Source organism: Apteryx mantelli, chromosome 3 (assembly GCF_036417845.1).
Source record: "Apteryx mantelli isolate bAptMan1 chromosome 3, bAptMan1.hap1, whole genome shotgun sequence".
NCBI classification, from domain to species: Eukaryota; Metazoa; Chordata; class Aves; order Apterygiformes; family Apterygidae; genus Apteryx; species Apteryx mantelli.
The window spans coordinates 112872325-112943965 of NC_089980.1; the positions used below are offsets into that span (position 1 = coordinate 112872325).

Here is a 71641-nt window from a genome sequence, read left to right on the forward strand (position 1 = left end):
TCTCACCTTCTCTAAGTACTCATGGAGTGAAAAGCAGCATGTGCTCCCTCCTGTCCCTACCAGGGGACATGCTGGCTGGCGGCCTGAGACCTACAGCGTGACTGGCCTGCTGCCAAACACAGCAGCTACTGTTGAGCACTTACTTTAGCTTTTGCCTCAGTGGAGACAGTGCTTTAAATTTCCTTCCTTAATCAGATCCTGTCCTCAAAGGTCTTGTAGAAAATTCCACTATTCCACTATTCATCATCTCAGCTGATCAGCCCTACTAAGCAATAGAGAGAAATAGGCACTCTTGGTCTGTGATTCATCCCATCCCAAAATAGATGTCTAAATTAGGTCACTTGAATCATGTTTAAAAGTGTCAGTTGGTCTCCACTAACTCTGAGGAGAACCAAGGTGACTATCTCAGATGAAGACATTGATACTGTACAAGTCTAAACTTAGGTGAAATGAATCCTACCATAATTCCTTTGAGATGTGTGTCGCACATGATGTTAAAATTTGGCAACTGGTTTAAAAGCTATTATAGCAGGACAGATGAATAGACAGTGTGATTGCCTAAGCCTTCTTTCCATAGGATCTAAAAAATCAAAAAGTATTGGAGAAGTGTGAGAAAGTAAAAATATATTTGTGGCTATTTCCACAGAGAAAGATGCTAAATTCAATGAATAAATTATTTGTTGTGAATCACTCAATCTGTTTTAGATTCTGTGCCTGTTCATCAGATTTAAATAATTAAGGTCTCACATAATAAATTTCATAAAGCTGCACCCAATATTTCCTGCATAAAATTCACAAATACTCATTAAATTAGAGAAGGCAATGAAAAAGATAGCAAATCTCAAATTAAGGACATCTTTTCTCTTTGAAAAACTAAAATTCAGAAAAATGCATTTATCCCCTTAATAGGTTAAAAAACCTGAGCATCTATACAGCAGCTTTCCCACACTTCAGGCCATTCTCTGCCTCTTTTCTGAGCCCTCTCCACCTGCTCAACACCCTTATATGAGGGCAGGCAGTAGAGCAAGGTACCCCCAGCACTGGTGTCACCACTGGTTAAAATCACCATGTGTTATTTAACTGCGAGCACCAAAAAGTTGACTTATTCTACAGAGATGAACTGCCATTCCCTCTGTTAGTTCACTGACCTTTTTGCCTTTTGCAAGATTTTCCAGGAATTAACATATATTTTTCAAGTCATAAAGAAAGAAAGTGATGAAAGCGAGAGGATGAAATAGGAGTCACATAAGACATATGAGTTTTAAGAAGAGGAGAATATTTAGTTGTTACATGTCAGAAAATGGAAAAAAATGGCCATTAACTTGTAAACGACCTTGAAACTCTCTCCTGCTTGCCCCTTTTTGAGCTCAGCCTGAGTTTCCACATGCCTGCCTCTGCGAGCCTGGAGTTAGCCCCCAAAGACTACTCTGCAGGTGCACAAGCGCACCACAATGCTGCAATGCATTTACTGAATTTGTTTTGCAACACAAAAAATCTGCCTCATTCAACTTCATTATGAAAAGGAGGGCTGAAACATATGGTTATACAATAAATTCTCACCACTTACCTCATGTGTGAAACCCCAGGAGAGCTGGGCTGCGGGCACCTTCCAGCTTCTCCTACACATCAGTTTCACACTCAGCCTGGGTTGCCACATGCCCACTTCTGCAATCGCGGGGACAGCCCAGGAAATCCCCACCACGGGCTATTGCTTGGGGGCAGTGTGCTTGCTGCTCCAACGCTCACCTCCCCCTTGGCAGGCTGTGGTGCCGGGCTTGGTGCTCGCATGGGCACCGTGCGTGCTTGGCGCAAGGGGGAATGAGAATCAGAATGATTTCACTAAGGGTCAGAAGGTTTTGGTGGAGATGGACATCGTTGTCCCCAGGGTAACCGCCTCTGGCAAGCTTGGCCATCTCATGTAACCTCCCCCTCTTGCTAAAGCTTTGCATACAGTTTCAGGAAGCATAAGGTGGTGCAGCCATCAAAAGACGCAATCCTGCGTGTTTCCCCCTGACCTCTGCAGCCCCTGCAGGCAGTTGGCTCCTGCCCCTCAGCGCTGCCTCGCAAGGGCCCATGCGCCTGTGTGGCCACATGCGAAACCAGACCAAGAACCCGAGCCAGATTTTAACTTGCATTTTTGTTCTTGCTGGCTCAGATTTCAGCCAGATCAGTTCCTCTGTCATTTATTGCAGGCTTGTGCAAACACAAGGGAGAGGATGGGAATGAGCAGGTTAGGGAGGAGTGCTACATCTTTTGGCAGTGATTTTGGCTAATGTCAGCATAACAATATAATCTGTAACTTCATCTGACTTCTCACCCTCCCCAAAGCAGCCCCCTTCAGCTTCCTGCTTCATGAAAGTGGAGGGCATTTGACTGCTTCTGTGACTGGGCTGTGCAAGTCATATGGTTTGCAAATAGTCACGGTTGTTTTGCAATCGAATGCAAGCTAAAAATCCTAGGAGAGGAGACTCTGAAAGTATTTATTTTGCAAAAGTCACCAGGTTTGTGAAAAGCTAAATGAAGCCATCAGCCATCACTTGAGATTCCTCCTGGACAATGCCCAGGGCATAGCAGCATCCTTCATGTGGGACTGAAGGGCAGAGCACAAGCCAAAGCAGCTAGCCTTGCAGGCTGACCCTTCCCGATCCAAGCACGAACCTGCAAAACCTTCTCGCGAAGCTGGGGATCTCCCACTTTCCACCCCCCAGCTCTGCAGCAGGAAAGCCTGAGGCGTCAGCCCGCAGGCGGCCAGCACAGCAAGGCCGTGTCTTGCCCATGTCCCCATCCCAACAGTTCCCCAGGTGAGCTGGCAAATTCCCAGGAGACCCCTCTGGTTTGAAACATTGGTCAAAATTGATATGCATCTGTGAAATGTTGTCTTTGACAAATCTGCAATTTCCTGTGAAAGATCAAGCTTTTGGCAAATTCCCCACAACTGTGTCTGCAGTCACCTGCTCTCCCGAGGCCCCGGCCTGGTGGCCAGGATTTCTGTTTATGAAGGGATGAGGAAGGGGGTTCAGCAATGCAGTGATTAGCCCATGGCAGAGGCCCACTCTGCCAAAGGAACATCTTCTAAATCCCAGGGAACAGGCCCGCGGAAATCCAATTTCAGTTGCTGGATCCACTGAGAGTTGCAGAAAGCTGTCATTTTGTTGCAGTTAAAATTGGAGTATTAAGTAAGATAAAGATTTAAGATAGGTTTAAATAGCTAGAAAAATGACAGTGCTCCTTATATTGTGTTAGAAAGAGATGCAATTTAATAAAATGAAGGCCTTCTCCGGAGTCTTCAGAGCTGTTACTTATTACCCTAGTGAGCAAGTGTCAGCTTTCTTGGACTGATAGCACAGGAGAGTTGTGCAATGCCAGACTATCCCCGAGCCACGTGGCTCTCAGTGTTTTATGCTCAGTATAATGTGCAAATATGAAGTTATTGGTTTGCTAGCAAGTTTGCTCATGTGAAACAAGGCCAAGAGAGCATGACTGGACAGAAATTATAGGGACCTTTCACATTATAGAAGTGCACATGGTATGTGACCCTCATCATAGCCTAAGAAGAGGGACGTTCTCCTGTGCATTTTTGCAGAGAACTTAAGATTAACACAAAAGTTGTCCAAGGGTATCCTTCAGCCAATTTAGAATCATATTACAAACAAACTCTGTTTTCAAATTTGAGTGAAATTCACCCTGAACTCGAGAAGAGAGGAGAGGAGAGGACTCTATTACATAGATAACAGTATTTTGAGCTCTTTACTCTTTCAGCCATTATTTTAATTATGTTTCAAATTGATAGTGACTGAGCAACTTGACAACTTCTCATTTCCTTTTCTGTGAAATGATTTAGCAGCTTCAGGCAGTAAGAGACCACGACACATTTTAAAGGCACCTCCGTGCTCGTTGACGTGCGTATGAGCAACCAGCGGAGCTGCTCTGCCGCCAAGGCGGCTCTCGGGCCAGGAGGGCCCTGTGCTGGTGACATCCTGGGAAACTCCCTGGCGCTGCCACACTGTGAACTCCCCAGGATAACTTGAAGGCTGCCTCCTCTGACTTTCTCCCCACAAGCATATAAAGGCACTTTAGAAAGAAAGTCACTGATTTTCCTGTTAGTTTAACTACTGAAACTACCTTTCTCGTGAAACTATTGTGCAAGCTGCACACCCTTTAAGTATTAAACATCTGTTTGCATTTGGATTTTCCACTTGAAGCTTTTAGAAATAATTTACAGTGCACAGGATTAAAATAAACCAACTCATTAGTCAGAATAGAAAACCTCAGTTGTCACAATTATCCATTTCTGTGTTTCACACTGCTACCTACCACTATTGGTAGGAAAGTGGCAAAGTCTGTAGCAAATTTTATCTTTCAATTCAAATAAGGAATTAAAGTCATTTAGGAAGAACAGGAGCCATCTGGAAAATAAGCAGACAGCTTAAAACTAATTAAGGCTAAAGGTAGTCTTCTATTCACATTCCAGAAGGCTGCCCTTTGGACTCCCCTTAAAATAATACATTAACATTAGGATGAAATATCGACAAGCTGTCCCAGTTTTTCACCTGATATTGAATTACAAACTATGGATGCTGAATGAGTGACCTAAGTTATTAGCATAGTGAAGTAACATGACATAGTTCAATCATGAGGGAGCAGCCTGAGTTGCACCTAGATGGAAATAGATGATTTTCCTCCAGAATAAAGTCCATATCCTTCTAGCTGCTTTTATTGATATGTCAGCAGAAAAACAAAATGAACTCAGAAAGGATCTGCTCATTTATTTTCTTAAAGAAGAAGATTTGATCCTTTTAGATTATTCAAAACTGATCATATTAGCTCTCTGACTACCAACTAATTAAAGGTCTGATTTTCATAGTACTGCTGCTGACTTATGCAGTGATGTAGTTTATTGTGATAAACATGCTTTACTGGTTATGTATAACTGTAGTATGGCACACAGATATACAAAGAACAAGAAAGAAGAGAGAAGAAACTCATCACAAATTTTAATTCAGTTTTTAACTTCTAGCAGTCCCAGAGCAAAGCAGAAAGCTGAGATTTTAGGGGGTCACAAGATCAGCTGTTTAGTTCAGATGGAACTAGTCAGGTTGCCAAAAGTAGCAGGGAGCACAATCACTATTTGCTAAAAGACAGCAATGTATTGGATCCCTTTGAGAGTGTTAAGCATTCAGAAGCACAGGTCCAACTGGCGGGTCAGTACGTAAAGCACAGCTTGTTCCAGGAAAGCTCCCATAATCTGGTCAGTGAAAGTACTTTCCTGAGAACATCTAAATACTTCTGTGGATTTTTGTCAATTACAATTACTTTTGATGCTATCCCCCAAAATATTAATGTTCCATTTCAAAGTGTCAGTTTCTACCTGTAGAACTCCTCGTATTTCAAGAGGATGAGGATATTTAAAATAGACTATATCTTTAATGCAGTCAAGAAAACATTTCCCTCTGCACCACGACACTTTCTGTCTCCTGATCCCTCTCTCAGGTTTAGCTCTATTTTTGATTCTGCCACAGAGCTGCTCCACGGGTCTTAGACAAGTCAGTGTGCAAGTGGGACAAGTTACCAATGCAGGAATCTGAGATGCAAAAACTTGCTTCCTTCACTAATACAGGTATATATATATATTTTTAACAGCTAAGCAGCTATTATCCTTATTTTACAGTGGGAAAATGAAGTGATAAGCCTTAGGGAAAGAACATTTCAATGTTAAAATCAAGACGGGAACCAAAAAACTCTGATTATGTTTAGTGTTTTCTGACTGGTGCCGTAAACACAGCTGGCAACACCATTTGTAGGAAAAGGTGTCCAGCAGTTCGCTATAGAAGATCCTAACTTCAACAGCACATTGCTGTGCAAAACATTTATGCAGGTGCAAGTTCTCATCACTGACATCTCTAAGAGTGTCTATCATTAGAAAATGGTGATGAAAATGTTTGTCATTGCTGAGAACAAGACAAGGCATGAAATATGCCATTTTTTGGTGTGGTCACTTTGAGAACAAGACTAGGTGCGAAATATGCCATTTTTCTTATGGTAACAAAACTTCTAAAGTTGCTCCTTTGGGAGGCTCTTCAGCATCTATGAAATTGGTGGGGGAATTTAAAATTTGGAGAGCTGGGGGTTGTGCTATATGAAAAACTCCTCAGATGCCAAACATTTCATAAATCTAGGCTGTAAGTGCTCCGGTGAATTTGCTACTTCAATCTGTGAAGATGGTTTCTGAATTCAGCAGGCTGCAACCCTCCCAGCTCTGCCAGCCGTGCCAGCCATGCAGTGCCTCTGTAGCTGCTGAGGCTTAGCCAGGCTTGGACTACTGAGTAGGATCAAAAGCAAGGATCAGCACGGGGAGCCAGCAGAGAGAGCCTGGCACAGCTAGGAAGCGAGAATGGACCAGCCGAAGGTACATGCTTATCACAAAGAAACGGTGAAAGGCAACTAGCCGTCTGGTTCTGCCTTCAGCATGTCTCAACCTCATCCAGAGCCTGGAATAGAGGCAGGTTTCTCCTACCAGCAAATATCTGTGAAACCCGGCAGTTACACACATATCTTAGTGTCCTTTTGGGAATGACTCCACGGGGAGGACAGCCCATCTTTTAGTCCATGAGTTCAAATGGCAGAGGTCAGTGCTGTGAATCTAAAATGTCTAACCTGCCGACAACTGTGGCAAGATGCATAGGATATACATAGTATGTCTGCATTTTCACCTTCCTTTTTTAAACCTAGGAAGTTATACACACACCCCCACCACAAACATGGGCCTGCATTACATGAAAATTAACATTGCAAAGTCAGTCCCTCTAATGTCATGAAATGCCAAAATTAAGTTGCCCTGGAAGCTTAATGTGGCACCCTGTTGTGATACACCTGTTAATGATACAATTGTATTATGTTCTTTTCTAGAGATCCCTACTTCGTTCGCTACACAGCAGCAGGGATTTCTTAATGAGAATCTCGCCAGGATTTCTATTAGTGCTGTCATTCAGACTGCAGCACCCTGCTCTGTTTACTAAACTCTTTTCCAATATAGCTCTTATTACATTAAAAGTGTAATATTTTATGTCATTATTTTGAAAGTTCAGCTCCCAGTAAGATTCAGGTGCAGTTGTGATTGCTAGCACTCAGTATTTCAAGATAGGAAACTAAAAAAATGAAAAATATGCAACCTGTGAGAAGTTTGTTTTCTTGCAAAGTTTAAGAAAAGTCCTGCCTCTTATAGGTTTTGTGACAGGGACAGGGATAGAGACAAAATCTCTACAGCAACGTCCAGTTGCATTGGCTGGGACACTTCCTTCTCTCCTCTCAAGTTCCTGACCCAACCCTAAAACTCCTGTATTCTGCAGCAAATATTGCAGAGCCCTTGCAGGGCATAGCCTGTTTCAGCCTCCAGCTCAGCACCAGAAAAGGTACATTTTATCCCCTCACTGGGCATAGTTATCCCAATGTCCTCGGGCTGTCGCATTTCTGACTGGCTGACTGACTGACTAGGGTATGTTTGCAGAGCACAGAAAAATACCTAAGGCCATCATTGGGAAATGTGAAGCTGAAAACCCCAAATTCCCTCTGATCTTCCCTAGAATTCACCACCCTATCCAATTCCTACAGGAATGCACACAGGAGAATTCACTCCTCTCTTAAATCCTTAACAGCAGTTTTATTAGCTTGTTACAACTAGAAGGATCCTGAAGGTGGATGGCTTGACCAAAAATCATACAAGAAGGCAGAGTATCCATTACAATGAATGATGACTCCACACATCAGACAACTGATCCAGTTCTGAAATAATATCATACTTTATTATTTTAGATTTAAAAAAAAAGATGACAGTTCAAAACTTATGAGATTAAAACTTCTCTAACTGCAGCCAATGGACATATAGCCTTTGACTTCAATAGAAATAGAAAATGCCGAAGGAAATCTGAAAAACTTTGAACATTGGAGTGATTACTCATTGCTGACAATCCTTAGCTTCCCTTCTTTTCCTCCAATTGAATCATGTTAAATCTTTCATGGGCAGTGCATTTCATTACCATTTATTTATTTGCAGGCTAGCCTCATACTTTCTCCACAGATTTTTGAGAGGAAGATGAAAAGCTAATCTGTTTCCAGAAACCTATGATAGAAAAACAAAAAACACTCAGACAAGCAAACTAACAAAAAATGGAGAAAAAAAGTCTTCCTATGTCTTCTGGAGCAGGCAAGACAGATTGCTGACAACTCCTGGAGAGAGCTGAGAGATGAGATTACAAAATATCCAGCCTTTATTGACCATCTTCCCTCAGAGCAAGCTATTGCTGCTGCTATCATACTGGCTAATCTGTAATATTGTAGTTACAGCTTTATCCATGTATACTCACTCTGTGAAAGACAAATCCATATTGGTAAATAAAACTAATGTGTATGCAGGAGGGTGCTGAAGGTGAGTTGTGTATGACTGGAACTTGGTTGTATGTTATTTAGGGGGTTGTGGCACATTACAACAAAGCTGATTTACCAGCTTGCCGCTACCATAAAGATCTCATTTTCTTTTCCTCCTCTTCCTTTTCCTAGACCCAGTCCCAGCCATACAATCCCATCCCATCCTTTGCATTAGCCCTGTTGCTCTTCAGCACATCTGAGTCAACTCAATAACCCATCAGAAAATGATTCACCTTTTTTCCAGGTTAATTTTGTTTTGATTCCAGTAAACTGAATTGGCTTGGTGTAGGGTCTGAAAAATGCAAGCCACTGCAAGTGAGGGGAGGAGGGCCAAGACAGGAGGAGAGGAGAGAAAAGGGCACAGAGCCTCTTCCTCTATGGGGGAATGAGCTGCTAGGTGATCTCAGGCCCTAACATGTACCTTCAGCCGTGGCAGCCCTGTTGCAGACGTTCTCATTCTTTGTTACTTGCTCTGCAGACTTGTCCTGACAGCCATCTGCAGCCCAGCACTAATCATATAGCCTGGCTCAGCGGATTGAGCAATAACGTGATATATGCGATATAAAGAACTTAGAGAGAAATTCATTTGGAAATCAGATAGTAAATGTATTTAGCAGCCTAAAATGTAGAGTGGTGTCTAGTAGGGTTTTTCCAAAGCATCCAGATATCCCTTGAGAGTTGTACATTTAATTTCAACTGTAGCTCCCTTGTCTTCAAGAATCTGGTCCTCACCTCCACACAACCTCCTCTCTCATTCAGGGTCATGTCTTTCTTTCTACAGCAGTCTGAGAAACAAGCGTGGTGCAAACACCAAAGCCACTGCAGCCCACGGCCCTTGCTACTTCTTCTAACAGTAGCACATAGCAGTGAATGGGAGCAGGAGTGAGACAGCACCCTGCAGAGCAGTTCCTCAAACAATACAATTTCACACAGGGAATAGAGCTATTGCGTTCATACTCCATCCATTCTTTTCAGGACCTGAAGATCTCTCTAAGGAATACAAGCTGCCAAAGAAAAATACAGGTAGGATGTAAAATTTGAATACTTGAACTACTCAGTGGAAGAGAAACACTTCCTTTTTTGATCTAGTTGGTTTACTTGCTCAGAATGGGAATGACATATTGACATTTTAGCTTCATTAGTATTTGCTGACCAAGTTAAGTGCATGTCTTTTCTCTTGAAATGTCTGAAACATGCTTAGGCTTATTAACAAATGTAATCCTCTGTAATAAGCAAGATCTCTCTAGGATTTTGAACAACTATTTTGTGATTTAGTTAAAGCCTTCTCCCTGTTGGGGTGTCACAGAATTATATGGCTCTTGCTTGTGAAAAGCAAAGTTAGAGCAGGCCTGTGGAATAGAAGTCACGGGAAATTTGATGAGTACAAAGGTTTCTAATAGGATAATTCGTATGACCACAAGCTGCAGTATTGTCAACAACTAAAAGGCAAGTTATAAGGTGCCATAATTCCTGTACCAAAGCCCAAGAAGAAATTAACTAGTATTAGACTAAATTATTTGGAGGAGCGAGTCTTTTGGCTGGCTATTACATCTGGTGTTCCTTCTATACCTCTGTTCCTATATGACTAGAATAGCCTACATTGTGTCTCTCTGCAGACGTGACTGCTTCTGCCCCATGTGATCCTTTCAGGCTTTTCTGTCCCTTTGCATTCAGCATGAATTCACACTGTGCACAAAAAACATGAGAAGCATGGTCCTGGCACTGCTCTCGGCACTGGCCTTACAGTCTCTACAGGGAGCGAGAGCGCAGATTGATCCTATGATCCGAATTTTGGAATAAGCCAGTGAATAGCTGCTAATCCCAAGAGCAAAACAGACTGTAATTCTGATGTCAGCACTACTGAGCATGGGAGCACTGGGGGGTTGGCAGGGAGACAGTTTCCTTTTTACACAACTGAGCAAAGTACAATTCTTGTGATAAAACATTACAGTACATTACATGTTATTTGGGGCAAGGGTAAAATTTCCCCTAGTCTTATCGTTGCGTCTGATACAGTCTTTGGCAGAAATGAGGATCTGGACAAAGATTAAAAAAGATACGGATGTGAACAACTGGGTTACCACATAGACATTGTGGTATTACTGGCAGTAATCGCAAGGGTTAGCATTTGAAGCATATAATCACTTACAGGCATTGAAGAGAAACCAGGCAATTATTTTCTATAAACCTTAAATACTAGAACAATGGAGCCTTTAGGGATTTAATAATGCAAAGCACAGTTTGGATTCCAACTCTTACCTCACCTGCTAAGCTTTAACTATTTCTTCATACTTAAAATAAAAAACCTCCATGAATGCCACATGAAAGGCATATATATTACAAAGCCTGAGCTGAACAAGTGAATATAAACAACTGAAAAATAAACATTGCACAAAGTCAATATGCAAGGTTATTAGCACATACACAATTATACAGAAGTGTAGAGCTATTTTGAATTTTATTTGCATGTCTTTATTATTTTATGATCGTAGCTTTAGTACCAGCTGTGGAACGGCCAAGAGAATATGGTTTGTCAGCCCTCCCAAAGGAGTCAATCTGAGAAGGGGCTAGGACACAGCACACACTTCATTTACCTGCTCCTTTGACCTTCTCCACCGGGAGATCAGTAGGTCACCAGCCCTCTCCGAGTGCTGTGTCAAGGGTTTGCTAGGGAATATACTTTGGCCAACTGGTATCTCATTAGTCCTGCCCTTCTCAACAGCCCCTTCAACAGGGTGCTCTCTCCTGTACTTCCCAGTCACCAGAGCTCCCATCTGAAACTCTTTTCCGAGTTACAGTCCAGAATTTCACCAAGGACTCAGTTTCATGAGCGCTTAAAGTTGGGAGAAGGTAGGAATGCCACTGACCAGTTCCCCACTCTGGTTCCCCATGCGGGTGTGCAATGATTGTGCCAGCACAAGCACAGGGGAAGGGCGAGAGCAGGACTACACAGAAAGTCTGCTGAACTGCTGCCTCGTTCACGTCTCCGGGTCTCTACGGAAATAGTCCTCCAGCTGAGGCACGAGCGGCAGAGGAAGCACCATGGCTGTGCCTGCACCGTGGAGCAGGGCAGCTTTGGGCCTCCAAAAGACTTTGATGGAGAGGTGGTCACACCACCACTGCCGGCGTCCGTCGGCAGGTATCAGCACTCTTTCTCACATAGTAATTTAGTGGCAGACTTCATGGGAAACTTCGGCTCTTCCTTTAAGATAAGTATCTCAACCCCTGTTGGTTGGGACCTACAACTAAGGTAAAGCAGTTGTTATTCTTGGTACTTAAATTAAGCACCCTGAATCCCACCCAAAGTATCTTGACATGTCTGCTCCTCAGTTTCTCTACCTGTATTTACCTATCTACCTGAGTTATTTATGATTACTCCCACTTGGCAGTTCCTCAGAGATGCTAACAATAAAATAATAAAAATAATACAATAAAATAATAATAAAATAAATAATAAAAATAATAAAATAATAAAATAATTAAAAGTGTTGTAATCCTAGGTACTAGACCAACTTTTTAAATTGTATCAATTACTCTATTTGGTTAGAGAAATTTCAGAAAAGGTATATTTAGTATTTTCTGTTTTACTTATCTTTGAAATGCAGTCTTGAAACCATTTCTGATTTCTCTGCAGAAGAGAGACTCTGACAGGTATTTGGCTGGTAATTGGAAATACCATGGAGGTATGAATGGTGACAAAAGTTAATTACAATGAATGCATTATAACAAATATTCATTTTTCCTCTCAGTGTTCTTCTCTTCCAAAGTTTCTTTTTAACATTTTGATTTTGCACTGATCTCTGTCTAAAACCTTTAGAAAATCACCAAGTATCCAAATTCATCAAAGAGAAAAGGAGAATGCATTTCCAGTAGTTGACATTTTTCAGATTTTCAGTAGAACTTTGTACTCAATGCAAAGTAGGCTATACACAACATACAATAAGAAGCAGATAAGATGAAAATATTTGGTAATTAAAGATTTTGAGATAAACTTACAGCTGCGAAAGGTGTAACTGATGTCTGCAGACTGTTCAGAGTTTGATTATTAGGGGACTATTTTCTCCACTCCTGCTATTTAAGGTATCCTGGTTTTCAATATATTCTTGAAAAAAAATCCTTTGGTGCAATATTATATCTGAAAAGAGATTACTCTGCACTAGCTATCAAAAGCCATAGGTCAGACATGAACTAAGGTATGGTACTCAGTAGAAGTCTGAAATTGTTTTTCAAAAGTTTTATAATGGAAGCCATTACTAAATAGTATTATTATATAAAGCTTGTAAGTTATTCTTCTTGTCGTGTGAACAGTGGGTTAGTCTTTAAGGAAACTGATGTCCTGGTTATTAGGAACAGATATGGAAAGTACCAAAGGGTATTTGCTGTCTGCCTCAGTCTCACTAACCAGTTGCAGTTCTTGAGATTAAGCTACTGTCTGGGACTTGATACTCTGGAAAAACAATCAATGGAATAAAAATTGTGCATATGTTTTTTGTGACCATCCCTGCTTCAAGTTGACAGAAAGATTAGGTGTTCAAGGCAGATCATTTTTTGACACCCTTGACTTATTTAGAGGCTTAGAAAGCTTTCACTATAGCATTTGAATAATTCTTATCAAATCCTACTCTGCTATCTCAGTTTCTTCCTGAAGGTTACCTTGTTTCCTGCTGCTGTTTTATCTAAGGTATGAACACCTGTATGCAGGGCCATTTAAAATACAAGAGGGTTATTCCCATTTGGTTCATTGTTACACAGCCAAAAGCTAGCAGAATGAATGATCTTGTAAATATTGACTATTTCTACCGCAAATCAATCAACTGTAACATAAAGCATAGTAACAATACTGAATGGTTAAAGGAGACAGAACTGCAACTCACAAAAGGCTGCCATGCAATGAACAAATTCACAAAGGGGAAAAAAAGACCAGAGTCCGTCTTGGGAAATCTGTGATATTTCCAGCTTCGCAGATCTATTACTGTGGTAGTTCAGTATCTTGAGCTGGACCTGACCTGAATATGTGTAGGCACAGAAGACTCTGAAATTGGTACTGGATAACTACATATCTCCCAGATGTCCACTTTCCCTAGTGGGGGAGAATTCACTGCATCAGAACATGTGAAACTGCTCCCAGAAGTGGAAGAAGCTCGTGGCTCCAGGTTGGTGCTGCACAGGGGGACGTGCCTGCAGGTGGGCTTGTCCAAGCCCAGGCTGCCCGCGATGGGCCGTCCCAAGCAGGGAGCACAGTGCCAAGCTACAGCCCTTCTGCCTCTCTGTGATGCTCTGCTGGATCTAGCACAGCAGGTCACAGGCTGAGCTTTTATTTTCTGGTCTGGAAATACCTAAGATGGAAAATGTGTTAAAACCTAGATAAGAGCTGTGTTACTAATGCATCTTACTTAACAATTCTGCTTTTTCCATTATGGAAATACATTTTATTCATAGCTGTATAAAATAAACATGATACAATTTGTATATGGCAGGAAAAAAGGCATTTGCTAAAGAGAAAAACATGATTTATTTGTTATACTTTTCAACTGACTTTGAAATGTCTCAACTAATATTCAATTAATATGTAGGGTCTTACAGATTGTTTTCAGGAGAGGATAAGTTGATCACGGAGTTAGGACTTCTTGGTGTACCCTCTTTTAGCACAAGTACACAGACCTCTATTCCTACCTATGGAATCCTAAACTCAAATAATCAAAGAATTTGTTTCTTTGTGAAACTGCACACATCTCTGAATTCAGTCCTCTGTAAAACTTACCTGTCAATAACACCTCTGGGTGGATTTTGCAGACACCTCTTGTTTCAGGCTGTGCCTTCTATTGTTTCTCCTATCTTTCTGCAAAAGGAATCTCGTTGCTTCTGATATTCATTATGAATGAAATGACATGTTAAAGGTAATAAATTTGCATGCAGAGAGGATGATGAGGTAGTCAGTTTTCTGCTTTGGTATTGAGCACCCAGCATTCTTTTATTTTATTGTATATTACACAGTTATGATTTATTAAATACAAACAGTTAGGTCAGCCCTTTGGAAAACAACATGAAGGCAGTCCTATAATTCAGATCTTCCAGCTTAGAAGATGCTGAAAACAAGATAAACTGGGAAATAATTTGGAAGTTCTTACTTTCTCCTTTTATCAGTAATTCATATCTTGTAGCCATCACCAAAGAAGACAATCTTCAGGAGAGATTAGGAGGCAGTGATAGATAAAGTGGGAAGAGAGGGTATCTCCGAGGGAACAGGTAGTGGCAGGAGAAGAGACACAGACAGGACTGAAAGATGAAGAGAATGCAATGGCCATCACTGCGCCAGACTACTCTGTGATATAGTGGCTCAGTAACTCTCACGCTGAATTAGTACACACTACGGTTTCTGCTGTTAACACTAGTGGTATTCATGACATGATTAAGTATACCAGATTTAACCAAGAAACCATAATCATATACTGTGCACAGTCACAGTGAAAGAATATACGAGCTACTAAGAAACTAGAAATACAAGTTCTTTGCAGAACGAACATGGTGATGGTCAAAGTTTTGAAAAAAATGTGATAATTTTCACTTTTCACATAAATGCATTGAACTTTATACACTGAATTGTACACGACATTCCTGTTGAAGTGTGTAAGTAAAACCCTCCAACCCTCAAAACCAATAGTATGAATAAAAATCCCACAAAAATTAGAAATGTGCCACTCAGACTCATGGCAAAATTTAATCCTACTGCACTATTTTCAATACATCGGGTGGAAAAGCAACAGGCCAAGGACAAGAAAAGGAAAAGTTTTAAGGCAATACAGAGAAGTCACAACAGTGTATTTCACACACTAACAGAGAAGTTAGCTAAGAGAGGATTTACTACTGTAACTTTGATTGGAATAGGTCCTTCTTAGTCATCTTCCTGGCTGCAGGACAGGAAGACCAAAACATTCTTCAGTTGAATCTTTTCAATGTTGTGACCTCCTCCAAACAGATTATTTAATACACGTCACTAGGTAACAAGATTTCTCCATCAAGAGATAAGTGCTTGAGCACAGATCTCTCCAGTGCTTCATTAGAAATGTGGAGACTTTCTAGCCTCAAAAGAGGCAGTCTTCACATCTCACCTGAGTCATTTATGCTGTACACAGGTGCAGGTCATAAATTACACCTGGAAACATATAAACTTCATCAGAAAAGACAATGATATTTTTTTCTACCAAATGTGTTATTCTGAATTTTTGAAAGTGGATTGTTCCAATTGAACTCGTTTGATTTTATTCCCAGAATTACATAACATTCAGAAACGTCAACTCAATAATCACCTTGAACAATGCTACTCTAAAATTTTTTCAGATTATTCATGAAGAAAGACAAACCTTTCTTTCTTCCCTGTAATAACAGCCTCATCATAAGACATCTACTTTTTACTTCTAATGACAGCCAGTAAGAGAAAGCATTCTGTAGGAGTGGTCTCAGCCGTGATTCTACAGATCTTTCATCTTTCCAAGTGGGTATATTCCACATGTGCAGAGTTACTCAATATAGATTTAGTGGCAGCTGATTTTAACTGCTTTGCAGATACACAAAAGATAAAGTGGGTTGTTCTAAGTGGAATTTCTAGAATGTCAGGAACATATATGATCCTTAAGGCCAGATCCTCACTATTGCAAGTACCATGCCATATATTCTTTTTCCACAGACTCCAGCCTAAAAGTACATAGGCTTTTCTCCTTCACTACTCCGACTGGAAAGCTGTTCCAGATCCCCACTCATTTTCATCTAGTTTTCAATTGCTGATAGTTTTCTAACGGTTTTCAAAGCAAGGATCAGTACAAACTCCTGTGATTTTGTAACTTCAGTACAACTTTATTTCTTAAAATGTTTTTGTTCCCTGGCACAGATGTTTCTTGGTATCATCATGCTGTATCAACAGCACCATAAACAAGAAGCTAAATCTTACCTGGAAAAGATTTTCCAATCTCTGAAAAGAATAAACAATATTTCCTTATTACCACTTGATGCAGACAATTTATGTTCCTTTTCGTACTAGGCAAGACTTCTCCATTAAGCTTCTGTCCTAAAAGAGAACAAGGAGGAGAACAAAAAAATGAAAAGCTGGTATTTGTTTATCTAGATATATAACTGAATTAGAGCAATTATTTTAATTGCTTAAACTGAGCACAAAATAAAAAAAAATCCAGCTTTAAAATCTAATAAAATCACACTCCCTGTTCTAACTTCCAAAATAAATACTAATTTGCTATTTGATCAGTAGACACTGCTTCAGGAATCAGTAATAGTCTCTAGCTGGAACTAAAGAGCAGCTACTCAAGAGATAAAGAACTAGGAAAGTGGTATGGCCTAGTTATAAAACAGATCTTGTTGGAGTAAAGTGAGAGCTTAAGGGGAGTTTGGACTGCATCTACTGTTATAAAAGCTTCATGTTGCTAAATTCAGGCAAAGGGAATTTTTCAGGAGGAGATATTTCTCCCCTGCAAAATGCTTTTCTAGCAAAAGATTCATCTTAAAGATGAAGCTAGAAGAAGCTTTTCCTTTGAACTGTCCAGAGAAAATAGTGAAGTCTCAGGGGCTAGGAAGTTGGTATACAGCTAAGCTAATAAAATCATCAAAAGTATTGCCTGCATGTTTGGCAATCTTTCTTTGACATTGAGTGTACAGGAAATAATTATATATCATTATGCACATATGCATATATTAAACAATATTTGTGCATCCCCTGAAGTCATATTCCATATTATGCATAAATGAACATTTCTACATGGGATGTTGTCAGCCTTAGAATGGCTTATACTCCTCTTCCATGCCACAATCCCCTACACAGAAAAAGACCTATATATATTCTAGTACTGTCAGAAAACATATGTTTAGAACTGAAGGAAGAAAAAAAATTCAGCTGAAGACAGTAAACACCTCATAAACATAACTGACTTGCCACACAGTTATGCTAAAGATTACGATGTGAGAAAACATAACTATAATTTTTATCAGTTTTACTGGTGGAGAAGGAAAATATCTCAGATTTCTATTATAGACAGAGTACTAATTCTGTAGTTCATAAGGCTACAAATAAAGTGCACATGAACTGTACAAATGAAAAACAGCAGATAATGGCACAGAAATAACATGAAAATAAGCATAGTATAAATGTGCAGAAAGATAGCTACTGAAAATGCACTCTTGAACTCCAGGACAAAGAGTAGCATAAGTGCATAGTTCAAGACTACAGATTGCTTAACAGCACCCTACATTATAATAAAGCTCATCTTAGTTTGGGAATTTTGTATATGCTGCTGGAAACGTACAGAATGATTATAGTCAATTAAAGACAGCACACTAAAAGCAGCAGGGATCATACCAAATACCTGGTTCTTTCAAAAATGTGTCTCAGCAATGTAGTGCTCTATCAGCCAAGTGAACTACGAGCAAGAATCCTAAATAACACAGACAGGCATTGCTAGATTCATGAGACAACAACGTAAGCTTGCTCTGATATAATAATGTTTGCTCTGAAACCAGGCTTGACTGCCCCAAGGAATGGAAAGGGGCCAACATAGCTGGGAGAAAAGTAATTTTAGGCAGCAACTACACACATTTGTCATTGCTGGGGCTCCTAAGGTGCTGCAGCTGGAAATTAAAGCTGTGGAAAACCTGAGGCAGGGCAGCAGGGTGGTGGCACCGTGTTGCAAATCTTAATCTTTTGGAGCAGCTGTCCTCAAAAACACCGGGTGGCGCATAAAGTGACTTTTTGTCCACGTGACCCTAGAACAAAGTAGAACGTGGCTTTTGCATGAGGGATATGCTTCATCCCATCCCTGTTGTCGAGCTTGAGAGTTTGACTTCCTGAGTTCTGAAAAAGAAAAAGGCTATGGGATTTTTTTAACTAAAGGAAAAGGATGATTTTCTTTTCCTCCTTCACACAAACTCAACAGGCCTTCTCCAGATCTACAGCAGTATCAACAATAGCAGAATTGCTTTCAGTTAGACATCGGCCATGAAAATTTTAGCCAAAAATAGGAGTCTCAAAAAAGTCATAAATCCCTAAAAACAGGGCATTATAGATGAAATCAACTTGTAATTTTAATTATAGCACTTGTTCTTGTTACAATGGCTATTGTCAAGGCTGCCCTTGTCACACAAACTTAAGCCATCAAACAAAATAACCAAGATATAAACATTTTACTTACAAGTGGTTTTACTTTAATATTTAGTATTTTCAACTAGTGCATTTTCAATTTATTATTTTAATGTGTTGGGAGCTTGTTTTATCCTTGAGGCACCTCATATCATGGAATAAAGACAATTAGGCAGTTTTTGTCGGTTCAGTCATTCTGTTAATGAAATATCTAATTCATCCATTAGCAGGCTATATCACAATTTAAATATTCTACCAATCCTCAGACTCTGAACTATGCTATCCTACTGCATACCAGCCATGCTTTTCCCAAAGGCCTGCAAAGAATGAGCTGCATAAGTACAGTGAAAACTAGGGTTCAGGCATAATGAATTTCACATTCTGAGTCTTTGTTGTGTGCTTTGCAAACCTGCTTATATCCCTCACCTTTCAGTAGTATCTTTAACGAACTTCTGAGAGGTGAGAGTCTTTCTCTTCATATAATATTAATTTGTTTATTTCTGTCTCTTCATTTAGAAAACATTTTAAATGGTGCTGATATGCCTTTCTTTATTTTATATCATATCTAAAACATATGGCATTTCCCTGCTTCCTCTTTATTTTGAGTTGAATGTTGTTCAGATTCTCTCCCAGACAATTCTCAGATAACTAACTTATTTTTAACATCCTCATAGTCTGGCCTTTTCTGGGCACAACAGGATGCGGTCACAGCTTACTGAGACAGACTGAGCAGAAGTATCTCAGGAAGATAAGGCATCTTTCTAGTTTCATTCCAGACATTCAAAATATCTGTATTCACCTGTTTTTTCAGATATATGTTCTGATTTATATTACTTCAAGTACAAACAGTTTTCTGTACACTGTCCATACTTTAAGACCATTAGTTAGGACCTCTTAGTAACACTTTTATCACATAATCATTCCTTTCATCAGAAACATCAGATTGGTCAAATCAGAAAACGGGACACCAAACAGGACACCCACCAAACATGACACCACTCTTGATTCCTGGCTGACCTTGCTCACATATGCAGGGTCAAGCTGATGGCCAGATTTGGGACCAAGGTTTTCCCCATGCCAAGCTAGCATGAAACCATGGTGGTTGTATGCTCATTTGCAGCCTGAGAAAGGCACATTAATTGCAGGATCATTGAAGTATACCTTATTTAATCAGTTCTCTGATACTGCAGAGATTGGGAGCACTGGTATTGCATTGCAATTTCCTGTTCTGAATATGAAATATATGTATGCCAAATCTCACCAGGACCTCACTGAGGTCGCTTGGCTTTAATGCATGGGAGTATATTGGTGAAATATGTAAAACAGTATTGTGCACTTTTTCTGGTCTTCATTTTTACATGTCTTTGGAAAGGAGGTGACCTTTTCTCCAGTTTCTCAGCTTTTCTGGTGACATTTATGCCAGGCTTAGCCTGGTTGCATTCCTCTGCGTTTTTTTTCTTCCTAGGCAGTCATCTTGCTCAGTGCCTCTGCTTCATTGATTTCCTCTAGAGATGCACTGTTATCAGAGATAGGCACTAACAGTAGTTTTAAGGTGCCAGGAAAAAGCTGCCGGAACAATTTAAAGGTTTTTTGTGAGAAATAACACTAAGGATTAGCTTTACTTTTTCCTCTCTCCGTGCGGTAGCACGTTATTTAAAGCATTACGAACCTTGCTGTTAGCGGGGGACTCTCCACTCCTGCCAGCCGGGCCGGGCCGGGCCTTGCACCGCACCGCACCGCACCGCACCGCACCGCCGGCCGTCGCGAGCCTCGCCGCCCGCCCGCCCGCGGCCGTTCCCCCCGGAAGAGGCCTGTCCGCGCCCGTCTCCGGAGGGCCCTAGCAGTAACTGAGGGAACACGGCGGAGCGTTTCAGCACACAGCTGGAAGCACCGTGGCGTCTTTAATCTACAGCAGCCTCTTTAAGACAAAACCCATACTGCTGCGCTGCGCGTTCCTCCACCCCCTCCCGGGCATTCCCAGCGCTGCCAGGGACGAGCCGGGCCGGACGCGGCGCGGGCCGGGCGCCGCCGGCGCTGCGGCGGGCGGCAGTGTAGTGCAGCGCAACGCAGCGCAGCGCAGCGCAGCGGCGCGGGCCGGGGCGGGGCCTGGCGGCGGAAAGTGCTGAGTCACGGGCTGACGCGCCGCCGCCGCCGCCGTCACGTGTGGCCTTGCCGGGGCCCGGCTCCCGCCGCCGCCGCCGCCGCGGCGCAGAGCAGCGCGCAGCGCACCCGGCCGCCGCGCGCGCGCGCGCCCCGCTCCGCGCCCAGCTCCGCGCCGAGGCGGCCTGCCCGCCCGCTCGCCCGCGGGGGCGCGGGCCGGCATGGGGCTGCTGTCGCAGGGCTCGCCGCTGAGCTGGGAGGAGACGCGGCGGCACGCGGAGCACGTGCGCAAGCACGGCATCCTCCAGTTCCTGCACATCTACCGCGCCCTGCGCGACCGCCACAAGGACGTGCTCAAGTGGGGCGACGAGGTGAGCCCCCGCCCGGCCCCCCGCCGCCCCCCGCGCGCAGGTGCCGCGCCGCCCCGCGGGCCGGGCCCGGGGCCGGAGCGGGGGCCGGAGCGGGGCCCGCGGCCGCCGCGCTGCCGCGGAAGGAGCCCGCGCCGCGCCGTTGCGCTCAGCGCCGCGGGAGGAGGGTTCAGCCCCCGCTGCCGGGTGCCCCTCCGGCCGCCGGTTTTAGCAGCGCCGCTCCTGGTTTGTAAACGCTAAAATAACTTTGGGCGCTTCCGTCAGGCGTCTCCAGGCGAGCCGCAGCCTCGCGCCCGGAGCAGGCGCAGCGGGCGGCGTTACTAATTCCCTTCGGCTTGTTTGTGTTTGAAGCGGTGCCTGATTAGAGCGTGAAGCTTTTGTTTTTAGATGCTCGCCGCAGAAGTAGTTTTCCAGAGCGGAGCAGGAGGAAGCAGGAGCTGGGCCGGCTGCCCTCGGCGCGGCGCGCTGGATGCCATCTGCCCAGGCCGAGCACCTGGCGTGCGGGCGGCGTGCCGCGCTCGGTGCCCTCCAGCCGAGCCGGGCCGGCCCCTCCCGGGGCACCGGGCCCTGCAGCGCGGTCCCTGGCGTTTGCCTACGTGGAAAGGGACCTGCTCTGCTGCCTCGTGCTTCTGGCGTGAGTCAGCCGAGCTTCAGGGGAAGGGGAGAGAGCGGGGACGATACTCGGGTTGTCATTTGAACTCCATTGCAGGTGCTTGCGTCTGAGGACCACAAGTTTATTCAGTTCCTGCCAGTATTTCCCTGCAGACCTGCTCTGAATTGCATCCCAGTCTGAGTGGAGGCTTGCTGTTGCATTGGTGCTTAGGCTTTAGCTAAGGTCCCAGCTTTCCCCCAGGACAGAGAGCTGCCTGGCGTCTGCTGAACTGGAAGCCATCCTTGTTCATGGTGCAAACATGGTCCAACATCTCGCTTGGGTATCTGATGTAACTGCAGAAAAGCTGAAGAACATAGTGGAAAGCAAGCAGTGGAGGGGCTTGTCCACCACATCCACATCTCATGCTCTGGTTCCTTGCTGAACTGCAAGGACACTTGTGAGAAAACTGTGTGACAATAATAGCAGTGCACAAATGCTCTGTGTGAGAGGAAAGTGCCATTCCCACTGTGCATCTTGTGAGACCTGGTCTCTTAAAATGGGTTCTCGTCTTGAGTAAACGTTACCATATTTTATATAAACTAGCAAGGGAAGCACTGGAGCTTATCTTCTTTCAGCAAGAGTGAGGGGGCTTTGCAACTGAAATCTGTCCTGTGAAGGGTATGATACAGCCAACATGTCTAGTCTCTGTTGCATGGTTTTGCAGCCAGAGCTATGTCAGAAAGTTTAAATATACTTCAGTGTATATACATATACGTATGTGTGTATATATACAGATATATGAATGTGTATAAATATATATGTATGTGCGAATATATATAATGTCCCTGACTGACATCGCTGTGTCCTTAGAACTCTTATATGGCTAAAGTTATGCTGGCAGAAAAGAGCATTTGTTGTCTTGGCTTGTGATGTGTGCAAAAGGGGCAGCTAGCTACCCTGGCAGGCATCTGCTGCTGTTGGCATATGCCACCTGTACATGGGGGACAGCGGCAGTCTGTGGCGTGGTTAAGGTTGCAGAGGCTCTGTAACACAGATAGGGCCTGTTTTGCTCTATGAAGTCCCTTTGTAAACAGACTTAAGTTCAGATAGGGATAGGAAGATAGGGAACAGAGATTTCCCCTATTACTCTGAGACTTTACTTGAGAGTTTTCTCAAGAATCTTTAACATGGGAGCCTTATTTTTCAGTGTTGTATTTGAGCTTTCCTGCTCAAATCCTGTTTTCTCAGGGTGAGATTTCATGATGCAGCTAAGGTTGGTCGGTGAGTGTGCTGATTGGGCTCCCCTCTCCTTGCTCGAGGCTCATGTTTTTTCTGCTGCCTTGCATTGGCTCTGGCTACACAGGATCAAGAAGCTAAACCAGCAGAAAACTTTCTTCCACTTTGTTTTTTAGGATGGTTAGTTTTCCCAGCAGAGCTTCCACAGTTTCACTGTGAGATCCAACAGGTTCTGGTGTTAGCGTAGGGAAAGAGACTGGGACACGTGGAGGAAGGGGGCCAGCAGAAATGGCCCTTGCAGCAGCAAGCCGTGTGGTAAGCAGCATTAGGTAAGCATTGCATTAGGTAACCTTAGCTGTACAGTAAAACTGCGCTCCAAGAGCCTTGTTGTCCCTTTGGCATGGGGAGCTTCCTACAGCAGGTTTTTATACTTGGTAACTGGTGGCACATTATGTTTAGGAAGAAGCACAATTTGATTTTGTCATGCCTAGTGACAAGAAGCAGAATTTTAAGAGCAGTATGATTTCTGACAAGGAGGCAAGAGCCATGTTTGAAATGCCTGTAAATATTTAGAGAAAGTCGAGTAACTCAGTTCGTCTACCTCTGGTTTTAGCAAATGTTAATAATCTCGGGTGTGGCAGCTTATCTTTATTCTACTGTATTATGCAATTTCTTACATAACACAGCACTTAAGAGTATATTAATGTACCAGATACTTGTTGCCAGTCTGCTCTTGTTGTGCAAACAGAAAACATACCTGTTTCCATAACTTATTTCAACTGTGCTGCAGATAGACCGGGGGGAAAAGCCATGTTTGTCTTTGATTTCTCCTTTCAAATATCTAGTTATTAGAAAGGGGTACTACATTTGTATGCAGCTTAGATAAATCAACTAGCTGTACAGTTTTCAAAAAAAGCCTTTTGTGCACTTTGACCTTCATATATGAAGTCATAGCCTGAGGGATGCTTTATAGTCTTAAAAACTCTTGAAGATAGAAATCAAGAACGGAGGTGACAGCCCTCACATTAATGTTAGTGATGAAATCGGAATAAATGAAATTACCGTTGTGTTCACAAGATGTTTCTGAGACCACGTTTGGTGAAAGATATACTTTTGTACTTAATTTTTAAGGGAAGCCTGTGAAGAAAAATCTACTTACTTAGCACATACTGAGTTTGTCTTTCTGTGCAGACAAATGTATTTTAAAGATTGGTGCCATCTAGCTAATTCCAGTATGAAAAATCAACACAGTTTGTGAGTACAGAAACACTCTTTGCTTCTTTTTTTCTTGTTTCAACAGGACTCCTCTATATGTATTGTACAACGTATGTATTGTGTGTTGTAAGACTCATTGCAATAGCTGTGGTGGTCCTTTAGGATGCTTGTAACCTATTATGGATCCTGCTCCCCTTGCCTCTGAGTGAAATTGAGGGGAACCGTTATATGCTTTCTGTCTCTGGGCATCAGATGAAAATGTTAAGGTGTAGGTGTTAATATTCAGAGCAGTATGGTGGCACTTCTTTTGAAAGAAGCTAGCCATCATCACAACCTGCGTTACAGGGTAGTATTCCCTACAGCTCCCATCCTCCCCTGACTAAAGAGCTGGAAAAGGCAAAACATTGATTCTGCCACCTCTTGAGGAAACAAGTTATCATCTTGTTTTCAGGATTAGGAGAACTCGAGGAGATAAATTGCTGCTGTCTTTTTTCAGGGCAGTTCTTTTTGGCTCTTTCCTTTCTGTAAACTTCTCACATGCAACTGTCAAGGCCTTACAGCAAAAAGAAGGCCACAGATGTGAATGTAACAGAGAATAAGAAAACTCTTCCTAAAGGACTCTTTGTACCTGCATTTGCAGGTAAAGGTCCTTTGCCTCCTAATCAACCTTCTGCCTCATTTATTTTCAGACTGACAGTTTGCCTCTCTCTTTATGCTAGGCTTCTCCCAACAGTAGAAACCAGGAAACATTCACCAAAGTACCTCATTCTCCCTCAACAACACCCTCCTTGTTATCTTCACCTTACTACCCTCAAAATTTGTCCAGCCTTTAGATATTCTAGGGAGACCTCTGTCTGTCATGCTGACCACTGTTATCTTGCATTTTCCTTGTGTTTTCATCTTCCTCTCCCACCCAACACTGTGTGTTCATCTTTGTGTTTTATTTCAGAATAGAAGTCATGGAACTTGTGTTTGTGCAGCAGATGCAAAAAAGTGCACCTTTTCAGTACTGTGATTTAGAGTTGTAGCAAAGATAGTAGGCAGCATGGAAAGCAAACAAGTAGTTTGTGCAGGCTGGCAGATGTTCAGATGTTAGCAGTAGCAGTTTTTAAGAGTTTATGACAGCAAAGCAAAGGCTGTTCTGCTGCTTCTCACTTTTTCTCCTGGAAAGCTCTCCTGTATGCTAGTGTATTACCAATCTCCTGTGCTTTTCAGAGCTTCTTGTCTGCTGATTGCATTCTTCTAGCTGACTGATGTTGCTTAAATTTCACTCTGCAGCTTAATGTGGACACACAGATCAGAAGAGTGGAATGGCTGGCTCTTGCCTAGGCTTAGCTCCATGACTTTGTGCTGTGTGTGCATGTGAGCGTACAAAGTAACACTGCATGTCTGTCCACATATGCGTGTGTGTGTGTACATACTTGTGTATGTGCATATATGAGGGTGGGTTTTTTTTAAGTTTTCCTGCAGTCTGTTCTGCTGCTAAATGGGACAGGTTGGATGTTCTCCAGGCTGAGTGCCTGTCTGGACTGTGAGGAATGATAGAAGCAAGACAAGCTGGAAATGGAAAAATTGAAGGGGATAAAGAAATGAAAAAGAAAAAGGAGAAGCTGCTTCTGCCTGTGAAAATGATGGGAACGGAATAATGAAGAGAGATCCATTCAGAAGAAAGGATGTAGAAAGCAAGAATGGACAAAACATGATGATTTTATTTGAAAGTATATGTGAATGAAACAACAATCTGATTTACCTAACCTTGTTTAGAGAAATTGGACGTAATGATCCTTCTGTTGCATACAAGTCTTGCCACTGTCAGTGTTGTGGCATGGAATGCAGTGAGTGTGTTCAGCTTTTAAAGGGTCTTTTTCTTCATGAGCACTTAAAGTGAAATTTGGATGTCTTGAAAATATGTTTGACAACTGATTGTATGAGGCAGTGTGAAAATTGTGCTGCCACACTGTTTACAAGTCAAAGGAATAAATAAAACAGTTGGGTTTATGATGAGTTAAAATGAGTATTTGCTGCTCAGCGGTTCCTAATGCAAGAAGCAAAGCAGCCCTTCTCGGATGCCGCAAGAAGAGTGGCAGTAGGTTTCTTACCAGAACGTCCCACGTATGTTGCTTCTGATGAGAAGATGCATGATTCACTCTAAAGCTTTTTCTCCTTTTTCCCAATGAAAGGCTGGGCTGTGAAAATCACTCTTTCTCCTTTTGAATGGTTCTTTCCAGGGACCAAGCTATAGTAGTCATGTCTTACTGGTGTTTACAGCCTGCATATCTTTTCAGGGCAGCAACAGTATGAAATTGATATCATCAGTGAAACCTGCACTAATGTCTACAGAATTTCAGACTGGTAAAATAATTGTTACAACTTAAGGAAATCGGTCTGGGTTCAGATGCGCAGTTTGAGGCTCATGCTTAATGTCTGCTGCTTGTGCAAAACCGGAAACAAAGTCTAGGGTAATTCTTAACCATGGTGAGTCTAGCTGACCTGCTGTACAGCTCCCATCCGCAAAATACACAGATGAAGTTTTGATTGCCTCTTCTCTAAAAGATAAGAAAGGGACTTCGAGACAAAAAAGTGAACTCAAGGAAGCGTTTAAGTAGAGATGAGAAAAGACTGTGACTGATTTAAAAAAAAGCACTAGGTTCAGAGGACATTGTGGTATACAGGAAAGGTGTTCATCTTATTTTACAAGAAATTTGGGTAAGCTAGTGGAAAGGAAAAGTAGCAAATGTCCTTTTAAAATAATTGCTTACTTTACAAAGTCCAGATCTATCGTGGCATAGAATACCCTTTGGTGTCTTTGAAGCTGAGACAGACACAAGGATGACAAGAATAGACAGTTTAGTGTGTGTGTGTGTCTGTCTGTCTTTGATTTAAAAAAAAAAAAGTGTTTTTTAAATTTCACATGCTGTGGGATATATGCCCCTCTATCCAAACCACTTAGGCAGATAACTTCAGAGTGGCTCGTCTGGGGTTTCTTTAACCTTCAGCTGAAACTTTCTAACTAGCTTTTAATTGTATATGTTGTAAATAAAACAAACTAAATAAATAGTTGTATTTTCTTAGCTGGCAATAATAAATCTTTTTAATTGTAGCCAAGTTACTAGTTACTCATCAATATTATGCTCTGATCATTAGAAATTATTTGAGAGAGGTGGCTAGTTAGTATTAGCACTTGCACTCTTTAGAGGTTGGGGTTTTTTCCTCCTGTGTGAAGAGGAATGATCTCACTGACAGTCTCAGTTTGCACAGGCTGCTGCAATGGACTGGTGTGCAGAAGTTGCTCTTTTTTTTTTTTCCCTTGTTTAGCTTTTCACTGGAATGTCATGCTTATAAAAACACTAATGTAGTTTCAAGTCTTACAAAAGTATAAATTTTTTACATTTGTGCTCTCATCACTTTAAGACAGTCATTTTTAGTGTGTGCCCCCCCCTAAAATTCCCCAAACAAGAATGCATTTTTGAATTTCTTTCATGCAGAAATTCCTCATAATGGCTCCCTGCCAAATGCAGCATGAGTGAATGCATTTGAATGGTAGCTGTCTTAATCGATGTACTTGCCTGCTTGCCACATGAGGAAAAGCAGCACTCGTGAGTGATTTGGTTATTTGTCACGTGTCTACATGTTCATACTTTGTCTCTGAGCTCAGTTTGACTGAATACAGAAAGGGACAATGACACTACTTGTTTACAAATAGATGTAGTGCTTCCTTCATATTTGCATAGCTGCACCTGCTATGTATTATAATGGCTTTCTGGGATAGGATTTGAAGGTATGATGTTAATGCATCAGCTGACACTGCTTGAAATGCAGACATCTCTAAATGAATTCACTGATGCGTGCAAATAAAACTCCTTAAATCTTGATTTGAACAATGTAGGTGCCCTTGAAAAGTTCTCATACTTATTGCTGTGCCTTCTCTGGATGCTTTGGCTGACAGTCGTGAAACTGCTTTTTCTACCCGGCTTCTTAATCCGCTTATTAGAGTTCTAAGGAAAAGCCTAAGCTAAATTACATCTAAAGCCTCTAACTCCCAAAACATGTATGATGTGTTAACCTCGCTCCCCAGTGACTTGATTATTTTGCTTTAACTTCCTTCCTCAGTTCTTCTGTGGCCAGGTCATAAGATATTCTTGGATTGTAGTACAGAAATACTGACCTGCCTTTGAATAAGTGAACATTACTACTGGAAGCATTTGTAACATGACAGCGCTGAGCTCACTGTGGTCTTTCTAATCCTGTTGAAAATATAAGGTAGACCTACCCTTAGACTGCTCGTAAATGGTAGGTACTGTTTTGGTTTTTTTATTCAAAAACCCCCCCATATCTGTAATGCTCTATAAATACCATGGAAAATAGAGAACAGATCCAGAAGTTGTATCTATGTAAATTTCTGATTTCTAAGCATGTGCTTCTATTAAGTTTCTTTTTACCTGGTACTGCTGCAATGGCTTTGCCTGGGTTACCTCCTGAGCATTAAACTGCCCAGACTGTGAAAGAGGGGAACAAACAAACAGGGAGGGGAAAAAAAAACACCGAAAGATACCTAATAGCCAGAAGACTTGGCCCATTATGCTGAAGAAAACACAAAAGCTGAGACTTGGAGAGGGGACGCAACTGTGAGAAGTCTAATGCCAAAGCACCAGGAGTGGGCCAGGTGCTGGTATTTGGGAGGGTGCTCCTGGTCCCTGTGTGAGAGGCGAAAGAGTTGTATCTCCTTCTGTTTTCTTTACCCCAGACTGATAGAAAAGCAAAAGAGATTCTTATCTCTTCGTCCTATCCCAGCAAGTGAAAATACAGATATGGGTCTTCTACTTTACCTCTTTCCTGGTGCTTGGTTCTGTTCACACTGTGCTTCTGCTTTAGGAAACTTTTACTCCTCTTGTTTAAACTGCTATCAATGGGTTTGGAATTGCATTTATCAAATGTATTGGTCTAATGCTACTGGTACTTGGCAGAACTAGACTGGATGTTGCAGCAGGTAGTTTACAGTGACATGCTTTTTAGAAAGCTATTTTTGCAATTCACAGGGTTTTGTTTTGTTTTTTTGGGGGGGGTTCTAAATGAGCTATAATTTGTCACAAATAGTGACCTACCCCATGGTATACATTGATTTCCTCCTCTCCAATATCAGATCTTAATGAGAGGAGCTTTAATTATCTACTATTTGGATATTGGGTAGAGAAATACTCTGTTCACAGTGAACTTCTTGCCTTTTGTGCATGTCAAATTAATTACTGTAATCTTCTGTTATGGGTTTTTATTTATTACTCCAACATAATTCCTCTTTTGTCACAGGATTTCCTCTTTTCCTTGCTGTGCAGATACGTTATTTCAGTTAACAGTGTTTGAAAGGTTGAGTAGGAAGGATGAGTACAGGAAAGCTTTCTCTGACTTTCTGATGCAAGAGGCTAATTAAAAGCTTGCAGCATCTTGTTTCACAGTTGAATAAGATTTTTTGTGGGTTTTGTGTGTGTGTGTGTTTTTTTTGTTTGTTTTTTAATTAACAATTCGTGAGTGTCTTAAATCCATGTTTTTCTACGGAAGTCTAACATTATCCTAGTCTTCTTTTATAGTATTAGTTCTGATGTTACACAGTGCAATGGTCAAAGAAGAGATTCTTTGTTCTTTAATGTGCTACATTTTGTTCTTTAGAAACAGGCAAATGGTTATAATCTCTAGATTTAGTTTTCAATAACCCCGCTTCCTGGTTTGTGGTATGTGCTGCACAGGACATCCTTTAGTCATGCTGTATCACATGCAAAAGAACAAAATCTGCAGCCCTGATGTAGGCAAAAGGGAGGGGGAACAGGCAGGAACACTTGACTGGGGCTGGTTTTGTTAGCTGAGAGCCACGGCATCCCCTTAATTTTCTTTGTCTACAATGTTCTTTAATATGGCATAGAAGTTTTTGATTTGTATATTTACTGTCAATGTGATATAAAACATTACTTGTGTTCTTTTGTTTTTACAAAATGTAATTTTTTGTTTTACAGAACATAATTTTGGTAGGTCAGTTTTATAGAGAGCTGGAGAAATATAAATACTTTCTTTATTGCAAGCTGCTTTGAATATGTTTGATCAAAATTAAGCATTTTGAGAAATACATTTGATTCTTGGTTTTGCTATTTGTAGCAAATCTTTAAAAATTCTTTCTATGAGAGAAAATATCTGTCATAATATCGTGAGCATAGACATGCTCTGCCTTGTGCCAGTAAGTGGTTTGGGGGCTTGCTGAAGAGACGTGGGGAAGCTGGCTTGTGCTGTGTTTCCAGAGTTGTTTTCCTTCTACACTTGACTCCCCCAAGGGCTAGACCCTCCTTTGGGGGCTATTAAACCTGTCATTAAAGGTATGTTATGGACTGTGGCTCTGTTTCACCACAGCAGTGGTGAGAAGATAACTGCATTAGAAAACTATGAGCATTATGCTTTACATGTATCAGAAGTAAATGTACATGCAAAAAATTCTGCTTTTTTCATGTTACCACTGAATGCTTGCAGCAGAAACTCTTTAATAAGCAATCAGATTATTAAGACTTTATAATTCTGTAAAACATCAGTTTAATGATATGGGGCATTTTAATGATATGTTAGGGGACCAACAAATGGGGAAAGACTTATTTGCTGTAGCAGAGCATAATAACTAGTGAAATCTTTTTTTGAGGCTCTTAAGAAAGTTTACCTAGATTTTATTTTCTAGTTGTTATGTAAATATGAGGCACACAACATGAAAAATTTGTATCATGTTGCGTTGGCTTTTGGTAATAATAAACAAAAGCCATGTGATCTTGTTTGGTCCTCAGAAAAATTTCCAGTCTTTCTTAAACATCCAGGTCAAAGGGAAAGTGCATATAGAGACCTCTGGTAATCTGACATTAAGGTGACTCAAACTATCATTCCATATACTTCCAGCAGTATTTGCACAGTGAAAACACTGATAGCTACAGTTATGCAAAGGAAAAATTAATTAGATTTTCTTCTGGAAACAGCAGTGGTCCATGAATCATTTATGGTCAGGTTTTTTAGTCTTGGGTAGAAGTCCAAGAGTGTGGTAAAAGATGAATGCAGAGAACAGTCTCTGCAGTATTTCTCTCAGGAGGATGAAAAAGGTAGAGAGTATACAACTGTGCATGCTCTTCTCTCAAAAACAGCTTCTTTTCAGATAATTCTTCTTAAATTATTTTTCTCTGTTATGTCATCTCAGCCTCTTCAGCACCATACTTCTGGGTTTACCAAAATGTAAGACTGTATATTTACTTTGATTTTTATATACAGAACATACCAATAAAAAAGAAATACCTTATGGCAAATATTTTGAGTATGTTAAAAGCGTGTGTGTAATGTACTGGAGCAGAGGTTTTACACTCAAATACTAGATATAATTTGTTGCTAGTGTTTTTAGCATAATGGTTTTAATTGAGTGTGAGCTAGGTGGGGTTTTGACATTGGAAAGTAGACTGCTACCGAAAAGCAAGTATTTGGACAGAGATACTGTGCTGGACATATGCGTTGCCTTAAGTTAAGTTCTCCTTGCTTTTTAGAATTGCTACTGAAGAGTTGCTTGACTGATATTTCTTCAGCTTTAGGTAGTGTGTTTTATGCAGAAAGAATACATGTAATTATGGCCAAATAAAACAGCATGAACTCTAGAGTTCAAATGCAATTTTAAACATGCTTACCGTTTTGCAGAAGATAATTGTCTTTCTCTTTGCTGCTGGGCAAGTTCAGTACAACTATTTGGCTTAATATGTAAAGAGTGGTTTGGCTCCTCCCCAGTCGAGGGTAATTCAAGGTCTGGCGTGCAATTGGACTTACAGATTTGACATTAAAGAATTTTCAAAAGCCTTAAATTTCATCTCTAGGCAACTGTGCAAAATAATCCTGCCAAAAGAAATACTACCATTCTAGGTAGTGTCCTGCCAACAAGCTATTGTGTAACGGCTCTTTCCTAGAAGATACGGCATTGAGTAAAAATCATCTGGAAGTGTTATGTAGTTGCAGTACATTACAGGTTCAAAGGAAGGAAGACTAGAAATAAAAAAATTGTTTGAATAGTTATTCTAACTAGTATTCCTGTAAAGAATAGTTATTCTTTGTGTTGGCTCAAGGGCAAATCTGCTATACTCAGATTTTTTTGTATGGACAATTAATTCATCTTTTGAATGTATTTAACTTTGAAGATTTTTCTAGGCTTATTTTTGTGTGTGTGGATTTACAGCTTTCATTTTACAATCTTTCTGGCAAAGCTGTTGTTCCCTCTTCTGGTGAGGTGTCCGCAGCATTTCTGCGAGCTGCTGGGCAAACGCGTGCTGACCAGAGGGATCAGCTGAGCTAATGATGGTGCTCTCTCCTCTCCGGAGAGAGATGTCGCGAGGCAGCCTTGTATCCTCACCAGTGTCGCAGCGCACGCCAGGCAGAGGAAGAGGCGAGCGAGAAACGAGAGCAAGACGATTTGTTTCAGGGTCAGAACGCCCACTGGACGCACAGGTCCAAAGTGATTGCCTGCCTTGAAATGGCAGGATGTGCTTTTCTGGCAGACTTAGCAATGCTTCTTGTCAGCCTTCTTCATTTGTAATTTGACCTGAACTGTATTTTGCTGCTTGCTAGGCAGACTAGTTAAAATTAAGGAGAAAAGTGAACTATAAAGGAGTTTAGCAGAATGATGAATTATAAATGTTAGGTGAAACCCCGTATATTTGGCGCTCAGGCTCTTGAAGTTCTCACAGGCGTGTTGATACTTACAGCTTGGCTGCAATTCTCCGACCTTTATTGTGGCTAAAAAGCATGTGAGAAGTCTGTGAATGAAGAGCTGAAGTTAAATGTGAAAATGTGTGAACTCTGAATGTGCTTCTCTCTTTCTAGCTGTAGGCTGAATCATTTGAAGAGCTTAAATTAAATTCTTTAAGGATGCCCATTCAGTCAGCCCCTCTGTTGGCAAGATACTCTGTGGGTTGCTTGGAATTGTTGGCAGCTGTCTGAAGGGTGTTGTTTTTGTTTTTTTTTTCCCCCATTAAAATTAATGGCAGATCTTCTGTGTGTTAAGACAGCTTTGAAGAATTAGTCAGTGTTTCCAGAGGCAAGAGCAGTAGTTGTTTCTAGAGCTGGATGTGTAAGTGGAATATGTTCATTAGTATATTCGGATAGTGAAATATTTTGATTTCCTTGTTTTTGCCTCCTTGGCCAAGTGTTTCTTTATGCTTGTGGCCTATTTTGTTTTGTGAAACTTTTAAACTGTGTGTAGTATAGTTTATAGAAAAGTACAGCGTTCACACTACTAACTTATTGTAGTTACATTTGGAGAGGGATTTTTTTAAGGTAATAGGCTAATCTCAGTAATAGAACACATTTATGCTACACTGGACAAATGTTCATCTGTGGAGTCAGTGAATGCAATTGCAATTCTTTTGTCCTTCCTTCTGCTGCCAATCCGTGAAGGCGTTGTAAGGGCAGTGTGGTGGGAGGCTTGGAGTACAGCAGGTTCGATACCCAATCACATATCTTTCTTTACAACTTGGAGAACGATGCACTTAACATACCTCGGCTGGTTTAGACTGGTCAAGTGAGGCTGAGCTGGCTAAAGCTTTGCCAGAGAAGGAGGAGAAGGTGCTGATTGTAGCCAGTAGCCTGAGTGTGTGAAAGAGGTGCCTTTTTATTGCCATGGACCGCGAGTCAAGTGTTACTTGGGAGTGACTGGTACTAGATAATAACTAAATCAGTGCTTGAATGCATGGTGATGGACTGTTGCGTCTAGTTACCTCAGATGGGTTGTTGTGGCGTGATACACACAAACCATGAAATAAACCATGCAAAGAAATGCTGTCTTTCACAGAAACTGGAATAACATCATTACTTTACATTAGGGGATTAAGACTTGGTTTTTAAAAACATTCAAAACGTGTAATTGCTCAGTGAGTCCCTCAAGTATTTCTGTCTAATCAAATTCTGTAGCATTACAAACATTTCTGGATAATGCTGTTTTAGATTTAATCACAAATCCCAACGGATGATTATATCCATTGTCACTGTAGCTAGCAGTAACTCTTCCTTGAACACTGGATTGATCAAAGAATGAGCGGCCCACAGTTCTGTTTACAGCGTGCTGGAAAATGCTGCATAAGTTTCCTGTGCTCTGGAGAACTATACACGTTTGACTTCTGTACAAAAAGAGTTGCTATGAGTTAGTGCACTGTAACTTTAAAATCAGCATCTTGCATAAATCTAAACCCCTGACACCAAAATAATAGATATCATTAATTAGTCACAGATGCTTTTTATGTAGCCAATTCTAGACCAGGTCACATAACAAAACTGAATAGTGTGATGCAAAGACTCTGACAGAGTCTCGCTTTGGAATTTGTAACTACAGCTTGATGCTTGTATTAGACTAGTTGTGAAAGCCTCAGAGGCATCAGTCAATGATTTGAGAGCCTCCAGCCAAAGGAATTGCATATCGCATTTGGTTCAGCTTGGAGTTTGCAAAGCCGTTACCCTGGGTGGCATATCCTTGCATGAATTCTGCTTTTCCTTACATGCCAAACATCATACTTTGCAGCTGGTTTGTCTTTCAGAGTTTCTAAAACAGCATAACATACCTTCTGCCAAATAGGTTTCAGGAAAATAGGTTTATATTAGTAAGTATTGAGGTTTTATAAGGCCCAGACAGCTGTTAAGTTGGTATATTCAGTTTGCTCTAAAAGTCTTTCAGGTAGCTGTGATAGCAAGTATGCACATCAAGATTAGAAAGTTTGAAATGAGGGTGTTCCATGTTTGACTGTTTTCAGGTAATCTCTGTTAAGGAAACAATTTTCTTCAGCTCTGTAACATGTTATTGGCATCACTTTCATTAACCGTTGTTGGACTGCGTTTTCCACTGGTGTGGCACAAGGGGAGGGTGGCGGTAGCAGCTTGGGGAAGGGACACGTGATAAACCAGAGGTTTTGGGGACAAGGTGAGATGGGGCTAGGGAAAGTGAGGCGTTGGGCAGGAAGGGGAGAAAGGCCATGGAAGTAAAGCTGAATCAAGAATGAGTGGAAACCCTTGTGCTGTATCAAGAGCTGGAGAGCATTAACAGCAGGATTGCCACCGTTTCCTACAGCCATGGACTTTCTGTGGTGTAAATGACAATCTGTCCTATCAGTCTTAAATAGCTTCTACAAGTGATTAATATAATGTCTTGTTTGATCTTGATATGATGTCTTCTTTGTAGGATTTTTTTTTTCAGCTGCAGGCACTTTAACTCCAGACATATCAGAGAAACTTTTGTGATTAATAGTCTGCATGGGGTTTTAATTTTTTTTGTGTATGAAAATAAAGTAATACAGAAGGAAAGATAAATACGGGAGTCTTTTGTGGAATAACCACAGTCAGAGATGGAGGGAACATTTTTCAAGGCTGTTTTCAATGAATTTTAATTCTTGGTTCAAAATGAAATAAGCATTGGCAATAAGCCACAGAATTATCTTCTCCCGTGTTTACTGTATTCATAGTTAATTATGGCTTTTAAGCTTCTATAGAGATGAAAAAGTTCAGCCTGACATCTGACATCTCTTTCTACTTAATGCTTAAGATTGTGTGAGTGCGTGTGTGAACAAAATACTATCATTTAACTGTTTATTTTGTTTTTATTTACAAAAGGTGGAATATATGTTAGTAAAATTTGACCATGAGAATAAGAAGGTACGCTTGGTGCTATGTGGTGAAGAAGTTCTTCAAACACTGCAAGACAAGGGGGAAAAGGTAAACCCCAAGTGAGTAGCTGTTTCCTGTGTGCTTTTTTTTTTTCCTGTTATGACACTGTACAGAGTTTTATAGGACTAACTTGACTTTCAAATCTGCGCTCAGTAAAGTTGTAAGCCACAGATACCAATATTTTTGGATAAAACTAGGGCACAGGGAAGTGAAAGATCCTAAGCACATCTGCAGGTGGTCCACATAACTTTTGTGTTACACCTTGGAAAAAAAAAAAGATGCAATGATGAATAATGTAAGGATGTAATGATCATAAATGGAAGTTTAAATGTTCTCCATTTTCATGTCTGTGTCATCACAAGCAGTGGTGATGTCCATCTGATTGTGAGATGTGAGCCTGTTGTGGCCATCTTTTGAACCTTCACCCTCGTTTTCTCCAGGGCAAGAAAATGAAAACCAAGATTAGAGAGGTGGTTTATTCTGCATTTTCTGTGTTCCTGCTACTGTCTTATGGAGAACAAAAAAGAGGGGCAAACAGGCCTTCTTAGCTGTCAGCAGATAAAACTTAGAAAGCACAGAAGGAGGTCCCTCTGCACTTACTCTTTATGCCTAATATTGGGCATCTCCAACAAAATAATTCTAGAAAATAATTAGATTGTATCCCTAGTTAAAGTAGCCAGAAAACGATGAGTTGCCTTTTAATTGATGGCAGCAGATCTGTTTTTCCAGGGCAGAGAAATGAGACCAGAGACAGTGGAGTGTTTTGGTTGAAAAGAGCCAAAAGTAGGTCACAGATTACAAGATGTTAGAGAAACATTTCCCTAGTGATGATAGGCCTTTGTGCCCTGGGCCTCTTGTTGTCTTTCCAGGTACCCTAGCCCTCTGCTTTCCTGTAAGGCTTTCTTGCCTTTCTCACTGTATGTCAGAAAGGGAGAATATTGAAGGCATGGAAGAAAGGATTACCCTGCTTTTAGACTTTATGCTTGAAATTGCTACCGGCAGAAGGAGGACCGGTAGTGGAAAATTCTGCTATGCCTTTGAACAGAGCAAGCTCCATGGAGATGAGGTGGCTTGTCAAGGGGATGGGGAAGTTTTGCTTTCCTGGGGTAAATACATGCACTCACATTTCTTTTTTTTTTTTCTTAAAGTTACAATTTTTTTGTAGTATGACCATGTTTTCACAGGAAGGTAGAAAGAAAATTTAAGTGTAACCTTTGCCTTGCCTTGCCTTGTACTGTGGAAACAGCTAAACATTCTGTTTTGCGAGTTTCAGCTAAAACCTCCCAGAACAAAGCTTGAGCCAGATATTAAAGATGATTACGATTTGACAAATTCTGGGTTTTTTTGCACTATATAGCAGCACTTCAAGTGCAGAACTGTGCCTTAATTTCTTTTAGCTGTTTCCCAGTGGTCTCCCATTGGAAGGTCTAATTTCGCAAAACAGTCAGCTTTGTTAATAGGTGCTATTTCTTATATGTTGCATTCTTTTCTGAAATTCATGCTAATAATTCATCTCTTTTGAAGTTGTATAAATATTTAAACTAGGCTATTTTGTTTAAGTCACCCAACACTCTGGCGACCAGAGTATGGAAGCTATATGATTGAAGGGACACCTGGACAGCCGTACGGGGGAACCATGTCTGAATTTAATACCGTACAAGACAACATGAGGAAAAGAAGGCAAGAGGCCGCTTCTGTACTTAAAGAAAATGAGGCTGTTTGCACTGTGACGTCATTTCCAAGGTTAGATTGTTGTTTGCTTGAGAAACGTAAGGCTGTGTAGTGGTGAACGTTTATGCTTCTCTCCTTATTGCTGTATAGTTATACTGTACAATGAAACTGAGCAAAATATGATTCAATTAAAATAATTTAAGTTAAAGTTCTTGTTTCCTAAAAATTTTTGTCCTTATGAGACAGAAACAAATCAGTATTTTTCACTTTTGTAAGTTACTTTTAATCTATTATAGTTTTGTATTGAAAGTCCTGAATACTGAAAGCAAAGTATCATAAAGTAGTCCATAATCTTGGATTGACATGGCAAGTCATATATAAAAAGTTTCTCTACCTGTTTTCTAGGTTTTGATCTTTAATAAATAGCAGCTTTGTAAAATGTGACTAACCTGATCTAATTTTTAACACTAGTTATTTGCTAAAGTACACACATACTTCTTTCTTCTGGTGGCTCTGAGCATGCAGTAGAAGGGGATTGTGATTATCTTTACAAAATGAAAACCTGCCACCTTTATAATCCCGTATCTATTGAATCTAGAAAGGAGCACACCTTTCATAAGCTCATAACAGCCTGACAAAAGATAATTTCCTCTTGTTGTTGTAAAAGGTTCTTGAAAATGATGAAATTGAGCAAGTACTTCTTTGCCTGGGAGAAACCATACCCTGTGACCTTCCTTTCAAACATAATTCTAAGCAGGAATTTAGTATGTTCATTGTTGCTAGCGTGACCAGTCAAATGAATGAGGATAGTTATGCTTAAAATAGTAAGAAATTGTTCCACAGTGGAAACAGAAGCTGTTTCAGTTCAGCTGGTCTCATTGGCTGGTTTCTGGTAGAGTACAGAATGCAATGGCTCTGAATTCTTGCTCAGAGCATACATACATAGTACAAAATGTGACTTAGCAGCGAAGTTCATGCTCTTGAACCAAAATGCCTGAGTTATGCCCCATGAATGCTCCTTTAAGAACACTGACAAAATATGTTCCTTCCTAATGTGAACTGTACCAGATATCTCTATCCTAATAAGAGCTTGTATAAAGCAATGTAATAAGAAGCTCTAAATACATTACAGAATGTTTTTTTTGCCCTGCAACCTTACAAAATGGTTATACAGGTTAATAAATTTTGTATACAAAGATTTCAGATGCAGACTTGTACTTAATAAATAAGGAGGGGGGTCTTTATCATGTTAGAGATACAGGTAAATAGTTTTTACATGGCTGTAGAAGGCAATATATGGGACTTGATTTAGTGAAAGCTGGTAAATAATAAAATGCACAAGCTGTTTATGACTTAAGAATCATCCCAAACATGGTTTCCTCCTCCCTAGGCAGGAATAAGAAATGGCCTTTTGCCATTCATCCTGATTTTCAAGCTCCTGTTTGTTTGACTGAAACCTCACTAAATTACTTTTCTGAGGGTTTTTTTTATTGTTAGATCTTCTCTACAGTGACCTATATATTAAAAAAAATCTGTCCATTTAAAAGGACAAAAAAAAGCACTTGATAGCGTGCTGACAAAGAGGAAAGGTAAAGAGTGGGCTTATTCAAATTAAAATAGCTAAATTTGGTTTAAAATAAATGACCCCCCAAATGCTTGAATATTAAAAATACAGTGGTGATTGAGCACTGACATGCCTGTTTTTTCAGTAGCTGAAGTGCCAAATGGTTGGGGTTTGCCTGAGATGTCATAGCAAGTCATTGTCCAACTCAGAAGTTAAATGAGTATCTCCAGTTCCAGTAGTGAATTTTGCATAGTTAAACAGCTTCTTTATGGCTTCTTATGTAAGCAATAAAGCTAGTTAGGACAAGTAATAACTAAGAAGACAACTTCTTTATTTAAACCAGGAAGAAGAAACTGACAGTGAAATATATATTTAGCATAAGTAGTATTTTCAGAAACGTGACTGTGTTTCCTGGTATCTCAAGTGGCTTGTTTGTGTCTATTATCAGCTAACCTTTTTTAAAATTCCAAATATTGTGGCCTCTCTAGATAGCGCAGTCTTTGTCCTATATACTGTGTAGCATGGAGAAATTTGTCTTCTGCAACTTTACTTCCATTTTCTCTAATGCTCCTTTGTCTCAGTTGGGCTGCAAACCTGCTTACTCTGCTTTCCAGTGACTCTTGAGCTTTCAACAGAGGTTCCAAAGGGAAGAGTTTTATTTTGGTTTACTTGCACACCTCTCTGCATTTTGCACCCCATAGTTGTAACTTTCCTGTAAGCGGGACAAATTTAATAAGCAAGGAAAAGTTTTTCAAAGTTGATGTGTATAACACTTGAAATGACTTTTAATTCTTGTGGAGCAGAGCAGATATCTTTTTAACAGAGGTAGGTTGCTGGGAGTGGAAGTGGTGAATTACTTCAGGAATCAATATTAACCAGTACTCTCCAGAGAAACAGTTTAAGGCACAGAATGGTGCTGCATGTCAGTATTAATGACGGGTACTAACATGTGTGTGCATCCTGTGCCCAATACTGAAGTTTCCTGCTTCAGCCACTTAAAAGGTCTATGTTTAGCATCCACTGGTGGATGGATGTTTAAAGAAAAAGAAAAAGAAAAAAAGAAAAAAAAGAAAAAAACCCCTATGTTCTAACCACCATTAAACAGCCAGTTGTTAGCAAGCACTGACTGTTTAATGGTGACTGTCTTAAGACTGCTTTCTGGCAATTCCAGATGCCTAGGTAAGAGTGTTGAAAAGCACCTCAGAGATAACCAGTAAATACATGCCTTTAAAAAACTTTTTATTCCTTTATCTACTAGAATCCTAATCACAGATCATCTGATAGCTTTAAAATCACAATTGGTTTGCTTTTTGACTTGGACTCTCATTATTATGTGTTACAGGTTGGGGTGTCCTGGATTTACACTGCCGAAATGTGAGCCAACAGCAGTAGAGGGAGGAGCTTCAAAATCCCTGTTTTTTCCAGATGAAGCCATCAATAAACATCCTAGATTTAGGTAAGAGTATTTGGGGAGTGGGAAGGAGAAACTGAATGTTTTTATTTGTATAAATTTCATATGCATGCCTGCCACTGCTTTACATTACTGAAACAAGAGATTTATATGGCTAGCTGATGTACATATCCCAAGGACATGGAGAGGTCTGTGATGACATGTATTTTCTGTCAAAGTGACTTAAAGTAAACTGTTAAGTTTAAGTAACTTTATATAGGACACCGTGCCATTATGGGGCTAGTGCTATTGGTTTTGCTACTGCAAAATTGGTTCCAGTTTGAAATCCCATAGTTAAGCACTTTTACCACAGCTAATCCAGCTTTCACTCGGGGATGTCACAACACATTTTATTCTGGAAATACCATAGTGGTGTTAAGCCTATTCTAGTTACCCTGGCATGGGGCATGGTATCAAACTACATGTGCAGTTCTAGAAGGTTTTTTGATTACAAAATAAAGCTTAGGAGAGCCAGAAATCATTCTATTTTGAAAACTAAGCATGCCTTTTCAATTGCACCTTTCTTCTTCAGGTCTACGGCCTTTTAATTCTGCCTGTTCTATCAGCATAGTACAGTGAAGTCCCTCAAAATAGGGCTGACTTCACTGAAGAAAAATTCATTGTTGTACTTGTTATAATCTATTGTAAACTAAAGAAGGGACCTGAAGGAAAGTGCTGAAAATAAATGAGACAAGTTGACATCCTGAAATCCTGAAAATTACTGAGAAACTAAATGTGAAAATATATTTCAGCAAACTCTTTTTGTTTTAGTACACTGACCAGAAATATTCGGCACCGAAGAGGAGAGAAGGTTGTGATAAATGTACCAAGTGAGTGAATTTTTTTTTTCTTTTTCAAAATAATTGTTCAATCTGATACTCTGGGTTACTGAGTATTTGTATTTTCCACACAGTATTTAAAGATAAGAACACGCCATCACCGTTTATAGAAACATTTCCTAATGATGATGGAGAAGCAGCAAAAGCAGCTAAACCAGACTATATATATATGGATGCTATGGGTTTTGGAATGGGAAACTGCTGTCTTCAGGTAAAATGCGTCTGCTTTCAAGGTGTAACAGAATGTTGTCTGCCTTAAACTGTGCCCTTTTTAAGACTTGCCTTTTCTCTAATCTCTCTAGCTTAAATTAGCTGATGAATTTTCAGAGCAGAGGAAAAGGGAAATAAAACAACAAACTCTATCTTGCATATGATAACGTGTTCTTAAAATTCAGGTTTGTTTGTTTGCGCTCTGTTTCTTTTCTGCTAACTTTGTAATGTACTTTCATGCCTTGCCAGAAGAGTTTGCTTGATCACTGGGCTGGTCAACTCCTGTTCATTTGATCAAGCACCCTCTCCTGGCACTCCAACATCTTTCAAGAATGAAAGATCAGGACAGAAGATCACTGTCGCCTTGCTTCAGTCTGTAACTGAAGGACATTTTGGAAATGGAAAGTGAACTGTCTTGTAGGACTGTGGAGGTTTTGTTTGGTGTGGGGTGGTGGATGTGTTTTTGTTGTTTGTTTTTTAACCCTTCCCTATTCTGCAAAGCAAGCAATAACAGGTCATCTTAAATTAGAACATCTTAAATTGTGTGTTACCTTTAAAAATAAGTAGCTTTTTCCTTCAATGTAATTTTATTTTCTTTACAAACAGCAGTAACCCCTGTATAAAATTCCTTATCCTTCGATATTTTTTAGCTATCTACTAAGAAGCTTTCTTGTTGCTTGCCCCATGGACCTACCAAATCTATGTGGGTAGCTGTCTTCTGTTAGTGTGTGCTGGGAGGCATTTTTGTTTGTTTTGTCCCTCTAATGCATGCTCTCCTCATACAGTTCTCATTTCTTTGCCTGAGTTACTAGTATCCTGCAGCATCCTAATTTTAAATCCAAGTTTTGTGTTTTGGGAGTGCTTTAATCCTTTCAAAATCTGTTTGTTTTAAAGGTTTTTCTGTTATAGCAACCTGATGCTAGCAGCTGATGGCTTAGGTAGTAGCAATGTATTTTGATTGTTGATAACATCTGTTTGTTGCCACTGCTGTCTTGGAAGTGGAACTAGGAAGAGGCTAATGTGTTAAGTCTCTGGGGAATTAAAGGCAATTCTCCAAGCTCTTCTTGTTTCACAACATTGGTAAAAATAATCCCCATTCAAAACACTTCTCTTTGAGATTAAGAAACTAAAAAAGCTGAATAAACAAAACATTCTTGAGAGCAACTAAGAGTGATTTCTCCTCACTAAGGGTAAACTAGGGAGAATCCGATCAAGTAGCATGGTGTGTACAGTACCGTGTGTTTTTACGCAGTATTAATTTTGATATGGCCTATTTCTCACCATCACTATTTCTTATTTAAGACCAACAAAAGAAATACAGCCTTACCTTTCAGTCCTCATATGAACTTGTCTAAAATTATATTACATTCCTAGTTATGGAATACCATGTAAATATTCACCATCCTCATAATCAGCGGTCAAATTCGGCAATTTTATTGTCAAAGGGAGAATGAAAATAAAGCTGGTAGATGCTGTAAGCATCTGCTTATGTATTAACTGTTAATTCTTGATAACTGACTAGAGGAAAACATGTATTCTCTGCCAATTTTCCATAAGGCTTTTTGTAGTAGATGTACTTCCTTTTTTTATTTTCTCTGTATGCCCCAAGATTATAACTTGGTTAAATATAATTTCAAGATATTTTCAAGGTCCAGAATAATTACTCCTCGGTTTATTTGGGATTGTCTGCAGTTACAGTGCAGTTCCTGCCAGGGCACCTGCCAGGGTGGAAGGCTCTGCTCTCTGCAGTCGGCTAGGCAAACCGTAGTGCTCCTGCCCTTTCCGAGGCTCCGTGTCTGTATGTCTGCGGAGTTTCATGCTCCTGTGTGCTGCTTTCTGCAGCCCTTGTGGGGCTTGTAGCACTCTTCTGGGGAAGATCGCTGTACTTTCATCACTAACAGGATGTTTGCCTTAAAAGGTGACTGAGTCAAATCCCAGATTTAATATGATTTGGGATAAACATAAAGGGGAAGGGGAGGAGCATATAGCTATGTCAGGAGAAGGAAGGGTTACTGCACCCCCACCCTGAGGCAGTCTCCCTAGTTCTGGAAATCCAAAACTAAACTTCTCTGCAAGAGGATTATAGTTGGGTCTTTTCAAAGTGGATGTTTTCTGATAGCTAGGTGAAGGCTAGACGGAGAAGAAATATTTTCCTTGCTCCACACACTTTTTCTACTTTTAGATGTTTTCTCTTGAGGAGTGTTGGCTAGAGACTGGGAAAAAGAAAGAGTGTCCCACTAAGCTCAGGAGATTTTTTTTTAAGTTTATTTGGAGGGTGGGAAAGGCTTCAGTGCTAGGTAAAGGACTGAGAAGAACCTGTGTATTTCATGGGGCTTATTAATGATACTTTCTTAAAGTGTTAAATGTGTGTTCAGCTGGCATTCTTCAGAACACTCAAAAAGCAACAGTGATTTTGGAGCTGAAGCCTGTTGCATAATGTCATGACAGTGGCCCAGAGGTCCCTCCCAACTTAAATTAACCTATGATCTGTGAATATGTAAACTGAGAAGCAAAAGATGGGGACTTTTATTCTGTTTAGTCTCTTTTAACAACCTTGAGGTGTTTGAGCCCTCTGCATTTTTAAAATCTGTAAAGTGGTAGTTTGGAAAGTCTGGAGGGAAGGGTCTGATACTGCAGATGTATCTCTGGTTTGATACATCAGTTTATCTAGGACTTTCAGACCATTAATTTCTTCTGCAAACACTTCATTTCCATCTTTCTTTGCTTGTATTAGAGGCCAGGACAAAATTGGAATTTTTTTTTTTTTAAATAAAGTTAGAGTAGACACAAAGCTATTTATTTTTCTCAGTTTTGCAGGATCAAACAAAGACATCTTGAAATTATGGCAATTTTATAAAACAGGATTAACTGTCACGTAAAACAAACATTACATCTACAATAGTTTTTGACTGTTGTTTTAAGGGATTTGGTTTCTGGTGTGTTTCCTGAAGTTGCATTAACAACCCATGTATGTATTGTAGATGTTAACTCTGTTTTCTTTAACTCTCTCTCTTCAAATGTTTGTATATTTAGCCTCACAGCCTAAGCACTGTTGCCTGAAATGTTTTAATGAACATAGAAATGGTGGGAAAAGAAGCTTATGATGTAAATGCCGCTGATGGGGCAAAAGTTTGTCCAAGAATCACAAAAAGACATTTAAAATTCTTGATATTAAGATCTTTTTACGATATCATTGATTCTAATAGAAGCTCAAATTCCAAGAAGATTGAGCATGCACTGTGATTATAGAAATTATAATAGCAATTGTACTTCTTCCAACAGGTAACATTCCAGGCTTGCAGCATTTCTGAAGCAAGATACCTCTATGATCAGCTAGCCACAATCTGTCCAATTGTGGTAGGTAAAGTACTTCTGTCACATGGACTATTTAATGTGCAAAAGCCACTAAATGTAAAAAATAAGATCTGTATGAGAAAAACCTAGATGCTAGTGAGAAATTTAGTATTTCAGGAAAAGTATCAGTGTCTCTTGCTACATTGTCACATGACACTGAGTAAATCTTACTATTCCAAAGAGGTTTCATGCATCTGAACTGTCACCAAGTAATCTTTTATGTGCGTACAATCTTCAAAAAACGTGTATGATACCACAAAGAAAAAGATGCCTGTTTCTCATCCTCTTTCCTGCTTCCCACATGCACAAGACTTCTGTCAAACACCTCTACAAATGCATTTGGGACCCTTTTTCAAAAAAAAAAGATAAGGTCACTCCTTAAAGAATTTCTGTATTTTCACCCCCAATTTAACGTTATGGAAAATTTCAACTTAAGCTGAATCTGTCCCTTTTGTGAACGCCTAGAAACAAGTATTACAAAACAAAGCATTGGTCTGTTTTACATGGTGAGCTCCAGCTTTGAGTGAGGTATGTTCCACCTCTGTTGATGAGGTGCCTGGCCAATACACTAAACAAAATAAAATGATGGCCAAGTGAACTTTTTGGAGTTTGGAGGTGTGCAAGCATGCTTCATCATGAAATTGCTTCCATGTGTATCAACTCTCTGTTCCTAAAATGCTGACCCATAGGCATAATTTGGAGAACATCAGATGCCCCTTAAATAACACTGTCCCTCTATGTAGCTATTTTCCAGAGACAGCTTTTTGAGAGATTTGTGAAGTTATAGGCTTTGGCTGTATGCTGAACAGAAGTATATACACTTCAGTTACTTCTGGACCAACAAGTTTCCCTTTCCTGTGAGATTAAGATACTACTTGTGGTTCCTTGGCTTGTCCTTTGTTTTCATATCAGGCTCTTTTTTGTTTTAGATGGCGTTGAGTGCTGCATCTCCATTCTACAGAGGCTATGTGTCCGATATTGATTGTCGCTGGGGAGTAATCTCTGCATCTGTAGATGATCGAACGCGAGAAGAGAGGGGGCTAGAGGTAAGTAATGTTAGGTAGTAGGCTTCTATTTTTTTATTTTTTTTAAGACAGAAAACTTAAACTTTCTTTAGTGTCAAATTCTGCATATAGTCTTCAGAATCCCTGATGAGGGAATGCGCATTCTTTGTGGTAAATACCTCACAGCAGAGAAAACATTCCCCTTGGTTGTACAGTTTACGGTAGCAAATGCATATTTTAGTTAGGTATGGAATTCCAGTAAAACTCCACTTTGATTCTTTCACAGCTTGCTGAAGAAGTCTGTCTATGATGAAATTTCGCATTCTGCATTTGAGCCCAAAAGGCAAAAGTTGCTTTGTATTAAATGTCAGGTGATGCTGAGTAAAGTTCTAGTGTAAACTGGAACTGCATGAAAGGAGCCAGTCATCAGAACTTGAACCTAAGAAACTTCTCTAAGCAGGAATTGACATCCAAGACATCTACAGAATTATATATATTTAAAAAAAAAAAAAAAAGCTACTTGAAGTAATTCTTGAAATACCCAGTTGAAGAGCATCTCTAATGATGTGTGCGTAATGAAACTATATTGGTATGTGTTGTTGTAGGTATAATAACATTTTACAGATACTTAGGTTTATTTTGAAATGCTGTGTTATATCAGGAAAACATTTCCATTTTTAGAGAATTATAGCCAATATGTTTTGAAGAATGAACTGTTTTGTCATTCAAATATATATCTATGAACAAAACAGTCAATTTCAGGGTGACTTTCCATCAAGCTTATTTAAAACTCATGCTAATAGGGTCCTTCTTGCACATGTACATGTCTGTACATCTGGACTTTCCGTTAAGTTTGAAGACTCAATATCATTTGAAAAACTTTGAAGCTGTAGTTTGTTTTAAACAGGGTAATAATTCTCAGATAAGTGTCATTAGTGAGCAAAAGTTGGGTAACGTTGTTAACAAGCTGTTAAAATATTGTATTCTTAAATTATATAGCCACTGAAGAACAACCATTATAGAATCAGTAAATCCAGATATGATTCCATAGACAGTTATCTATCTGAATGTGGTGAGAAATACAATGACATTGATTTGACAATAGACAAAGATATCTACGAGCACCTGATAAAGGAAGGTAAGTGTTTGCCTCGTTATGAGCAGGCTTAGAATACTGCTTGCAGTGTGTGGGGATATTTTGGTTTAAGTTTTAGTTTTTATTTTTCAGTCATTGTGCATCCCTGAGAGTGACTGCTGCTCAGGAAGTATCTATGTAGTCTGGTCCTGAGAGTAAAAATAGTGGTTTGTAGTGGAAACTGTGCCCCTGCTTCCAACCTGAGAAGCTCAGTGTTGCATTAATGTTTTATCTTTGTGGAGAGGGCAGAGCTGTCTTAGGAATCATGACACACAGGTGCATCAGAAAACAGGAAGAATGGCAGCTACATCAGTGTTCAGCTGCCATTTCCAAACAAGAACACATTCTCTTTTCTCTTTAATCGTTTCCTTTCCCTCCCCAAGTCGTCATTTAAACATTAACAGGATGTGGTGGGTTGAGGTAGTCTTGCACAATTGGATGTTTTCAGTCTTGGTTCTTGCAAAACATCATTTCCTAAAGCCTGCTTTGTGATCTCTGACTTGTCTCTCTGAATTTTCATTTTGTAGGTATTGATCACCTTTTGGCACAGCATATTGCACACTTGTTCATTCGAGACCCATTGACTTTGTTTGAGGAGAAAATACATCTAGATGATGCAAATGAATCTGACCATTTTGAGGTTATGTTTGGTTAAGAGCAATTAAATAAATATATACTTAAAATTGCTTATTCTTCATAGTACTGATCAATTGGAGGATGGCTATATTATCTAATAATATTGTTCTTTTTTTGCATTTTTCACTTACTCTAATTCTTTAGAGTGACTTTTCAGTTATAAACATGCTTATTTCTGTATATTTCTAAACTGTTTTATCATTTATTTAGCAGAAGATGGTGGCTCATACTTTAAACCCAGTAAAACAGATCCCAAACCTATGGCTATGTAGATAATTGTTATGGGGAACTGTCGTCTTTTATGGCTTGCTAAAAGCTGTTTTGCATGATGTATTTATATATAAGTGCATCTCTTATACAGATTTATGAAAGAATAACTATGATAATAAGTATTTCTAGTTTTAGAGGCATCAGCCCTTTATAAAAAGGTCAGTTAATCTCTGCCTGCTAGTATCTTGTATGTAATCCTCAAACCATATAGTATAAGCAAGTATGATATATTTGTCATACCCTAGGATGGGTAGCTACATTATGGCTTTTAGAAAGTCATGCCACTTTATTTGAAATTATTTCTCTGTAATTTGATGGGCTACTCTTGGGGAAACTAGTAAGACTTTAGTGATCTGTTTGTTTTTCCTTGATTGTGTTTATAGAATGATGCATATCTTGACTGTGACAGATTATTTCATGTGCTTTGCAGAATATTCAGTCTACAAACTGGCAGACAATGAGATTTAAACCACCTCCTCCAAATTCAGATATCGGATGGAGAGTGGAATTCAGGCCTATGGAGGTAAGGAAGGAGTCAATATGCACAAAAGCACATTTACTTCTAAATGGAAAAACGCCAGGCATTCTGCCATCCAGTATCATACCCTTATTACTTATGCTGTGTTTTGTTCCCTCTGAATCGCTAGATCCAAGCAGAGTGGACAGCAGTGTTTAATCAAACATGGGCTGTGGGAATGTAACTGACAGGGGAATCTACTGTAGCATAGTAAAAGCATGCTAATGGATTTGGGGTGATGGGGGCAGGAATCAGGCTTGTATTAAAGCAATTGTAAACAAAAAGCGTTTAGTTCCTGGGAACCTTACTACTTCAGTACTTTTCTTGGTACTGAACAATTCCACTGCCGTATTGTTTTTCACGAGCGCTTATATTTTATGGCTGTATATTTCTGAGCTCTCTAAATTCAGTCCTTTTAAAGTGGAAATTTAAGAGCTATTATGCATTTGTAATTACACAGAGAGCCTGAAGGTGCAGGTTATTAGGTAGCCTTTTAAACTCAAGTGTGTTTTGGCATTGGATTAAAGGGTTGAGGCTGTTGAAGCGTGTGTGCTGAAATGTGCATTTGAAGTCAATGTTGATGATTCCAGCACGCACGTCACCATCTCTGCTAGTAGAGCATTTGTGAATACATCCTTACAAGTATCTACATGAACGTTTGAGTCACCCTTTTAAACTTTTCCAGATAGCTGTCTGTTTTTATTAGCATGTTCCAACTGAAATAATTTAATCTCTAATCTTTTCATGTGTAGGTCCAGTTAACGGACTTTGAAAACTCTGCTTATGTTGTGTTTGTGGTATTGCTCACCAGAGTGATTCTGTCATATAAACTGGATTTCCTCATTCCTTTGTCCAAGGTAGGTGTGAAAGATCTCATTTATTGGCGCTAAATGCAAAGTAGTTGTGTCAAATTTCATTTTTACCCTCTGCATGCTAGGAATTAATATCCATACACTTAACGGAATACTCATTTCTGTCTTTCAGTCAGTTTTCATCTGGACCGTTACTTTACCATCAATTTCAACTCTACGATATTAAACAAATGTTCTACTATTTAATGTAATTAAGCTTATTGATAAATGGTTAGCTATTTCTTGTTTACCTTTCATGGCTCCATTAAAAATGGCCAATAGACCCTTATTCAGAAACTGTTTGTTTTTACAGGACTTGTTAAAAATCTAGTGAAAGCAAGATTGTCTTAGCTTGATTATTTCTCCTAAAATCAGTGGAATTTGGCTTTCAGTGATGGCAATATGAACATGGCTACCTCTTATGTTTGTTCCTATTAGGCACTCCATTTTGGCTTTGTGTATCAAAGGTTACTCAACGTAAATTACAAAATTAACTTTTTTCCCAGGATGCCGAGCTTCAGTCTTCCACGCACATTTGATTTCCCTCAGAGTCACATCTTCAGCAGCTAATATAAATCTATGCCTCCTTTTCCTTTCTCCATTTACTCCTATTAATTAATATATTTAAATATGTAGACCTGGCATTGTACTGAATTCATTCTCTCAAAGCAAGGGTTTTGTTGTGACATGTATAATATGTATTTATGACATCCAGTAGAAAAGATCTGTCCTACAACAATAATCCACGGTGTATTCTGACAATGGTAAATAAAAAATAATAATTTACAGTAATTTGTATTGTTCAGCACCAGTGACCAAGTACTTTAACTCTCCATGTAAGTTTATATTGCTGTCTTACATTCAGTGAAAGAATAGATTAAACTTCAGGCAACTGTTCTTGTGTAAGTTCTGTATAAGGAGGAGGAAAAAAATACGCTTAAAGCCTTGGAGAAATGATGTTATAGTTACCAAATGAAACAGTTCTGTAGAGACTTCATTAATTCTCCTTTTTTTTACGTATACATTAAGCTATAGTCTTCACTTCAATTGCAAGGTCTTTCTACAGTTCTTTTGCTTCATTTCTGCGCACAGCAGCCGTTCAGTATTTCATTTTTCCTTGTTACTCAATGTGTGGCTTCATGCCTATTTAGTGAAAATTGACAGAAATACTTCTCTGAAGCTCTGATTGCTGATTTTGTTGTGGGGAATTTCTGTGTTCTTAACAATGTTTGGCTACTTCAGAAATCTTGATAAATCTCGTTGTCACAAAATTCTTGAGACTGGCATGCTTCCACCATGGGGAAACAGATGGGGAAAATAACCTATGGCAGTCAAGGTAAAAACTTACTTAGGCATTAATTTTAACATGGCTGTGGCCTGTGTTTCATGTTCTTCTTTTCTGTCTTGTTTTTATTTGGGGGGAGAGGGAAAGGAGGAGTTCAGCATACTTAGTGTTACACGGTATTTGGGTGAAAACACAGCTGTTGTTGACACTGGTCACAACTGTGACTGGCATTTAAACAGACCAGTGGTGCAAAATGATTTTTTTTCCTTAATCTTGTCTGCTCAGTTGTTGTACTGTTTCAGATGAAATGCCCTTGTACATCTTCCTGAGGCACCTGACAAGAAAATTTTAATTAAATTGATAGTCCTACAGTGTACCAATAGTATCCTGCTGCTTTTCTTAGTGTTTTTAATTGAAATGGAAAAAAATACTGAAGTTGCTATTAACTCTAAAAAATAATTGATTGAAATAATACCAAACCTAAAAGGAGGAATTCTCTTCCTGATGTCGTGGAGTTCAGACTTCATAAATAATGAGCATAAAATACAACAATTTAGTATTAGTCAGTATTGTACTTACACAGTGCATGTGGAATGTCTCATAAATAAAGTGCAAATTTTTTAACTAACAAATACCAGTTAAGACTGAAAAAGAGATTGGATATAGAAGGAACCTGAACAGACTTGGGGAAAAAAATCAAGTTGTTTGAGCCTGCAAAGCAATTTGGCACATAATGCAGCACAGAGTTGCACAACCATCAGTAAACCTGCCTCTGTTGCTTAAAAGGATAAGGGTTTATGGAGCTAATCTCACAATAATCTTTGCTGTCTAATCAACTATGGTTGTACCCCAGCTAGAATGCTTTTAATCTTTCAAAACAACCTGTTGTATAAATACATTTCATAATGAATGAGAACAGGCTTTTGAAAACAAAGCTTTGAAAGTTAAGAATTAAATGAGATTTTGCAACGCACTTAAAAGGCAAACCAAAGAATTCAGCAAATTTTGGCCTTTTTTCTTAAGACAATGGTAAAGCTAGGTGTCTGAAAGTTAAATGATGGACAAAGTCTTCTATCCAGAAACTTAGTAACACTGCTGTGTAGTTTTTTGAGAATATTACAGTTTAGAACTTTTTTGCTGGCAGTTTTAATTTTATTTAACTACCTGATAGGTGTTTGGATTTGGGATAGATAATGATTCCAATACTATGTTAGCTGGAATATTATTTCTGAAAGTTCTTAATGCGGTGGTAACTCTTCTAAAGACTTCAATGATTTTGTTAATGAAAGCAACAGACTATGATTAGGGAAATGCTAGTTCTCTTGTTCTGTACTCATTTAAATTGGATCTAGGCATCCATAGAGAAATTTGCCAGATGGGATGCAGCCTGTTAATCAGAGCTGTTCCTCTGTTTCTGTTCAAACTTAAAAGATTAGCATTGCCTGTTCTAACATAGCAGCCTACTAGTAATACCGTTACCTTTTCTGATGGTGACCTAATTTTATGGAAAGTCATCGCTTCGTGGTTTTGCCCAAGACCCCTGGAAAAAATGAAATATCTCCAGAGCTTGGCCTTGTGTGGTGGAATAGTAAGGAACATAGTAGATGTCCCAACTAATGAGACCAAAATGGGAGGGTCTGGAGAATCCTAATGTCTGAAAATTTTCTTTACTAGGTGGACGAAAACATGAAGGTGGCCCAGAAAAGAGATGCTGTCCGGCAGGGGATGTTTTACTTCAGGAAGGATATTTGTAAAGGTATTGCAACAAGCCATCTGGCAACACTGTTGTCGATGTTTTGTGCGCCTCTTGCCTTCTAACTGCTTCTTCCTTTTCCTTTGTCACTCACTAAGGTGGAAATGCTGTTGTAGATGGATGTGGCTCTGCACAGAATGGCACAGACACGGAAGAGTACGCCCTAATGAGCATTGATACAATTATCAATGGGAAGGTCATAGCTTCTTCTATCTGGACACACAACCTTTCCCTCCATTCCACCCTCCCAAAAATTAGATCAAGCATCTTATGTACTGTGTTCTCTTATACAGGAAGGATTCTTTCCTGGTTTGATCCCAATTTTGAATTCTTATCTTGAAAACATGGAAGTGGATGTGGACACAAGATGCACCATCCTAAACTACCTGAAGTTAATAAAAAAGAGAGCATCTGGTATGTCTGACACTTTTGGACAGTGATGTTCTTGGCATTTTTCTACTTTGAGAGTAATTCAGATATTTTTTAGCTATCAGTTGGGTAAAACTGGTGGCAACTGCAACTCTCTGGTTAAGTATTGAATCATTAGGAACAAAGGACTGAAACGTTTCCTGGCTTAAATCTGGTCCTGTTTAATTCTGACCTTAAATGTTCAAGGGATCTATTTTAGAATTTAAGTTAGGAGTAATTGATACAGTTAGTAGGTAGTATCTCTCCAATCCAAGCACCACTTAATTTGCTTTTGCCACTGTTACCTGCTTTGTATTAGTGTTGCACATATACTAGTCCCTTCTTCCTCTAACTTGAGTGCTGCAAGGGCATGTGAGGGTGGGTGTGATAGCCGGTTATTACTGGTGCGACTCCAAGCATGCTGGCATTTATAAGATTAAATTCTGGTATGCTAGAGCATGAGGCCTTGTCTTTAGCTCCCTGATAAGAAAGCCCTTCTGTAAGGAGCAAAACCCCTTAAAACCAAAGCAAACCAGGTTCTTCCCTGCCTCCCCCATGTTACAATGTTTTCGAAGATAGGCAATATAATGACTTTTCATGCTCCTTCTTAAAATGCGCCAGTATAATGAGTAAAAGATGCAGGCTAGACATTCTCCTTCAGAATTGGGCACAAAAGTCTGTAACAGTTTTATACCTTTCTATATGCAAATCACCTGTGTACCTGCCTTGCTGTAAACTTAGACAGATAGTTAGACAGTTTCAGTCTCAAAAGTCAAGACAAATCCTTTTTTTATGGAATATATTCATAGGTTTTTAATTTTCAAGAATTAAAAAGGAACACTTCTAATTTCTGTAGAAACTTCTAGCTAAAGGCATTTTTAAAGCTGAGGTGAAAATCGGGTCTTTCCTACACCTGCTAAATTTAATATTTCAGTAGTGCTTCAGAATGGTAACAAGTTCACTAATTACTGCTTTCACTGAAAATGTTCCTTCCTAAGGCTGCTTATTCATAGGAGGCTTCAGGTTTCTGTCCCTCAAATAACACAGACTGGGGATCTGATGTTTGGCTTAACTGCATGAGAGATAAGAAACAGGCAGGAAGAAAACTTCCTGAAGCGCATTAGCCATTGCAATAGCAGTGTTTTCTTGGGTTTTGTCCTTCAGAAGAATGCTGCTTAAAAAGAAAAGGAATGCATAAGTTTAGCTTTTGTTTTTGTTCTTTCCTTCCCCGAGAGCTAATTACCTGAGGCTCAACACCATGTGGCCAGTGATCTCGTTCTGAAGAACTTCTTTGCTTCATGGTGCAAACAAGAATTTTCAAGTTGCAGGCATTGCAAAAACCAGCTCTTGTATTTACAGAGACTTAAAAGGCAGGAGTGAGGTAGATGAAATCTGGGGCTTATATCTCTTTAACTATGATAAACTGAAATGATTTTAAATGATAATTCACAAGAACTAGAATTCACAGAAGAAAAAGCATTAGCCATTGTGTTTCTGTGCCATGATATTTCTCAATCATGCGCTTTGGATTTTTCTGTCTTACTGTCAATCTTAAATCAAATGTGCCTGAAATGCAGCCCATCTAGCACAGGACATGTCTTGCCTACAAAGAATGGTCATTTTTCAGATTTCTCTCCTCAGATGGTGAACACAGAGCACTTCAGTGCGTTAAACACTGCAGTGTTGCTGCTGTGGCTTTAACCCTGCCCTCGCATAGTTCATCTCTGCCAGCTGCATCTTCTCATGCAGCACAGATGTGTATTGCCCTCACTGGTCTGGATCTAGCTGGTGTGTAACTGCCACCACCCTTGATCAGCCTAAAAACTTGCCTAGGCAAGCAGCAGCAGCTATTGGCCGCCACAGTCACAATACACCAAAGAAAGTAGTGTTAAAATGACCCACATCCTTGTCCTGATGCGCTCTCCTAGTTCCTGGCAGTCTGCAGCATAGGCATTTTCTCAGCCAAAGGTGGAACAGTAATCGTGGTGCTTAGTTACTGTTCACAGTCATGATTTCCATGGTATATGTCTAATGCTTTTTGAAGCAATTATACTTCTGGTCCTCACAAAGTGCCACAATTTTATTACATGCTCTGTGAAAAATGTACTTTTTTTTTGCTTGTTTAAACATTCATTTCATGATGCACCTTCTAGTTCCTGTATTGTAAAATAATACTTCTCTACTCACTTTTCATCAGCATTCATGATTTTGCAAACTACTTTGGTCTATTGTCTCTCCCAATCTTGAGACTTCCTTCATTCTGTCTCTCCTTACTTAGAAGTTGTCTAATACCTCTTATAATACCTCAATTTATAGTGCCTTTTTCTGATTTTACTCTATTCCGAGAGCTGCATGCTGTGTTCAAGATCTATGTCCTGTAGATTTCTACAGTTACAATGGGTGTCATTTATTTCCAGTGAAGAGTAATTGGGCTGGCTGACCACTAGGTGTCTGTGTTAGTATGAGCTACGCTGCTCTCTAATTTACATGAGCTCTGATAGCATGTAGCAGGTTTTTAGTTCAAGAATTTCTGTTGTTATGCTCTGGTAATCCCCTGGCCCTATTGATTTTCTTACAGGTCCCCAGCTTCTGATTTGTTTAAGATTTCTCGTTTGAGTTTGTAATGCCTTCAGCAAATACTTCTTGGATAACTTTTGTCCGCTTTTATGCGCACGCACGCGCACACACACATGTGTGTATGTATATGTATATATGTGTATAACGTAATGTGTGTGTGTGTATATAGATATAGGTTATATATAGAGAAATGTGTTGAGATTCTAACTGCAATGAAAATGCAAAAGAACTGACTTCCACTTCTGCTAGGCTCTTCAGGCATCCTGGCAGTCTGCATTGATGCCTTATTATCAAAGTTAGCTTAATTTGTACTAGTTGAGGTTTGATTACCTATGCAGCATTCAGGAGCAAGGTTCAATAGCCTGAACACTGGTGTCCAGCTGGTCTCCAGCTGCTGCTTCACAAGGATGCAGGTCTCCTGCAAGTACTGTGTGTCACTTGATGGCCCTGTACAGCTGTCTCAAGAGCTTTACATCCCAGTGACTGCCCTTAGGTCAAATAAATCCTGCCTAGGTGAGCAGATGCACTGTGTGTATAAACCAGGAGTTGGTATATTCAGGAACCTGCCTGTCGGAGTGGGGGGACGGACCCGGAGTAACGATGAGTCTCAATATGAGTATGGTCGTTCTCTCTTTATTAGAGCTTACACAGAGTATATATAGACAAGCAATAAGCATGCACTAGCAATAGCTGTATGATTGGTTTACAGTCTGTTCACGCGCCTAAAGCGAATACACGATTGGTGCAAAGTTGCTGTTCCCGTGGAGGGGCTTGTCGGCCCCCTCCCTTACTTGTTTACCACTACTTGCCTTCCCCTTCTGTAATGGTCTAGGAATGCTCAAGGACAGTTCACATAGCCGCAGGGATCCTCTCTCTATTGTGAAGACAGGATTGCTCACTTCTAAGAGATCATGCCCCTTTTCACTTAAGCATTCTTCCACACCTGCCTATCTTCTGCTAGGGGACCTGCCAGCAGAGGAAAGTAGCAGAATAATCCAAGGTAGACAGAGCCACACTAGGAGCTGAGTTGGATGGATCAGCCACAAAATCATTTCATATGTACGTAATTATTGTAGAGGTATCCTGAGTGCAGTTTGGTTTGTCTCAGACAGCTTTTCTGTTAAATGTTTGAGACCTCTTGCTATAATCTGTTAGTAACACCTGTTCCAGTAGTTGGATATAATACTTTTCTCTGCACTATCTTGTTACAACATCTGAAAGTTTGAAGATTGTTCCAGACAAGTTGGTTTTGGGCTATCCTCGATATGTCTGAATTATACATCAAGTTTAACCATTGCTAAAAATATATGCATATATCTCAAGAAAACATACAGTATTTATTCATTGTGTATATAATATGCAGAATGTTGTGTTGTAAATTGGGTGTATAAACTGTCTGAAATTTGACTTCCAATTGCCCACAGGAGAGTTAATGACAGTTGCCCGATGGATGAGGGAATTTGTCGCACAGCATCCAGACTACAAGCAAGATAGCGTGATAACTGATGAAATGAATTATAGCCTTATTTGGAAATGCAACCAAATTGCACAAGGCCAGGCAGAGTGTCCTGAACTATTGGGAGTAGGATTTAACAAGAAAGCAAGTGGAAACAAAACTGGCTCTTTGTAATGAATGTGTCTTACACAGTAGAAAATTTTAAGCATTTAAGCAAAGCACTAGCAATGGTACTGTGAATCTGGTACAGCTTCATGGTGTGAAGACCAAAACAGGTGATACTGCACTATAAAATGGGCCAATCTGCCTAAGTATTCATTTAAGGCGTCCTAAAGTGGGCATATTCTTTATTGTTAAGGTTTATACAATGTACATGTAAATAGTAAAATATTTTTATGAATAACATCAATGTATTTTAATAACATTGTATCTAAAGTTATTGTGAATTAGCTTGTAACTTTTTTATGCTTATTCTAGAAAGAAAAAATTGTCCTGAACAGCTTTGTAAATGTAATGGTACTTGTATATTATATGCATTCCAGTTACTGAATGTTTACTGTAATTTTTCTAACCTGGAATGTGCTAAGTAATCTACCTTATTGCTTAAAAAACAAACAAACAAAAACAAACAAACCGACCTTCTGGACCTACCTGCTTCATAGAGACTTCTCCCTTCCATTCTGGTTTTGAAAGTATGTAAGAATATATAAATGCATGTGCATCCTATTTGTTAATCTTTACAGCAGTTTCTCAGTTGCCACAAGACCTGCATCCATTCACCGACTATACAGTTGGGAGGAACTGGTCTGTCTTCACTCAGATAACGCAAGTGCGTCTGTCTCCTGATAACTGTAGTCTTAGGAAGGGGCTGCCCTATTCTTATGTAACCTGCATTTCCTGCATAAAAAGACTAACATAATGTATCCTCCCCCAGATGCATGGTTGTTCTTTTCCCTCTCTCAAGTAAATTTGTGTGCTGTCATAGTTCAAAAATTTGCCTGAGTAGTGTGTGATTTTAAAAAAGCTGTAAGGGGGGAGGTGGAGAAAGAGGAGGCAATGAGAGCTGAAACAAGGATCTCTTTACAAAGGAACCAGAGATACCTGCTCTGTTCTGTGGCACTCCTTAACTGCTGTATTGCCCCCCATTGCTGCTTTTTAGTCAACAATGACTGCAGCACAAAACCAAGGGCCTACCGATGCTTTCTAAAGGTTAAATTTCTCCTTTGTCCCTCATTATTATAACTATTTTTGTCAGCATGTTTATTTCCTATAAGGTACTTGATGTAGAGAGCTGAGATACCTCTATAGCTGTAGGTATGGACAACTTTATCCCCTTTATAAAATTGATCATGAAGTGCACTAATCCTTTGAATTGGGAGTCAGTGCTGGGAGTGATTGTAAAGTATTTAAAACTTAGCCATTGCAACTGTAAATAAAGCAAACTTATGGGGCCTTTTTAATTTAGCTTCTTAACTGGCTTCAAAAAATGAATTGTGTTATGGGTAGCTTATGCAGAGCTTCACACAAGCATAAATAAGTATCTAAGATGTAATAATTTTTAAAAAGAATTAATGGAGAAACTGCAGTGAAGGTGCACTAAGAGGAAACTTTTATGTACTGACATTAGAATTTGTGCTGTGTTCCCAGGTGTGCATTAGAGAATAAAAGAATGCTTTTTTCTGCTGTGGTGGATTTGTTTTAATCAAGGTGTAAATGGCAGTCATATGCTAATAATATTTCTGGAATAAGGAAATTAAAAATAAAACTTGCAGTATGTGTTCGTCACTTGCATGGGTCAAATGCATGTTTCCAGAAATAAAAAAGGAAGATTTGCATATCTGGCTAGTACAGCTTGCATTACCCATACTGACTTTTTTCTTAGTGAAATTTCTCAGAAGGGCTAATGGCAAATGCCTTACCAAGTCCTGCAACAGAGAAATCCTTGTCCTTGTAGCAGTAGCAGCTGTCTGCCACCAGTTTGTTTGGAAGATGCCTTAAAAAAGACCAGAATGCTTTTCTGCTGGTACTGAATCAGCTTGTGTTCTTTTTGCCTTAAATTGATATTAAATCACTGTTCCAGGCTGGTAGGTGGCCACTGTCCTGTGGGAGAGAACAGTTTTTGTCTTAACACTTAAAAAAAAAAAAAAAAAAAAAAAAAAAAAGTGGTTTAAAGTTTCCCTTGTGTTCTTGTATAGGCATTTTAAGAAAGGATAGGAAAGGTCAAACATAAACCTGCTACTTGATGATTAATTAAGGTGTCTGTTGCTGTGGTATCTAAGCAGCTTATACTCCCCTGCTGAAGAGTTGAAGTATGTGCTCCAACCTGTTCTAGGTGGTGTGGTAAAATGACAGCTCTCACACAGGGCAAATCAGAGTTGCTTTAGGCAAAGGGCAAGTTTTGCCACCACTGTGGAGTAGTCATTAGCTTGAATATACCTTAGAGGTGACTAAATGTGGGAATCCGCACACGTTTAGAGGTGGAGAAGCATTCCCTAGGCCAAGATTCATGCTGGCAGGCTGCAGCTGGGCTTTAATAAAAAGCATGAGAACATTCCTTGGGCTATGACTTTAGCATTTTTGGTCTTGCAGTCATCAGGTGCTTTCATGGAAATAATGACCTTTCCAAAAGCCATGTGAGCAAAGGGAAGGAAAGAACCACCAAGCATCTGAGGTGAGAAGTGATTGATTCCTTGCCCAGAGAACTTAGTAACATACTAGTCATGGCACTTCCCACAACCATCTTAGGGTTAATAGTCAAACTACCTCAATATAAGTGCCTTTTTTTCTGAATTATTTTAGCTATGCTTCTATTATGTATTAAGCCTTTAAAATGTGGTTCCTTTTATATGTGTGTGCAGCTCTGCAAGCACTTTGCTGTTGCAGGAGTGGTGGATCAGGAGCCTCATGTAACACACTCTGGTCCTGCAGGAGTAACCTGATTACCTGGGTGAGATGGTAAAAATCATACAGGTCATAGAGGTTGCATTGAGGTCTCTCAAAAGCACAACCAGTCTCTTTTTTGTAGCCATTTTGTTTCTAATTAGTGGATTACGTTCTGCATGCTGACCTGGCTTTACAGTAAGTTTGTGAGAAACCTTTCGCTACACAGGAAGCTGGTCACAGAAGCTGTGAACACAGAGGTTGTTTTCGATCACAATTTGGATAGTGTGAACTGGATTCCAGCAGGAGAGGAGTATTGCAATCACTTACAAGAGCCAGGCCCTTTTTTCAAACTGCCTCTAAGATAAACGTGTGTGCATGCAAAAATGTGCCAGTAAGGATGTTCTCTTGTCCAGGAAAGCAGATGCGTGGATGCAGATGATAGTTCATCTTGCTTTAATGTGTACTCGAAGATTGCTATTGACTGTAATGAGGAGCAGTACTATTACATACAAGAGAAGAGAAAGAAAAATGCTGAATTTAAGTGTTATAGTAGAAACCAGGGATCTGAAATTATGAAAGACCTGATGATTTTTTGCAGTTTTCTTGAAGCAACTTTTGGGGGAGAAAAGAGCAACTTACATTTGTAAATGGTAAATTTTGCGATGACCTTATTTGTACCCACTGATGGAGGGTGGGAGTAGTGCAGTTAATGCCATGGTACATGTGGCAGAAATAGGTACGGCTTCATGACACTCATCAGGTGAACTAAAACAACAGCATCTTCACAGCATTGCCAGTTTTGCTATAATGTCTTCCGTGTTCCCCTGAATCAAAGGACACCAAAGTGCATGCTGTATATAGTGTTTTATAGGAATGAGATTGAGTTTAAATTAAATAAGGGCTGATCCACAGTCTCCTACTTATGACTCTGAACCACTGAGACTGAAAGGATTTAAGTGGCCCACTTCAAATGCTTGCCAAAAAAAGATGCGAAGGGATTAATAAACTATGTTTGATTCCTCTTTCTCTGTAGACAGGTTACTTCATAATTACCTCATCAGTCCTCCTGTAGAGCACATAGTACTGATCACTGTGAAGAAGAAGATGGGATATTGGTTTCCCCCCTCTGGTAGTGTGTGTTGTAAAATTTTCTCTGTCAGGCTTCACTGAGCTACAATTTCAAAATTTAATTGTGGTGTCCTCAGCAAAGAGAGGATCGAGTGGCAGTGGGTCCTACCAGCCCCAGTTAGACTCAACCAAGCCAGGTGCCTCCTGGAGCTCACACTCCTTGGCTGAGGGGAAAGTGGTGCTTAGCCTTTTTTATGTAAGACATCATATAATCAAAATGTTGTACTAATACAAAATAATTGAAACACCCCCAGAACATCATGAAGTAGCAAAATGCGTTCTGAATTATATGGAAGAAATAGGGAAGGGGCAAAGGGCGATGAAGCAAAGGGGAATAAAGTAGCTCATTAAATGCCAAAGATGTCAAAGTCCCTAAGTCAGGCAGAATTTTTGCAAACTCTCCTGAAAACAGGACATTGTCCAGTCCAGAAAAGTGCTGTAACTAGGGAGGGACACAGGCAAGGGGTGTTGCAGAGCTTCGGTGTGGACTGGGACCAGCTTGGGAAGGGCTGAGCGGTGGCCCTGACTACTTCAATGCTAGACAAAGCTACAGCTCAGGTGGTTGCTGATGGCGTGTTTAGGGCAGCAACCTCCAATAAGAGCACCTGACCCCTTAAGGGTTTCTCTGATTTTTAATCCAACCTTTTCTCCCTCTTACATGCAGTCCTCCAGGTATATAGTTGCAAGTGCAACAGTGATTTCCACTGGTTTCTACCATTAAGGGAGTTGGAGAAAAAGTCTTCCTCCTTATTTTATAGCTACCACATTGGAAAGCTCAGTCTTCCCCTTGAAGAGGCATTTCACATCTTTGCTCGGCAATGGGAAGCTTCAGAATATTGTGGCAAACGACAAGAATTCCTTTAATTTCTTTTAAAACTTGTGTAAGACTATTGCTGGTTTAGGGACCCACCCCATCACTTTATTTTGAAAGAATTTTAAATGTTAAGATTTTCTTTTGAAGTCAGTTTGTACTGGATAAAATAATGAATGTCAAATCCTCGTGATTGCCACAGTATTACTTTTATTGACCCCAGAGGCTGGTAGCAAGGTTTCATGGCCTCCCGAGGGGTTGCTGCCCTGGCCGGTGGCCTCCCTTCCTTCTCTGGTGGGTCCATCACCTTCAGTGAGGCTCATCCCAGGGGTGGCTTGGAGGTGGCAACACCCATGCACAGTCCCTCAGACCTTGGTGTCAGCCCATGCAGAGCCTGGCTCTTCTGCTCTCCTTGCAGGGAGTGTTGTGGTTTAGTGTGAATTGTGAATATTGTATTAAATACAAGCTGAAATATCCCAAAGTCCCAGCCATAGAGTGCGTCCTTTTGCAATGAGAGGGGTGGGCGAATGCTGCTGTGTGGACATGCGTGGCTTGGTACCCCAGCAGGTGCCAATGCATCATTTTTGCTGTGATTCTGCAAGGGCCACGGTGTCACTAACCACTGCAGAGATGCTGCTCTCCCAGCTTTAGAAACACACTACCTTTTCCAGATATCGCTATAATTTTGTGGAAGTGGAGTCCATCTTTTCAAAACACACTGTTAACAGTGTTTCCCATCTCCAGAAAGCTGGTTTCCTGCAGGGTTTCTTTAATAAACAAGCATTTAAATTTCCCAGCAACAATAAGCTTCATTTAGAATATCCACAACTTGTTTATATTATTTAGTAGAAAATCTACTGAAGCTGATGCAAATTTCCTCCTTTTCATTTCTTCCATGTACATTTTTATGCAATATAATGTTTGCACTGCTGTGCCTTAGTGAATGCCTCTTCTCTCTTGTCTCGAAGAGAATTGCTTGATTTCTCTAATGTGGCCATTATATTTAGTGGTGATTCCCAGGGTTCTTCTGAGCTTGAGGAGAAAAGCAGCAGGCATGTAATCAAAGGTCCTGTGAACTTTGGTGGGTGCTAAGGAGCCAGTGACACCCCAGCCTGTGTGTCTGTAGCTAGCAGCTCTCAGCAGATCCTGGTAAAAAAGACATTTGAAGCCCAGATCTAAAGTGATAATGCTATATATATATATAATAACTATTTGCTGGGTCTTTATAAAATTCTCCTGGGAAAGTGAAGTCTGGAAGGAATTTGTGAGCCTCTGGGATCTCTGTCCATTCCCTCTCAAACAGTACACGCTGGCAGGTTACAAGTATCAGCAGCGGCTGCTGTGAGCACTGGCAGGGGCAGTGGGGAGAGTTTGCTGCTGGCTGCACTACTTCCCCCGCTGCGTCGCTTGCAGAGGTTTAGGAAAGAGAGTGACAAACACCTTCGCTCCCAAAATCTTTAAACTGCAATGCAATGTCTTTCCAGAAGAAGAGTTTTAATTAACTATAAATGATGGCCATGGATTGAACAGCTGGGTGAAATTCTGTGACTTATGTTAAATGAAAATTGTTATGTAGTCTTTTCTAAGCTTATATGTATTAATCTGTTAATTTAGCCCCTGAACTTCATTATATGTCCAAAAGATATTCTGAAAACTACTCCTGTTGTACTGACCTAAAGGGGCAGGTGTAGTCAGTCTGACACTGAGAAGGTAAAAAGGATTGCAGTACAGCAAAGTAAGGGTAAGACAGAGAAAAATTGTTAACAAAAGTGCTCAGAATTACAAAGGAAAGTGTTGGATGGTGCATGATGGCTCCTTGTCATTGACTTCTAAGAGTTTGTGTTCTGGTTGGAAAAATGCTAGTTTATAAAATATTAAAACAACAACTGTTCTTACTCGGGAGCTATTCAAGTCTCCTATAAAATGCAATTAGATCCAAAGAAAGCATCTTCTTATGGAGACAACAGTATAGGTTTTGATGAGGGCAAATAATGCCTTGTTATCTGACCACAAACAGTCCATGTGCATAGTGAGGAGCTGCTTAGTGTGTGTTGCTCTTGCCTTTGGATGATGGAAATTTTAGTTTTCATTCTGTCCTGAACAGAAAGGAAAATTTGTGTATGAGATTTGTTGATAAATTAGAGGTTCATTATCTGTATATATCCTGCAATGGTCAGACACTTTTGAGCTCTCTCTATTTTTCCAGGCCTATAATGAAATGATTAAATAAAGACACTGCCAGATCTCGGTTCTGCCAAGCTCAATTTCTGCCGCTGAGAGTGCAAACTGAATTTAAAGCAGTGGGAGATTTACTGCTAAATTATCCCTTCTCCTCACGGGAAATCTGTGTTGGCATAAAGTAGCTAGAAACAGCTCTGGGCTGGGATTTTGTTTAAGGAGGAGAAGAGGTCATGTTAAGAAGAAGAGGCTAGGAAAAGTGGGGATGAAAGCGTAAAGGAGTGAAGCCTCTCAGCATCGAGTCCCTGCAAACTCCCCTGCTTTCTCCCGCTCTTTGATCTGTGCTGGGGCCTGCCGGGAAGCAGCTGCGCTAAGATGACCTCAAGCTCTCTAACATCTTTCAGTTAGGTTTATTCTTTCCCTTAAATCATTTACTAGGTTGGACCATGTGCCTCCCAGTCCTTTCCCATACATGCACACACACACAGGGCTGGACATTTAATCCCCGTGAGCTTACTCACAACATGGGCATTCAGAGGCCAAGAACTTGCAGTATTTTTCTTGGCCATGTAAGGGCTTGGGACTCCATGCCCAGAGGCTGTCATGCAGCTGCCTAATGAAAAACAGGAAAGCGTTCCCGAGAAACCTCCACACCAAAGGGAAGCAGCACTCGGCATCATCAACGCTTCATACCATTCACCCCACCCACAGTGTTCCTGCACATTACCCATCCCGCTGGCACAAGCCAAAGCCCATCTGATCTGAAGCAGCAGCAGGACAAGGATGGCCATGGATGTGAACTGTGGGAAGCCAAGCCTGCAGCCTTCTTGTCTTCTCCAAAAGCACAGCCCCCTGATTTTGGCAGGTGGGAGATGCAGTTGTGTTTTGGTTGTGGGTTTGTGGGTTCTGTTTTGTGTTTTGGGTGTGATATAATAACCTGAATGCCTGGGCACAAACCACTTCTGTCTGTAATTTTGCATCCCAGCAGGATGAACTACGAAGGAGCACTTTGAACTCTGCTGTGATCCCTGAGTTACAACAGCACTAACATTGCCAACAAAGTGAAGGGTTTTGCACATGGAAAGCGCAAAATCAGCCACAGTCCTAGCTGGGATTTTGGTGACATGGAAAGGGATGAGATCCGAGAAGCTCCTTGCTAAACCCAGGGCCAGCCCTAGGTGGCCTCCTAAGGCAGGAGGCAACACACTAAGCCGGAGAGAGAAAATACCTGGCCTCTCTGGGAGCTACAAGGGAAAAAGAGTCAGAGCCACAAAGGTGTTTCAGATTTACGTCCTCTGCGGATTTTGGCCTGGGTGTCTAGTAATGGGCTTAGTCCTAGCCCGCATGACCAGTGTAAACCCCTTTGCATCTCCTTGTGCCAGACCCTCCTAAGCAAGCTGAGCAGAGCAACTACAGCATCTCCCCAGCCCATATGTGCTGGCTCCTCCAACCCAGAGGATTTGGGTTGGAAGGTTTCCTCCAGGTCATGCATGCAGGGTTTTCTCCAATCCACATGTGTAGGGTTTCCTCCAGCCCATGTGTGCAGGCTCCTCCAGCCCATGTGCAAGCACCTCCAGCCCATGCATGTAGGGTTTCCTCCAGCCCACATGTGCAGAGTTTCCTCCAGCCCACACATGCAGGGTTTTCTCCAACCCACACATGTAGGATTTCCTCCAGCCTGTGCGTGTGGGGTTTTCTCCCAGGCAAAGGCAGGGGGAGCGGAGGGGAGGATGGATGGTGTGGGCCACATCCCCCCAGGCCGGGAGCCCTGATGTGCTTCTTGGAGATGTGTGATGCAAACGCAGCCAAGGGGCCCTACAAGCAGAACAGACCTGATGTGTGCTTTAATGGGAAGGGATTACTCAGTAACAGAGGCTGGAAAATAAGCCAGCCCATCCCTTTCAGGCATTTAGTTCAGCTGCACAGTTGCATTGCTGATAGCAAAATTGCCACTGTCTAAATTAAAACCTGTAACATCTAAGTACTTCAGGGCTTGGCATATCCTGAACAACTGTGAGATGAACAGGAGAGCTCCCCTTCCAACTTTAGTTAGTTCTTATTCCTAAAAAATTCAGTTCTAGCCAACAAACATCACTCACCATTTTAAAAAACTCTGAGCCTACTCAGAGAATGGCACAAAATAACATATCTCAGAGTTTGTCTGTTTTTCCTTTATTTATGATGCAGCCTGACTGGCACAAGTCCCACTGCTTTTGCTGGATGAGGGATGGGGCCATTTTCAGAGCAGCTGCTGGGAAACCCTTAGCACCTAACAAGGCAGCTGCCTTGAAAGAATAGGTGCTGCCTTCACCCCTCTGCTAACCTAATGCGCATCTTGTCACTGGGTGCTGCTTGCTTCAGAGAAGCAGTTAATCGCTACCTTTGCGTTTGAAAAGCAGAATTTGGGGGCAAGGCAGAAGGGATTTTCAAAAGCATCCACATGTTCCTGGAAACACCTTCTGACTTTCCGTTTCCCAGTCACCTGGGCACCCTGGGTGTCATCAGGGTTTGTTCCCAGCCTGTTCCCATTTTGCTGGGAGGGCTCACGTGGAGGTGCGGAGACGGCTGTCCTGCAAGCCGCAGGCCAGCTCTTGTCGCTTCAGCCCAAGGCTGCGGCTCTGGTTTCCAGCAACGTAACGCGACTGGCCACACAGTGAGCTGATAAAATGTGATGCTTGCCCTGAGTCCTAAACCCAAAGCTAGAATGAAAAGTTATTTCTCAGCCTACCTCGGGAAAGCAAAATCCAAGCGACAGAAAGGAAACTCAGAAGAATGAAACTGTGCAACAGAGTATCGGAGGAAAGGCCCAGCCTGACTGCAGCATTTGGCCATGGCTGCCTTACGTGTTTATTCATTTTTACAAAGCTTTGTAATGTTTTTCAAGATAGACAAGGGCAAGCTGTTCTTCGGGGGAGAGGAATGTTTCCTCCAGGACCACGCGGTCCCAAGGAGCGGATAACCTGCCAGGCACGCAGCTGGCTGGGAAGTCAGCGGATCTGGATTCTGTTCCCAGCTCTGCCTCCACCCTGCACAGGGGATTTATCTTCCCTTTGTCCTCAAGAGCTTTGCAGTCTGAAACCTTGGTGCCAAAAGCATCTGTTGTTGCTATAAGGTGCTACAGCAATGCACAGTTTGATCTGTGCTTTTTAAAAGGCTGCATTTCCCACTGGCATATGGCAGCCACAAGCACAGCGCTGGTCTGTACGGACCAGGAGACTGACGTGGCACAGTGAAGCTGACACTGTAATTGCACGTAAAGTGAAAAGCATTACGATAGGTTTTGTCTATCAAAACAGTCTATCCATAGACCATTACAACAGCTGTGCCCAGAGTTTGAAAGAGATGACACAGTGACGGTCTTGCACAGCCATGTCATGCCTTTTAACACAAACAAATACACAGTGTGTATAAATTTGATCTGTACTAGCAGTTTCCTTTTAAACAACTTTTACTGGTGGAACCCACTTGCAGTAAGGACTTGTGATCAGCCAGATTTGTGGCTGATTTGTGTGACATCTGTGGACTGTGCCCTGGGACACCACAGACTATGTGTGACTCCCAGGAGGCATTACAGACAGTGCTGAAAGCATTAAATACAAATGCTGCATCTTCATGGCTTATCTCCAATTGCAGAAGCTGGTATGACAGGTCCTACTATGGCAGCCACTTCCAAAATCTCTTTCGGTGGGATAAGAAACACTTACATAACATGAATTTTTCAATTTTGTGAACAGTTTGATGATTTCTGTCTGGATAGGAACAGGAAAAAAAAATCTGAGTTCAGATGTACCCAGCAAATCTCAGTTGCTCTGTACCAATGCTCCCGTGGGCTCCCCGCAGGCAGGGAGCTGTAAACAAACTCGGTCAGGATAGTCCAAGAAGCAAAGCTCAACTTCATCCAGAGGACCTGCAAAGAGTGTTTGTGGGGAGAAAGGCTAGTTTGCATCATCACTGGCCTCTGTCCCATAACCAAGGGAGATCCTCTAACTGAAATCAGTGCCAACCAACTGCATCCAAATATCAGTCAACTCACTCTCATCTTCCAGGATGTCTTCCTGGAGAGGAGAGGGCCGCTTTCAGGTTTGTGAGCATAGCTGTGATCCCAAGCCCAGTACCAATGTACCTGAAGATGGCATCCCTGTTCCTCCCTTGGCTCCAGTCCTTCTCCCCAGGTACCTCACCCTCCTTCGGCTGCTGGGCTCTGCCTCCAGGCCGCCCTTCCCTGCCAGCCCTACCTTCTCCTTCAGGACACCCTCCCACCCTCTCTTTTTCCCTCTTTCCCCAAATTGGTCATTTTCACAGTTTAGTCTCCTGTCCAGCTGCTTCTTCCACTCCCATGTAAGCTCTGCCTTCTGATCTAACCTCTCCTCCCTCAGAAAAAGGAAGCTCCTGCTCTTTTCCAGCTGCACACCGGCAACGCTGCACACCTAAGGGAGAAAAATAGAAGGCTGTGACTGCTTCCCCACTACCTAAATGACTGAAGAGCCAGAAAAAGTTGCAGTGTCAGATACAGTAGTGAGCCAGCCAATAGCCCTCTTAAAATACCTTGTATTATTTGTCATTATGAAGGAAGACTCTGCAAGGCTTACGCAGTCTGGACATGGGGGCCTAGGAGAGGTCAGAGTCCAGGTTATGCACCTGTGATTGGCTTTTTTGTCCGGGGGGGGGGGAGGGAGGGAAGGGGAAAAATGAAAGATATTGAAAAGCTCCATTTTGGCCAAACTCAGCTTATCTGACTGCCCCCTTAAAGAAACAAGCTGAGATTTCAGTGTGGGCGGAAGGAGACAGGTCTGGCATAGAGAAAGATATGTAAATTGTCTGCAAGAAGACAGACATTTTAAATTCTGCTTTTATCTAGAAAGACAGGAGAGCAGACAGTAGAAATGGAGACCCACAAGCCATATAAAGGGCGAGAAGCTGAGGAGGACCCACCAAAGGCAACCTGATAAAGTGATTAGATAGTAAGGAGGGAAGCCAAGAGTGGGCAGAACAAGAGAAAGCTAGGGAAGATTAGACATCAGGGAGAGGGTGACAGTGTCTGTGAAGCCTGATAGTCCAAGGGAGATAAGGTATTATTTGGGATTGAAGGCCTTTTTTATTTGCAAAATTTTATCTTAAAAAGAAAATTAAAAAACACCTTTAATTTTGAGCCACTCCTTGCAACTTAGAAGTCCTCAAATGATTGCCAAGGAATGCTTTTATATCTTACCTCATTTGCTTTGGTATGCAGAGAGGTAGGCAGGTAACTTCTGTGCATTTGGTTAAAATGGAACAGTTTTTTGATATATAACCATTAATGCTTTTTCAAAAAATTCTAATAGTTCCTTCTCACTAAAAAAAGCTGAGGTTTCCCTCCTCCATATATGTCTTTCTGTGTGATATATGTGAACTGAAAGGGAAAGAAGCATTTGTCAGATAAAATGGAAATTTTAAAGGGAGACCAGGCTTTTGGGCATTTTGACCCTCAGTCAGTAAAACTCAGAACTATGATCAAAGAATTTGCTGTTGTGAAAAAGGGGACTTTGTGAGATTGAGGCTGGAGAACTGCTGAGACCAGCACAACCTGTGCAGTACCCAGAGTGTCACAGTGATGATGGCTGTGTGTCAGCTGAAGCTTTTGTCACTCATGGTGGCTCCATGCTCCTCCCACGTCTGAGCTCCAGGTTCCCTGGATATCCCTGTGCACACCCCTCCAACAGCTGTGGGCAGCCAGACACCTGGGTAGGTCCAGTCAGTACCCAAATCAGAAATGTCTGTGTCCCAGAGGGACTCAGTTTGGAAGGTAAGCAACAGGCAATGGCAATGTTGGGGCCTTCACAAATTGCAGTAAGTGGCCACTTCTTTTTTCTAAAGATGGACTCACCAGAAAAATTTCAGTATGAGACCTTTGTGATTAAGGCACTTCTCAGGAAGTGGAAGGCCAGATGCTAGATGCTATGCTGCCTGAAAGGGTACAAATACACATAATTTCCTCAGGGAGTACCTAAACCAGTTCATTAACATGATTTCTAAAGGGGGTCTGGAAAAGGCTGGATTTTCCATCCCTCCTACTGAGCTTTGCTACCATAGAGCACAAAAGAGAACATATTTTTATATCTCTGTATAAATCTGTGATGTACTGACATATTCATTACTGTGCAATGTTCTGGTTGCCTAACCTCAAAAAGCATAAAATAGAGCTAGAGACGGCCAAGGCCAAAGAGGATGATCAGAAAAATAGAAGCTCTTTCATAACAAGGGAGACAAAGTAAATTAGGACTCTTACTCTTGGAAAATAGGCATCTGGGAGGGGAATATGATAGGGGTACATAAAATTAAATCATCCAAGTAAATTGTGGAATCGATCACTTTAAGATATCATGGAGGCCAAAGTATGAAAGGGTTCAGCAGGGTATTAGCCAAAATAATGGAAAATATATAGCTATAGCAGCTAGATAGTGGCATCATCATCGCTATTATTATCATTATTATCCGCTTTAATATTCAACATTCTGGTTGATGTAGTCTGGGTGCCATCTCTGGTCAAGGAAGTCCCCAAACCACAGACTGCTGGAACGTGAAAAATATATTAGGGAAAGAATCATTTTGTACAGGCTCTGTTTTCCACATTCTTTCCCTAAGCATCCACATCCGTCAGAGAGAAAATATTGGACCTCTGGTCTGACTGTGTTAAGCAGTTTCTATGTTCTTACACAATTCAGTGTTAATTGAGAAGAGCACACAGAAGAAAGAAAGGATTGCAGCCTAGCAGGCAGGCATTGGGCTCTGAGTCCTGGGTTCAGGGCTGTGTCAGTATTTAAGCAATCACTAGTAGAATACAGAAAAAGGGAATACGGACCTCTGAGACCTCTCCCCTAGCAGGTAGACATCCCAATCACCAGGCTACACATGCAGCTACTCTGGTGTGAGCCCTGAACGTGGACTGATGGTTCCTCTTGGGGATAGTAGTTATCAGTTCGAACAGAGGTGGCTGAGTGTGCAACTAGATTCAGGTTTTCACCTTTCTGGGTGAGTCCTCTAAACAAAATGGTATTGTGCAGAAGTACAACAAGTCCAGCTGCAGCAGCGCTGCCATGTCCCCTGACAGGGGGGGACAGAGCAGAGCCTGCCCAGCCCTGTCAGCTATCACAGCTCAGCAGCTCCTCTCCGGAGAGGACTCAGGGCTCTCGTGGAGCTGCTTCCCTAACAACCTTGACCAGGTGGATTTAAGGAAAACCTCAATGTTCCCTATTGGTTTTGCTATAGATCAGCATTTTCCAAACTGTTCTGCACTGTGGTCTTGCTCTAAGTGAATTCAATCATTCACACTCTTCTCCCTAACTACTCAAGTTCAGTGACATGTTATCATTCCTATACTTGCTCTTTCTCATGCCCCAAGTACCTTCCCAGTCATCCCTTATACGTCATTAATGGGTACAACCCACATCTTGGGTAACACTGCTCTAACAGCTTGTTAACATTAACCAGCCCTTTGACTGAAGTACTAATTTCTTTGAACTATGGAGATGCCTAGCCCTCCCCATGAAGTGGACAAAGACTTTAGGGCTCAGATATAGTTTTATCAAGGCCTGGCCATTTGTGCATAGAAAACATATGGTTAGCATACTCCCTGGCATGGTCCCACCCTGAGGTGACGAGCACTCTGCTAAGCAATGCCTGGCCATGGCCCAAGAGTTACCAAAGGCAGTAGGATGTGGCCACACTGGGTGAGAGAGACTGGCTGTATGGACACAAGCTGTGCTGGCCTTAGAGCTAGTCATCCTCCTTAGACTGTTTCATTTACTAACAGATATATAGCTTATGCACCTCACACCAACTTCCGCTGGACAGAACGGGTGTCTATAAATTAGGCATAATGGCATTTAACTTTTATATACCAAAATCATTGCTTGGTTTT

At 40.8% G+C, this 71641-nt stretch overlaps 1 protein-coding gene and 1 long non-coding RNA gene across 9 annotated transcripts; one reads left to right on the forward strand and one right to left on the reverse strand.

The window, feature by feature from the left end:
* Positions 1-7830: 7830 nt before the first annotated feature.
* Positions 7831-20300, reverse strand: LOC106493260 (uncharacterized). 2 transcript variants are annotated; one of them, XR_010883821.1, is made up of 5 exons: positions 18018-18399; positions 16367-16483; positions 12418-15574; positions 8843-11666; positions 7831-8116 (listed from the first exon to the last, which is right to left on the reverse strand). It is a non-coding gene; the product is annotated as an uncharacterized lncRNA (long non-coding RNA). The 2 variants fall into 2 exon arrangements; XR_010883820.1 differs by lacking the exons at positions 7831-8116; positions 18018-18399 and adding an exon at positions 20229-20300 and having other exon boundaries at positions 10861-11666.
* A 553-nt stretch (positions 20301-20853) lies between these two features.
* On the forward strand, positions 20854-58446 carry GCLC (glutamate-cysteine ligase catalytic subunit). Of its 7 annotated transcripts, XM_067294175.1 has the most exons (17): positions 20854-21030; positions 35711-35823; positions 37310-37507; positions 40342-40455; positions 41221-41279; positions 41363-41499; positions 44781-44855; positions 45782-45898; positions 46856-46994; positions 47519-47631; positions 48328-48420; positions 49167-49271; positions 52225-52306; positions 52402-52499; positions 52597-52717; positions 56250-56347; positions 56713-56792. In XM_067294175.1, the coding sequence occupies exons 1-16, from the start codon at positions 20881-20883 to the stop codon at positions 56312-56314; spliced, it is 1779 nt and encodes a 592-aa protein (XP_067150276.1). In that variant the 5' UTR covers positions 20854-20880; the 3' UTR covers positions 56315-56347; positions 56713-56792. The 7 variants fall into 7 exon arrangements, with proteins under 7 accessions (XP_067150276.1, XP_067150274.1, XP_067150275.1 ...); XM_067294173.1 differs by lacking the exon at positions 56250-56347 and having other exon boundaries at positions 56713-58446; XM_067294174.1 differs by lacking the exon at positions 56250-56347 and having other exon boundaries at positions 37325-37507; positions 56713-58446.
* Positions 58447-71641: the final 13195 nt, after the last annotated feature.

Excerpts from the sequence above, each read along its gene's own strand:
- GCLC (XM_067294173.1), top strand. The coding sequence starts at position 20,881 with ATGGGGCTGCTGTCGCAGGGCTCGCCGCTGAGCTGGGAGGAGACGCGG. Across the intron at positions 37,508-40,341 it reads ACTGTGACGTCATTTCCAAG|GTTGGGGTGTCCTGGATTTA; the intron begins GTTAGATTGTTG and ends TATGTGTTACAG. Across the intron at positions 44,856-45,781 it reads CCACAATCTGTCCAATTGTG|ATGGCGTTGAGTGCTGCATC; the intron begins GTAGGTAAAGTA and ends TTTTTGTTTTAG.